General features: G+C 38.5%; 1 protein-coding gene across 3 annotated transcripts; it reads right to left on the bottom strand.

Annotated features, from left to right (window-relative positions):
- Positions 1-319: 319 nt before the first annotated feature.
- SGMS2 (sphingomyelin synthase 2) lies at positions 320-44,215 on the bottom strand. Of its 3 annotated transcripts, XM_066186262.1 has the most exons (7): positions 44,120-44,209; positions 34,218-34,287; positions 17,723-18,355; positions 16,885-17,002; positions 15,043-15,196; positions 11,969-12,135; positions 320-11,222 (listed from the first exon to the last, which is right to left on the bottom strand). In XM_066186262.1, the coding sequence occupies exons 3-7, from the start codon at positions 18,175-18,177 to the stop codon at positions 11,019-11,021; spliced, it is 1,098 nt and encodes a 365-aa protein (XP_066042359.1). In that variant the 5' UTR covers positions 18,178-18,355; positions 34,218-34,287; positions 44,120-44,209; the 3' UTR covers positions 320-11,018. The 3 variants fall into 3 exon arrangements, with proteins under 3 accessions (XP_066042359.1, XP_066042357.1, XP_066042360.1); XM_066186260.1 differs by lacking the exon at positions 34,218-34,287 and having other exon boundaries at positions 44,120-44,215; XM_066186263.1 differs by lacking the exons at positions 34,218-34,287; positions 44,120-44,209 and adding an exon at positions 39,910-40,412.
- Positions 44,216-62,923: the final 18,708 nt, after the last annotated feature.

Raw genomic sequence — 62,923 nt, forward strand, 5'->3', positions numbered from 1 at the left:
CTAGTACACACCTTAGTGTACTTTTTCCAGCTGATCAGCAATATAAAATTTAACCCCTGGAGAGGTAATTAGATGTTGAAAAATGTCACTGTCTGGTCTTCTCAATAATTTGCTGCAGCATCAGTGGGTTTAGTAAGTTCTCTGGATATCCCCTCACTAACAGAGAAAAGTATTCATGTTTTGCCCACAGTGCTCCTTATTTAAAGTGATCCCCCCAAAATAAAAAAAAAATGCACAGAACAGTGCTGATCCATTAAAAAGGGTTAGTTAAACTATTTTTTAAACAGTTGAACACTCAGTACAGATAGTGACAAGTTGCTCGTAAAATAGTGGCTGAACTGTATTAAAAAGGTTTTATTGCAATTATACAGAAGTTACAGCAATTTCAGAAATACATAAAGCTTTAAATGGTCAAGGTCAGTTTTCTTCTGAGCAATTAAGGCAACTGTCTCTTTAATCTAAACAGCAAGTTGACATTTTACCAGCCATGGATTAAACAAAAGAGAAAAACTAAGAACAGATTTAAACTGGCAGAACAGAATGCAGCTTTTAGTTTGTCCATATCTGGCAGAAATTCAGTGACTAATTACAGTGTATACCAATAAAATGCATCTATTAGAAAAAATATGTAAAAACAGGTGAAAATTTAGCTGGACTAAAGATATTTTAAATCTGAGTCTCCAGAAAACTTTAAGTTCTGTAGTGCAAAAATAAGAAGCTAAGGTATTCAGCACAGCTGAAACACATTACTGGTTTTGCCCACTTTCTTTGTACAAGAGTAATCTAGCCTCACCTCCTTCTCAGTCTAGTCAAGAAGCTAAACTAGATTTTAAAAAATGCCTTCCTTCCCTATATGTGCAGTTGAAAGATTGGTTTCAGTGGCATATGGCCAATTCTAGGGTGTCCAGAGACTAAATTGCACATTAATGTTGATTAAAATGAGATTCATTTCAAAACTTTAAGTGATCAAATGTACCTTTTGTTCTAACATACCAGTACATAAGTGGATGTTTCAAGTTAAAATAATAGTTGTTCCAACATTAAAATCAGTTTCTCCAATTTAAATTAGAACCAAATAGCCTCTTTTTAAAGCATGAAACTAACAGCAAAACATATCCAAGTATTTTACTAATATTCCATACACCCCAAATAAACTACATGTTCAAGTTTTAGCACTATAGTATTTTCTATGGAAATCTTTCCTCTCCAGTCCTAGCATCAGTGTAACAAAAATCACACCCCCTTTAATCCTGCACTTAAGGAATAACCATTTTTCAAACTCTTTTACCCCTAACTGAGGAATGAAAGCATTTGATAACTCCACTGTTAACAGGTCAAAAAATAGCTCCACATAACAAGCAAACAAAAATCCCCACCGGAGTAAAGACTATCATGAAAACAAGCATTAAAAATAGAATAGTTCAAGGGAACTAATTTTTCTTTAAAGATAATCAAGTTACAGAGTTAAGGCCCAAGCAGAAGCATTGGAAGTTTTAGTTACACAGTAAACTCTCAAAAAGCAACATAATATTCTTCTCTCAAACCTTATCTTAATCGTTGAATCCTATCAATGCTTAGGACTGCTGCTGTTCTCTGCAGCTGCTGACTTAGCACCCATTCTCTTCAAGTATGATAGGCTGTGGTTTTATATGCTTTATTTGAGCTTGCAGGCAACTTTTGGATTTCCACAGGCACTTTATTAATAAAAAAACACTCTCCTCATCAAAAGCACACTGAAAATATTTGAAAGTTCTGAGTTACACTAATGCACTAAAACATGTTTCTGTAACACAGCAGCTAAAGCTAAAACAACCCACTTTTGGTCAAGTGCATGTCACAAAGGTTTTGTTTTTGCAGGGCATTGAAACATGCAGCCACTTGCCTCTTAATATTTCTGTAGGTATTGCACTTTTTTCTTAAATTAAAAAAAATACAGTCCATTTTCTCTGAAGCATCTAGTAATTAAGATAGAAAAACTTAATTTCAGTGTGGCTTAGGACTATTACAGATGACTTTGTTCAACCTTTGGCTTTTTCAAGCATCCTACTATTAAAGCAGGCACTGAGACAAGCAGGAAGACAATCCAGACTATTGTCACTAGACTATCCACCTTCACACAACAAAAACTCCACCCAGCCCTGGTTTTATCCTACATGGTGAACTTGTGTCTGCTTTAAATTAAGTTACACTAAACATGGAATATTCTTTGCACTGACAATAAAGTTTCATCAAATAGATCTTAGAGAACCATTTACTTCTTGAAGTACTAGGTGGAAGTGATTTAAGAGAACTTATTCTAGTATATGAAGGATAGCAACTTAGGGTACAAGCACTTCAGAGCAGAGGAGTGTGCTGCAGTGCCACCAGTGCACCTGGACATGGCACCTGCTCTGCACGTTCATGTGTCTAGATGAATTAAGGGCATTATGCTCATGTAAGAGCTGACTACAGCAGGATTGCCATACCTGTCCCAGGCAGATACTGTCACAACTGTAAGCTCACAAGTAAGGGGCCTTTAACAAGAACTAAAGGCTCAGTGTTCTCTACGGATAGGAAGTGTAAGTACAGCTGCCCAAAAATGCCTCTCAGACAGATCTGGAAATGCATTGTCCATTATATACAACCAAAGGCAGGGGGAAAGGCAACAACAGTTTCTGCAACAGAAGGCACAAAATAAAACAACTATCTTAAGAAAAACTTGCTTGTGAAGCTTTCAAACAAAGCTAGAAAATTACTTTGTTGTTTCACAGTCTAAACGATCTACCCTAATGTTCTTTCACGTGTTTTTATAATGTCCTGCTGTGAACTGCCTTCACAATTTTGTTTCACTTCTCTTCTTCAGATAGTTACATGGTCATGTCCATCACAAGTTGTTTTTTTAAAGTTTCAGCAAAATACACATCTACAGTTGCATAATCAGTGTCCTCCTAATACAGCTTTGTCCGTTTCACATCCTCTCCCTCTGCCTCCAAAGCTTCAACAGTGGCAATGAAGCCAGAGAATGATTTTCTTTGAACTACCAGCCTGTCCCTTAATCCTACTTAGTACAATTCTTACATTTTGGACTGAGTTTCAGGAGATTAGCTATCCTAAAATGTGGAAAAATTTAGAATTGGACATGTAATTTAGAACAATATACACTTCTAATGTCTTCCTGTATTAAAATACTATTTTTGCAGGTTTTATATAAAACAAATAGAAAAGTGTTGTATCTATATAAAAAGCATTTGGAACAGGCTTAAAATGTTGAGAAATTTTGTTTTATTGAAAAGGTGTCACAACAGCTTTCCTTAGTGTTCATGTGCAATAAGAGAATACCAGCTCTTTATAATATTTGAGATTATTAGCACCATAAATGGATATGAGGTTTTTGAGTTTTAAAGATGTGGGTGGTTATCTAAATAGTCCAGCTGTATTCATTAGTACACAGGCTGACCATAAAAAATTTCAACTTGAATGTGCCAAGTAAACCACATAGGACAATTTCTTTAACATGTTTTTTACCAAATTCACAGTTGGCAGTGATCATGACAAGACAGCACCTCCGGAGAGAAAAGCAACCAGATGCTCCCATTATTGCTTTTTTTTAAGTACAGCTAGTGCAATAGTTGGTTTTGGTTTGGGTTTTTTTAACACAGTGAACAGATTTGCAGCACAGATCACAACTCTAGCTCTAGTATCTCTTGCACGTATACAGCAAACCATAACGCTCAGTTACCTAACAAAGCATCAGCTGTAAGTGTTATCCTGAACGTTTTACAATGTAAAAGCCAACTCTTGCTAATTGTGAAGAATTTATAAGAAAATGACACCCAGTTTGCGAAGACCAGTAGAAACTACAGCACCAAAGGTTTCCCAATTTGTTACTGTAGTAGTCTGCTGCATGGTATTTGCAGAATTGGACCCTAAAGCTACAGAACAGTGCCACCTTATCAGCTCCTTATCATGCGTGCATTACAGCATTCTTACATTAGCATGCAGAGTTCCTCAGCAGCCAACATCTCCTCTTGCCTAGTTTCTCCAAGGTTGGAAAAACTCCAGCTCCAAGTGACATACGGAGCTATGGATACACAGGATCCAACCTAGGAGAAGTTGTGCAAGAAAAGTTGCAGCCACAGTGAGGTCCTGTGCTGTTTTTAGGGAAGTCTTGAGTTTTCAAAGTCACACAAAAGCATGAGAACCACAGCCATCAAACCATTATTTCTGCTTTTACTTTCAGGTTTCTTGGTATAACCCTGACCTCAAAAGCTACCAGAACCCTTTTCATATCTCCTAAGTTCTCTCCTGAATCACAAAAATAAACACAAATGTGCCAAACATTTAAGAAGCAAGAACTGAGTCCTGAGGGAAAAGAAGTATGTCCTAGCATATTAGGCTTTGAAACCTGAAATTATTTTCACATACTAATTGTGCAAAGATGCGTCTGACAAGAATGCCTTTTGGCTTTAGGGTTAATTATGAGGCCTTCTCAAATTTAAATCCTACTCTTCTGTATTGAGCCATTTATAAAAGACAATTAGTAGAAGCAGATGTAGTTAGACAGGAGTCTAGAGCACCACAGGCTTCAGCATAAGCAGCATTTTGAGTGGCAACAAACTGAAAAAAGTGGAATGCAAACCCAATTTTTACAAAAGTAACAAAGCATTACTAGGTTACTCAAAATGTAAGACGGGTTGGAGCTCTGTAATATTGTTTAAAGTTCATACACAAACCATTCAATGGTAGAGTAAGCATTGAATAAGGTAAAAGTAAGCAGGGAAATAAATTTCCTCTTGGTATTCTCAGCACACCTGCCATCTTTAATGAGAAAAAAGATAATTTAGAAAACAAACAGTCACGCTCATCTTAAATGCGACTCACACCTGAAGTGACACCCAGTTTTATGTTCTGTTGAACTGGAATGCAGCTCTCTGATGACTAGTTTTACAGAGATTGGCCTTTTCAGCCCTATTTATCGTTTGGATTTGTAAGTGACCTTCACTTTTTAGCTATTGCCACCTTTAGTGCTGCACTGCCAGTCCAAAAGAAGCTGAAAAAGACAGGTAAAGATGGCTCACAGTCACCTGTAGAGTCAACCTGGTTTGCCTTCCTAGGGAAGCTGCTGTGTCCTGAATCCAATATTGCTTATGCCAGAGAAACCCCCTTCCACACTCACGTGCCTGCATGGTGTCTGGCCCCAACTGCTTGAGATGCTTTTATTTCAGACTCATTTCTGACTCTTTCTCTTAATTAAAAAACAACCACAACAACAACAAAAACCCCAGAAGTCATCTTCAAACATATTTCAGCAAAGATACTTTGTGAAAATTGATCTCAGTTGGTTCAAAGGAGATTCTTCTGTAGTAATTCTTTGCAGTGTCACAAATGCTAACCTCCTAAAGACCACATTATACTGAGAGAAACACAAGAGCAGACATTATTATTGTTTAGGCACAGCTTGAAAGAAGAGTATTTCTCCTAGGAGAAACCCATGCACAGACACTTTAAAACACCTGAGGTACTGTATCGAAGGGATCTGCAATTCTTCCATTGACATTTACCAGAACTAAAACCAGTTATGTTTAACCATACAGACAGTAGGAAAAGGACAAAACCACTCACTCCTCATCCAACAGAAGGACTGGATCAACCACTACAGAATCATTTGAAAAAGTGCAAACACTAACTATAATAGCATAATACAGCATCTTTTTTCAACTGTAGTACAAATAAGACTGCATGTAACATGCAGCCAATATAATTTTAATTCAAAAAGTCACACATTGCTCCCTCCTAGTAAGAAGTGGTCTGCCCTCTCCTCCTACTTAGCTTGCGTCATTAAGGTTAGTGCACAGCCAAGAGCCAAAGAAAACAAACAGCTAGCTATTTGCTTAACTCCAAGTCCTTTGCAATTAAAAAATTTTCACAGAAAAAAGTCAAGCCTTTGTAGATTTTTAATCACTGATTTACAGTAGAAAGGAATCCTCAACACCAGTATTTCATACACACATTAGAAACTGCACAGTACTGTTACTTCATCTTTAAACGTCATTCAGGCATTGAGTATTTAGTTAGGAAATTGAGATCAGAACTGGAAAGTTTCCCTGCAACACGTGAGCTACCTGTATCTAGCCTGACATTTGCATGTGCTGCTTTCTAGGTTATTAAGATTTAATCATATGGTTAAATCCATGGAAACTGAAGCCAAGTAGAAAAAAGCTTCAGCATGTTTTAAGAATTACAGCTCTTTGTTCTTGTTTTAGAAACTATTAGTGACAGCTTGTAGGAACAACTTATAAAAACTGCTAATAATATTTAAGTACTTTAATCTCCAAGCATCTCTCACTGAGTTGGGTTTTGTTTTTATATTGTAAGTTATGGATGAGAGCCAGCAGAGATACACAGCTGTACCACAGAATGATGTGCTTAATACTGCTGCTTCCCCTTTCAGGTCTGCGTTTTGGGGTTTTTTTTCAGAACTATTACAGAATTTAAATCTATACTTCTTACACATTAGGTGTAGTTTAAGCTCCATTTCATGCAAAATGCAATACATGATCCCATCTACTTCAGTGTTTTCATCTTCCTTCCTTTTCCTTATAAATACTACAACAAATGCCTTTGTCTCTATTTTCTGTTTCACAGCACTTCTCTCTGGATTCCAAGAAGCATCATAAAGTGGCACATGAAGGCTTACTTATAAGCCAAGTTATTTTAATGGCATGCTAGGATATTTTTCTCAAGTGCACTTAACCAGCAACACTCATTTGAATGATGCCTAATAGGAGTATTTACTTTTAAGATCCCTATTCTCAGTAACTGAATTTAAGACATTGATTTTACAATCCCTGGAAGAGAATACTTCAATACAGAAATGTTCAATCTTATAGCATCACTTGAGTTTTGTGTGCCCATATAAGAGTTCTAGGTAATTCCAAAACATGTATATTGTAAAAATATCAAGATGACAATGCAGCTCTACAACTATTAGACCTGCCAGTAAAGCAAAATGGTTCTAGTCCATCTGGCAGCTTGGACCCATTTTCAAAATTACCCCATGAGTCCTTAAGACTCAAGGTTTATGCATTAAAAACAAAACCAAAAAACACAACAACAACACCCCACCAAAACCATAAAAAAAAATAAAAACTCGTTAAGAAAGAAAAAAAATCCCTACAATCAAACAAAACCAACATAGAGCTATGGGAAAGTTCATTTGAAGTAAATGGAAAGACTTCACCTTGCACTGAAGTTAATGGATCTGTCTCTAGAACAGTAAAGCCCATCTAATGAAATGAGAAAAAGAATTTGGGTTAGTACCAAACAACTTAGGATAAACCGTCTAGCCAGATACTACTGATAGGAGAAAGCCAGAGATTGAACAGATTCTGATTTAAGACCCCAGTAAGTGGATTTGCAATAATCCAATTAAGAGAATGGTCTCATCTCTTTTAAGACTTCCCAGTTCTGTCTCTGTTGCTGAGCTTTATTTCTCTATTACATGAAGGTAGTGTATTTTAACAAACTTTTTTAGTCTCCTTCTGTCCCAACTGTTTTTTTAAGGAGGGCGGGAAACCCAGTACTAGGGTTTATAGCAGTGTTTAGCACAGCTATTTTTGCTACTACGCCACCTGTGGTGATCTTTCCAAGGAAACAGCAGCGAAGGATGATTAAATCCTTCAGTCAGTACCATTTATGTCCACATGGGAGCGCAAAGCACGTACCGAAAAAGGTCTCTATTTACAGCGCTCTCAAGTAGAAAATAACAATTTCTGGCTTTAGAAGTAAGCATCTGTACCATGACCACTTAGTAGCACATTTCTTTAAATGCTCAAGTTAACATTTTAAATCCGGATTTCAATTTACATTTGGCATTTTAAGAAAGCCCATCAGCATTTAAGTCATACTGGTAAGTCACGTGTACAAATGTAGTGGATTTTTTTACTAGGTGTCTGTAAAGTTCAACACGTAAATGCTCTTCAGTCGAGAAAAGCATGTTATAGTCACAGTAAAGGGGCAGCTCATGTGACTGACATCTGAGAACTATTACTGTAACTAGGAAAAAATAATTAGTGACACACCCCAAAGTATTGAGCATATACAGACCAAATAATATACTGATCACTTGATTGTAGACATAACCAAAGACCAAGTTACTCCTTTATACCTACTGCAATCTCTTGCCTCTTAGGATGAAACTACACTTTAAGCTTTGTCTACATTTGTATACAATGATCAAGATGTTAAAATCAGTATTTCTTATGTAGCAGTTGTGGTTTGTATTGGATAAACTACTATATCAGTAAGAACTAGAGTATACCCATTACTTACCCCATTTCATCACCTTACATACAGGTCTAAAGAGTCATCAAATACAGCTACACCATGCAAGTTTGTAAAAGCAATTAAAAACTATTGGGAGAATACAGAACTGGGGCTTTCTGCTAATTAAACACACACATACCCCTTTGAAAGCTTTCATACAATGGATAAATATTAAGCACTTAGGGGAAGACTGAGCCAGAAGAGCAATCAAGTATTTTGAGCCAGAGCTGCTACTTAAACTTTCCTTTTGTATTACAATACAAGTCTCTGTCAAATTTAGCAGTAGAATGAAAGCTCACACAGCCCAACAAAACAGAGTCTTTACTTGGTTCTATTTTATCACTTTCACATTTTTTTTTTCTTTCAGAAATAGGAATAAGTGTAAAAAAAACCCAAACACCTCATCCTGCACAAAGATCTGCTTTGCAGATCTACTACAGAAATCCCACTGAGGCATGGTGGTGGTTATGCAGACTATTAGATATCTAGACTATCAAAGTGTTTCTTTTTCAGACACCAGATGAAAACCACTGCTTAAGTTCCTTTGGTAATGCTTTTCATCCTGCTACTTTCGAGGCACGGTGACCACTAATGAAATCCATTCATAACTCCTAAAAGATAGTATTACTACAAGTAGATTAACATGACCATATTTAAGGTATCACAAAGCTTAGATTTTAGCTTAAAAAGTTATGATCTATGAAGCAGTACAGATATAACAAGTATCTTGGGAGATCTACTGACTGGTGTTGAACAGATTCATTTATATGATAGAGAAAAAGGATTCAGAAGTTTTTTGACACTGGCTTTTTAGCTGTTCAAGGTCTGCTAGAAGCAAGCAAATGAAAGCACAGATATGCCCATACACAACTTCAAGGGCATATTATCAGAATCTACTAAGGTCATTTTAAATAACAAAACCAAACATCATCAGAATTTCTTTCTTAACTAGGTTTTTCCAAAAATGCATTGAAAAGAACACTTTTTATTGTATTATTTTAATAATGCACAAAAATATTTGAAATGCACATCAAAAATATTCTCATGTACAACTCAGAGCAATGATCCCCTTAACTGAAATTGATTATATTTGAATACTCTGTATTTCATTTTATAACTTTAACTGAAGTTGTCATTATTTAAATTGTGTTCACACTTGCCACTCAATTCAAGACATTCTTAAAATATGCAGCATTTTGTTTATATTAGTATCACCTCAACACTTAATGCAGTTTCATCTTTTCATTAGGTTTTAGTGAAGATCTGAAAATAATATTGAGTTAACTGCAGAAATCAATACAGAATATAAATGGCTAAACATGGTGTGCTAATTTTCTACTTTGCTTTCACAACAATACAAAGCAACATAAACCAACAAGAAACAGGCAGCTATTAATCTGTGGGTTTGTTACATGTTCACCCCATGGTAACATCCCCCATTCTCAGCCAACTTGTTAAATAGCCATTTTAGCTGGACTGAAACCCTGGGGAAAAAAGGGAATCTACATTAGAGTTCTACCACAGTGTAATTTAGTATGAAATTATTTTAGGTTGTAATTGAAGACATGGTGCTATTGTAGGTATTTCACCTTAGCACTTTTTTGTTTGGTTTTTTTTTTTTTTAAAGTCACAGAAGTTTGTCAAGAGGTAAAAGACAAAGAAATTCAGTGGAGAATTACAGCTCCCAAGCAAACCTGCTACACAGCTTCAGCAAGAGATTGCTACTAAAATTAAAACATCTATTTCAAATGTAGCCCCTTTTGGACCTGGCCTTGCATTCCTCAAGCAGGTGAGAGCTGTACAACTTTTGCCTGCATCAAGAACACTATGACCGCTCTTCCCAGAAAATAATTTTGTTTAAGGTATGTGCTTTTGTGTATATATGCATCTCTATACACTGATAGGCACTGTATATCTATATACACAAGGCCAGCTACAATTCAAGATTTAGATGTTGAAACTGTGTCCCGTATTAAAGATAAAATTTTAGGCCTCTTGAGCTCTGATATTAGCAGCTATTTCTAATTTGCAAATTCATCAGGTAGCACAACTGTTTAAATATAAAATTACTAATAAAAATGTAAAAACTGGCATATAGTAGAATACATGGGAGTTAATGGTGTTAAGCAGTATTTTCGGGTTCTAAGATATTCATACCTGCAGTGCATAAAAAAGTCAGACTCGCTTCCAGCTGTAACATTCACACAAAGGCCTTACCTTCATTAGCAAGAATAATGCAATAAACCACTCCCCACAATTGTGTTATTATTTTATACACCTCAATATGCCAATATTATGCCTTTACTTTGCCACATTTTAGCATGTTTTTGCCCTTACGCACTCCAGAGCTCTGAGGAGGAGACTTTTGGGTGCTTCTGTGGATGAGTGATAGTAATGGAAGTGTTACTGTGGTCTTTGGCACCTCTATCTCGTTAATAAAGCAACGTCCTGCTCCATTTTTTCTTTAATAAAAAAATCCCATCAGTGGTGCATTTCATTAGCACTGAAGAGTAGAATAGGTCTGAACAGTCTGATGAGAGGAAAACATCTGAAATGCAATATATGTGTCTACAATTGTCTTTCCATCAATTGCACAGAAGCTTGGTCCACTTCTTCAGTTACAGTCTTCTTAAGAACTTTGGTTACAGCATTAATGTTTCAGTAAAAAAAAATCAAAAATGAAAAATCCAGAGCAGATGCTTTCCTTCTTTTCTTCAGGTAGATTTTTCATTGTCCTCTCCTGTCTTCTGAACCCGTGAATACTTTTTGCATGAAGATTTGAAGCAGCTGGGAGGCCAAGATATCGGCCAGGAAAAACTGCAAGGAACAGAGCCTTGCACATTCTTCTCGAAGAAATAAAATATTGGATACCACCATGCTCGAGAGAGAAAATTTGTCTGCGAAGACACCTTTAAAGTCTGTATTGGCACAAGCATGTAAAGAGAAAAAGGCAACTGTCAGTTTCAAGGCTTATAATCAAATACAATTAGTCAAGACAACAGCAAAAATGCAAATGCATTTACATGCACTTCTGCAAAGAAAGTACTTTAAGTATTTAGCCTACAAAACAGAGAATTGAGATAGACATTATAGTCCAAATGCATACTACAAACTGAGCAACTTTACCACAAAGGGATGTTGCTGTGCAAAATTTGGGGCACCAAAGCACTCAGGCCTTTTTCAATAAGAGTGCTTTCAGGCATGTCATGTTTCCAATGATGAGTAATAGTTGAGAATTAGATTAAACAGGCTTAAGAGTTATGCTTCTACTTGAAAGTGTTGAAACAACAGCAGCAGCAACCTTCTGAACAGTGCACCTTTAATGACATTTACCCAAGAATTGTCACTAGAATTGTAGGACTGTCTAGGTAATTTCAGATGGCCAGAAATTTTATTACTCAACTACTGCTTATTCATAACCTGAGACAAAGGGCCATTCAATACATCAACTACAGCATTAAAACCTCAAAAGCTCAAAAAGTATTTTTAATACAAATTAATATTATTTACATAAATGACAATGAAGTTAAACTCCTTGCTCATTCTGTTTAAACTTCAATATGGGACATCTATTTTTATTCTGAAATTAAGAATCAACTTTCACCTTTAGGCAATTTTAACAAATGCAGGTTACACATTGACTGTGAAGATATTTGCCACACACCTTTTCGTTAGCCATTGAGTGGTACCACCAAAAGAGCCGTGTGGTGATATAGTAGGCAATGATGACATCTACAGTATAGTGTTCATGAGCAACCAGGATACAAATGATGCCAGCAGCACTCATCAACCAGCAGATTAAGTGATACCACCAGAAATGACGTGGTGAGTCTGTGAGACAGGGAAAAAACACAGCAAAAAGCCATCTCTGTTATTCTAACAATCCACAAAATAAAGGGGAAAAGATAAAAAAATTCATTTAAGGCTACTTAATTTGAAAACATAACTCATATCACACTGGTACAGACCCCTTGCTTTGATTTGCATGAATCTACATAATGAATTTAGCAAACTTACTGAGGTGTTCTTTTTAAAGTGAGCACAAGATGGGTTAAGTTAGACAACACTGCCACCCATTTTCTAGTCAAATTAAGTTTTCCAGTTAAATCACTTCTAGGATTTGGGGTGCAGAGGAAGAGAAAACTGAGGTAAAACATACACCCAAGTTAAATAACCAAAGTGTATTTAATCTTTTCTTTTCACAGTCTACATTTGAGTAAACTCAAGTCTCTAGAATTGATACAACCTCAGCAGAGACCACAAATAAAACAGAAAAAGACACTCATTTTAATTCTTAGGTTTTAATTAGTTTGCATGAAGCCTCAGTTCTGTGAAACAAAATACACTGAACAGAAAAGGCCAGTATGTGAATCTATACTATTTAATGAAAGATGTAACAAACAGGAGCAAAGCTATTCAAAATGGAGTTCAGCCACTTCAGTGGCAAAGTTCTCCTGTATTTCTTTCCCCGTTGAAAAATGCCCTGAGCGTCACCACGACTATTCATAACTTCTGACAGGCTAACTGGCTTCATTTCACTCACAGTGGGAGGTTTTGGTGCCTCTTGCTTTGTGGGGCAATGGTCAGCCTTTACTTTCCCACAATACCAGCAGAAAAGTTACTTATCTCAACAAGCCTACCCAGTAGGCTGTCAGAGGCCTATGCAAAATAATAACTGTAGGGCCACTTTTGATACAAGTCTCAAATTCTTTAAACTCTCCCCAAAACACTGCAGACAGATCACCTACTGATTTTTTTTTTTTTAAGATAAGACAAGCAATCTCAAGAAGTTGATGAAAACAGCATTGAGCAAGACAGACATACTAAGGCTAAAAATACTGAAAATATGAAGAACTATTCTGGTGAAAAATGTGGTGTGCAGAAAATAAGTTTAAAAAATGGTAGAGTATGAAAGGAAGAGAACAGCAGAGCAAAAACTCCACTAAGCCAGACATAAAAACCTCAGAATGTTTCTTACACCAAAGACATGTTACCAAAAAAGACCACCATAAGCAGTCTCTAATTCAGAGCAATTATAGGGCTTATGACCCGGTTCAGGTAACATTTTGATCATTACATGGGAGGTAAAAAAAGGAAAGCTATGCATTTCTCACTTATAGAGCACAATTTCAGTGAAATTTATGCCTAACAATTAGGCAGCAGTTAAAGAGCTTATTACAAAAATTTGTATGATTAAATTTCTCCGATCCCTTATAGTATAAAGTACAGGAGAAACTAGCCCAGAAAATACTGGGTTGTCTTCATCTTTTCTGGTACAATTTGGTATGTGAATAGCATTAAAATACAATGTAACAGACAAAACAAGGCAAACAAACAACTCTTACTAGGATATTTTCCTAATATTGCTCTGGTAATTTTGGTAAGTAACAAATGCCATTTCCGCAGTAATATTCGCATCACAGGAAGGACCTAGGTCTAAGAATCATCAGACTATAATCAGCATCTTAAATCACTGCTCAAAGAACATTTCAAATCTGCAGTTTGGAGTCTATCACATTCAAGAGGCCCTTTTATATTGCGGTTTTTGTTTAAAGCAGAAAGCAGTATTGCAGGACCTTGTTCTCTCAGCATTTTAATAAAAGGAAGGCATCAAACTAATGCTGGTTAGTCTTAGTTTTGTTTCAGTGAGAATTACACATTCCGATAAGCCAAGCTAGCATTTGCATAGTCTGGAATACAACAATAGGAGGGAAGATTCCAACTCCAAACATGTCAACTGAGAAGGGAACTCCCCACTACATATTCCTGAGTGGTCAAGCTCCCAGGATAGAAGCACTGCTTACTGTTTATTGGATTTAGAAATCAGTGCTAAGTTCTCTAACACTTCAATAGATGCTATGGGTGCAGCACAGAAGATTTTTTCCTCCCATGCCCCAGAGCAATATGATGCCAGGGAGGAAACCATAACTGCATCTTCTGCATGCTTGCCAAATTCTTATTAACTACAAGAAGCATTAAGTAGGACACTCAAGCACAAGACATCCAAAGAGCATGAATCAACTTTCTACTGTTTGCAGTAACTAATGTACATCACGCCTGAGGAAAGTAACTTTGCTTCTGGATACAGTGTAAGTGTGCAGTGATGCTGTGTTCAAGCCACAGAATTCCCTACCAACCCCTATAGCTAACCTGCACAGAGTTGGTGTGCACAATTACTACAGCATGCTTTATCCAAAATTTAAATAACCTGTCAACGAATGATGAAAAGCTATCTTGTTTTAATCAAGCAATAAACACTTAAATAAAGATAGAGGTGACATGTTTAGCCACATGAGCCCTTAATTAAAGCCCACAACACTTTTAGTCAGCCTTACCACAATCCCATCCCATGAGGCCACCATTAAGCATGTGGAAGACAAGAAGGTGATCAAGAGTAGTTAGCATGTATTCACCACAGGGAAGTTATGCTTCCCTCATTGGAAACACTCAAGAACTGGCTGGACACAATTCTGTGCAATGTGCTCTACAGAACTCCGCTTGAGCAGAAAGGTTGGGCTAGATAACCTACAGTGGTCCCTTACAACCTTAACCATTTTATGATTTTACTACAGCTGCAGTTCCATTTCGACTCGATTTGTGTTTCAAACCCTTATAAATAGTCTGTGAACAAGTGACAAGTAACTTTTGGAGGGTAGCAGTTTTACACGTACTTTTGTCATTCGTTTTCCCAGTACAATGAATACGAACAAGAAAGTGCACTGAAATACAATCACTTACACTCTTTGATGAACAGATAGACCAGCGTTAATACTACAGTGTGTCCACTAAACAGGAAGTCTCCACACAGGATGTGTGATCCAGTTATGGACAGACCACCACCAGAAATCAGTCGCAGGATTCTCTGAACCTTTGCCTGAGAGTCTCCATTCAACTAGAACACCAGAAAGAAGTATGAAATAAATTAAGATCCACCATAAGTGACTCAAGTAACCTGCTTGCCCAAACACATGTAGAGTCAGGGAGACAAGGATAAAAGGACAAATTACTTTCATTTTCCTTGGGTTTCTTTCACGTATTCTTAAACAAATAAGCATTCATTTCAAGGTGGACAGGTGATAAAGATCAGTTTGGTAATACTAGCATTCTGTCTATGCTTTCCCAGGCTATTTTAAAATATGCATTGTATGAGAAGGAGATGCAGAATATAATGAAAAGGTAAACATTAAAAATTTGTAAGGTCACATCTCTCACAACAGCAGTTGACAGAATGAATGAAACCCATTAAACACTGGTACAACCTTGCATACTGACTCTGTTCAGAGCTGACCAGTATTTCTACTGAGTAAAAACCTCAAACTCGCTTCATTTCAGATTTAGTTACAAACTCAGTCAAGACTTAACTCATATTTGGAGGATGTACGTTTTTAAAGCATGTATTAGGACCAGCTTTTGATTTCTCATAGATATTAGGCAGTTTTATCTAGCTGTTTCAAATTACTCTAGAAAAAAAAACACCAAGAAAAATGGATAAATGTGTTTTCCATAGTCAGAAAAATATTCACATATGACAAAAGAAATCCAGAAGAATTACCATGAAGTGTTTTTCCCAAGTTCATGTAATTCATCCTGGTTTAATTCTAGCAAAATGCACTTTCAGCAGAGACATTCGCATTTTCCTTTGATCACCTCTTCTCACTCCTCAATACACAGTCTACTACAAAGTCATTCCCCAAGCTATTAGAACAAAACCATTAAATCTGTACAATAGCGGCAGTTAAATAAAGCATTTTCAAATAGACATGGATTCATAAGAGATTGTCTCAATGTAGAAGACAACAGCTATGATGCTGTAACTCAAGACTGGAAATCTTATCCAAGAGGTGACAAATTTATCCCCCCCCACTAAACAGGAAATACTTTTTTTCAGTACAGCCAACACAGAGTTTGCTCCAAGGAATTTTAGGTCTACAACTTTGTATTAGTAACCTAAAGTGGGAGTAACAACTCCTTTATGTCACCATTTAACTCCAGCATCATTAAACTTTTAAAAAATTTTTGAGAAACTATTTGCACACCAATGTTTCTATACGTATCAGTTCATTTACGCAGCTGAACTCGTTTAAGTCACATTTCTATACATTTTGCAGGCTGGAAGCAGAAACAGGCAGCTGACGTCATGTATTGCAATAGCTCTTGACCAAATAGTGTGAGAAACTAGGCAAAGCATGTAACAGTGTGGGTTTTTAAAGGGATACAGCAACACAAGCTGGCGTATCAGCCCATGATTTACAGTATTGCCCTCGGGTATCCTACCAAATAAGAAAAAATATTGCTACAGTATTAAGAGTGATTAGCTTGAGCCTCAGAAGCAAGTTGATTGATTTAGTAGCAGCATGATTTCAACCTAAGATGTTCTGAAAGGGAGCACCCAACTGCATCAACTTGAGGCTCTGTTACCACGCAAGTTTTGGTTTATCAGTATTTATGTTTCTGAAGACATCAACTGAAAGTAATTTCTGTTATTTAGTAAGACCTGAAACATTATCTACTATTTGTTCCAAGGAGCCATCAGGACTGATGCAGAGACTAAGGCACGAAGGAACAGGCAAAGATTCTTACCTTTGGCGCACACTGAAAATGCATTCCAGGCACAGGTAAGGTGGTAACGTACATGGTAATGCAGCGGTACAGATACAAAGTTCCTATTATAAAAAAGAACCTTCGTCCCACTATTGATCTGAAAGTAAGGAAAGGGGGGGGAAACAGATTGAATGCAAAGTTTACATGCAGGATATTCAACAGTTATGGAGCTTTAGCTTCATTAGATAGCTAAATCCTTAGAATGAAAGAGCAGCTTCAGACCATACACTTCTCTGAATCAAATATTAAAACGTCCCTCTTCAGCTTTTAGTCTTGTTAGCTCCTTACAGTGTGAAGCTCCCACCAATTTAACATGGCCTCAGTCTAGCTTACAGGTGAGGTCAGGCAGTTTTCCTCTACTCAGTGACCTTTTCCTTCTAGTCTCGTACTATAACCACATTATCAATTAAAATATATATAGTTTAGGCAAACAAAGACACAGAAGAAAACTTCTATTTAGCTGTAGAGGACAGTGGGCTCTTCCTCAAATATGGATGAGATTTTCTTACATCATGATTTCCTCAGTTTGAACATCCCCAGGTCAGTGAACACACTTTGAAAGGCCAGTGTCAGAATAAATTTGATTAGTACAACATAGGTGTCAAATTCAGAATTCAAAAACATTATTCAATAATCAGAAAACCTGTATTTCCTTATCTGGCATGGACACTAGAACATTTTGTAAACAAGCCATCCCTTTGTTATTTTCCTGCCAGCCCTATTCAGCAACATTGTCAGGGATTTTACTATACGATTTCTTTGACCTGAAATGAGCAATATAAACATACAGCAGAGAAAAAAAATATTGCTAACTTACTTGTATCTAAGAAACAACCACTGGAATATCCATAATCCAAGTAGTATCATTCCATTTATTTCTGATACAGAAAAAGCCCATTTCACACGATCAATGTAATCAAAAAATTTGTCAGGCAAGGGAGGGCTTAGCTCCTTTGGAGGTACTCTCTCATGGACCACAGTGATCATGACAGTTGTTAATATCAAGTTGAAGAGAGCATAGACAAAGGCAATGCCTGTTTTCCACCATTCCAGAGGAAATTTGTTCCTAGATTCAGCAGGCATAGCAATCTGGATGTAATCAGGATACTTCTTTGCTGTTTTTCGCAAGCCATTAGACAAGCCCTTTGGTTTGCTAGTGCCATTTTTGTTCTCTTCACTGACTGAGAGAGTAGGTCGTGAGTAGCCATTAGAAGTCTCATTTGGCTGACCCTCCATATGCTCCTCAAGCTTTGCTGTCTCAATGGTATTCATTTCCAAGCTGTATGGCCTAAGAGGCTTTATTAGTGACCAATTTCTGGGCTCTGAGCTCTGTTATTCCTCAAAGTCCGATGTTCTTGTTCCTAGATGACTTCTGTAGAACTCTAAAATGCATCCATTGTGCTTTCAAAGGAATTTGTGAAGACAAATCTTTCTTCTAGAGCTGAATCATCTGCAAAAAGACCCCAAAACAGATACTGAGGACCTTCATAACCAGTAATGTGACAGTAAACAAAATATTCTCAGAATAGGCATTTTTAAATATTTAAATTCCATCCAAGTCTACTTACAAACACAGTCAAAAGGCAAATTACTGTGAAATAATTCAAGCCAACTCCTACTTGATAAATCTTGTATCACTTTAAGAACTAGTACCAACTTAGGCTTAGGGTATTTTTAAAGGACAAGATCCACAGACTTTAATGATCATGACATCACATGCTTTAACACTTATCAGAATTAAGGCTAATCCATATTTGTGGCAACACTGAATTTTCCTGCTTAGAGATATTCCATGCAAAATATCCTGGGTTTGACCATAAGGTTGCTACAGATATTAATATGGGTTGCCCATACAGATCAGACAAATCTTGTCAGTTCAGGTGATAGGACAAAAACCAGAAGGGCACTATAGAATTCAATTTTGTAGGGCATTAATTAATTTAGATTCATCTAGAAAATCTGCTCAATAGATAGCTTCATTAAATTTTATTAGATCTAAATGAGTATTCCATCAAGTCAAAAATGCATTTATATAACCACTGTAATACCCACTAAATGTCTTAAATTTCAGATAATTAAGAAATATACCCCTGGATTCAACTCTTAGTTTTGGTACGCTATACACAGAACAGATGACAAATGAACCTGCATTTGTCTTTCAGCTACTTTAAAAAAAAATGTATTTAGACAGTTCTTAAACAGGAACAAATAGAAATAGTCATTATTACTCAGGATTTATTTCAGGCTGCACTGGCTAATTCATAAAAGTTTTGTAAGCTAAAAACACAGGTAAGTGCATATGTTTTATAACTTCGATTTTCTACAAGGAGAAAACAATGAAGTTCATCTCCCATGAACAGACATGTCATTAGTAAAAAAAAGGCCATTTCCCCATCTTTCAAGTTCTGTGAAACCACTTACTCACCACAGTTGGGATGTACATATTTTTCTTACTCTCTTTAGCTCCTATGGTAAAAATAGTATTACCATGTACAAATTGCTCCCTATCTACCAGTAAATTGTGATTCCCTGTTATTTTAATGGTTCCTGTAAGCGCAGTTCAGCACTGCTACCCCCTCAAGTCTCTGCATGGCAACACAGACTGCCAGTTTGCCATGTTTTGCATAGAATTAAGTCATCAGGATGGCAGCCAGAGCTGCCAGTCTCCCTAACCATATGCCACAGGACTTGGCTTAAAAGCAGGCAACCTGCTTATAGGACCATTGTAAACCAAAAAGAGCCCGGAAAGTTAAGTGATTGTGTTTTGGTCCCTCCAGCTTCATCCCATCCAAACAGAAAAGACATTTAACATGGTCAGCACATAAATCTCACTGATTTCCTGGGTCCTACTCCAACCATTGAAAAAGAGAAGAGGTAAAAGTTCAGACCCCTTATATGAGATTCATACAAATACTACTGAAATAGCCAAGGCGCATTTTGAAATTTATGCCCCAGCAGTGTTTCTGAAATCCACTGTCATTAGTTAACCTCTAAATTCCTGATCAACAAGCCTATGATAACTATCCACACAATACACACAAACAACCAAGCAAACACGTGGTTGTTTTGATGCTTTTTCTCCCTCTTACCGATCATATTGTGATCCCTGCACCTCTAAGAAAAGGGCATGTTTAACCCATCAGCCAGGTAACAACTTCTCTGATGCCTCCTACAACTAAAAATACCCTTTTAGAGCATCTACAAAAGCAACAGCCTTATTCAAAACTGTACCAGAATAATAATTGCGCTTTCACAAGTTTTTTTCTTAACACACACATACTCTTCTATTCCTTCTGTCTGCTAAAGTTAAGCGTATGACAGAACACTTTAGTGACAGTAGAGAAAAAAATCTGAACCTAATTGCTTATGTTTTGGAATGCATGTATCTAACATACATCTACTAAGTCAAGACCCCACTTCTCACCATTATATAACAGATAGTCAGTGAGGCAGCAGTCAGCAAAACCTGGTAAATTTTGCATCATGTGCACTTGAAACATTATTAGAATTATGCATTTACTGAGAGCAAACTACCTTAGTTATTTCCTTCTCTTCCCCACATATACCTAACCTAGTATGCCTAGTGACATAAGTGAAAGATTTTACTTTCAGATGTTTAATGACATCCAAGTAAGCCTTCAAGATCAAAGAGTATCTGAAGTACAGATGAACAATAACCTAAGAACCTAAAAAGTAGAGTGCTTCTCATATTCCCATATTAACTTATTAAGCAAAACAATTATAGCTACAGCTTGCAGGAGAAAGTTGTGTTCCTTCCTGGTACTTTTAAATGGATTGTAAGGCATATTGATCAACCATTTCTGATGGCTCATCAAGATTATTTCAAGCAGAGTGCATACTGCGGCCAAAAGTTTGTTTGCATTGATAATTAAAGGTGCTACATATCATCTGATGAGTGCTCTGTGAGAAGGTAAGTGCTTCCCCTTATAGTACCTTTTCAACCTCTTTCTCCCACATTCTTAAAGAAATTAGCAACTCTATTGATGAAAAAGACAAAAGTCTCTCTTGAAGCTCTCAGTCCCTTGCTGCCAGTCTGACTGGCCAGCAAAGTGACAGATACAGAGCACAAACAGCCTGATCATCCTCTGTTACCGGCTGTAAAAGAAACTCCCCAGAAGTACACAGGTTCTTCTGCCAAGTTCCTGTCCCCAGTTCATATATCCATTCACATACCCATAAGGGGTGTGGTACCTTTTAGCTTCATATTGTCCTTATGATCCTTTAGATAAAATATCCTTTTGGCTTTTTTTTGTCAAATTCAAAACATCCCCATAGCAAAACTAGAAGAGGCCCACAAACTGCCTAGTAGAAGGCCTTAGAATTCTACAGCAACCATGCAGCAACACTTATATCTGGCCATCTTGCCAACACCTAGGTCTGAAAAGCACACTAAATTGCTCTAAAACAGGAAGCAACTACTGGGGAAGCCTCAGACTCACAGAAAACTGGCCAAGTAATCCAAAAGGATAAATAAAATTCCCATAAGGAATACCTCCAAGTTTTCAGAACAAAACTTTGGTCTTTTCGGAATCACTTCTATACACTCTAAAAATAAGTGTTACCTCATCAAGAAGCAGAGCTTCTTAACCAGCTTTAGAGCAGAAATCCCAACTGCCTCAAGGAACAACATATTCCAAAGAAAATCTTAAGAATTAAAAAGATGCTAAAAGAGGAAGGGTCCTAATATTTTATCCTGAGCTCCTACCTGCTTTCATGCAAATAGCTCGCTTAGTTTTCTGCATCCCCATTTGACTGTCATTTGAAAGAAAATGGTTGATGGGGGGCACAGCTTTGAGACAAGCATCAGAAAGCGCGTCTGCATTTGGCTCTTTATGCTAGAACTTAAGAATAACATGGAGTTTTATTTAGCTTGTTAGTCATTCGATTTTCATCTAAAGGTCATTTTCATATAAAGTTAGCTCCCAACTGGTATTTCTCCTCCAGTACTGGAACTTCAACATTCCTTGAAATATTTTAATTTCTGTAATTTATGAAGGACTGAATAGTCACCATTTGCACAGGCTTTTCAAACAAGTAGTTCTTAACCTGCTGTTTCAGTACTATTTGAACAAGAGTATCGAAAACAGACTTGTCTTTTCTGACATTGAAAAGCTATACTTTCATACACAAAATGGAAGACTTCTGACAGTACTATTGAAGCATCATTCACTTTTGTTAGGGCTGGCTGAAACATGTGGCACAGCAGTATTCTTGTATTTGGTAGCTGCAGAAAAAGGATCTGTAAACAAAATACAATTTGAAGTAACATGAGAGGACGTTTTAGTATATCTATATCACAGTTACTGGGCAACAATTGTTAGCTAACTTGTATTTTGATCACTCAAATTTTTAGGACTACCTATGGAACTAGAACTAAAAAAAAGCCAGGCTACTGCTGTTATCTAGACACAATAAAAACTTGCTTTTAGGGGTTTCTCCTTAATTTTTGTTTTTGAAAGCATTCCAGGTCTGTTAATTTTTACAGTATCCCATCTTCCAAGCTATTTGTACATCTCACAGCAAGCAGACTGCTGGAAGGGAGAAAAAAGAAATCCATCACCACCCAAAACCTCCAAAAGACAACTACTGTGATGCTAAAGAACTGCAAGTAAAATGAAGATGGATTACAGAAGTACCATTCATTATCATCACATTATCACTTGCAAGAAATGTTATAAATGTTAGTTTTATAAAAAGCTTTAACTACTTACATCATATAAAATTCTTTTCTGCAGTAGAAACAGAGCAGTTATTCCCTCTACCTTGAGAGACAGATTCTGCAAGTCCCTAATTTAGGATTACTTATATACCAAGAGAAAACATCTTTAAGGACTAAATTCCTATTCCTACACTTGCCTAGATAGAAAAGCTTCAAAGTTACAGGTTATCCATTTCTACAAACCAAGTTTTACCAATCCTATGGAATTCTGCTTCTTCATACCTCTTAAGAAGCATGTTAGGTTCCATTTTCCTAGTAATTCATTACCTAGTGTGTTCTACAGCAGTGCCAGGTTTCTAAAACAGTATGTCCCAAAAAGCACAAAGAAATCCCATTTGCAGCACCACAGAATGGTCTGGGTTGAAAATGACCTTAAAGATCATCTAGTTCCAACCCTCCTGCCATGAGCAGGGATGCCTTCTACCAGACCATGCCCTCAAAGCCCCATCCAACCTGTTCCCAGTAACTAAGCAAGCAAGGAAAAAAAGTATCTTTAAGCTCCTTTATAATTTTGAACACTGCTGAGTAGGTTAACTGCATGAAGGCATCTTCAAACTCTTGAACTGTTTGGCCCCCAGACTCCAAAGGACTGTATTTAGTAACTATGAGTCTGATGTCCTTTAAAGGTGACACAATGACACGGCTAAATTTTCCTTGTGATTTTTATTACCCTTATCTTTCAAGAAACAAGATCACAATAGCTGTCAAATATTTGTTATCTTTTAGTGCTACTGTAACTCAGTCCAGAAACAATCCACACCTATATGACAAAGTCAGTTTTATTTTCAGGTTAACAGTCTTTTCTAAAACAGGTGTTTTGAGAATGGTCAGTCATACATCTGTAGAACCAGCAGAATGAACAGAATCATTCGGGTTAGAAGAAACCTCAGGAGGTCTCTGGGCCTCTGGCCAGGATCAGCAATGACTCAGGGTTTCAAACCAGCCATACTTTTAATGCCTACAAAGATTCACAACCTCCCCAAGCAGCCTGTTTCACTGAATAGTTGTTCTCACAGTGAAAGCTGGACTGTTTTTTTGTTGTTGTTTTGGTGTTTTGTTATTTTTTTTAAATTGTTGAATCTACTGGTTTTGTCTACTTCTTATTAGAAGTTACAGCCTTTGCATCTCATCTTCCCAGGGCTGTGAAGAGCCTGGCCCTGATGTTCCTGATGGACCCTTGCAGGTATGAAGGGGCTGCAGTCAGGTACCTCTGAGACTGCTCTTCTTCAGGCTGAAGCAACCCAGGCTCCCCTACCAGGCCTATGCTCCAGCCTCCTGACAACCCTGATGGTTCCTCTGCTGGGCTTGCTGCCAGTTCATGTTTTGCCTGGATCAAGGACCAAAAACTAGATACAGTACTCTAGACACAGCTAAGTAGTACTGAGCAGAGAGAAATAATTACTCCCCTATAAATAACGACTATGCTCCTATTAAATACAGCTCAGGACATCGTTGGCTGCCTTCACTGTCAATGCACACTGCTAAATTCCTTTTCAACAGAGGTGAAAGAAGCATTAACATTTCAATGTTAGAGTCTAAAGCCTAAAGACTCCTTCACAACTTCTTTATACCAGAAAAAAATACTAAGTCTTGTTCCTGCTTAACCCATACTCTCCAAAATGAGACTATTTCAGTATTTCAGATTTGCACAGAAGGTCTGCTAACCTGAAGTGATATTTAAGCTCTGAATCAGCTGCTTTTGAATAAAGGCAAAAAAGGTTCACTATCCCTTCATATTTCATAATATTGCAAAAAATGTTTGGCTCATAACCTTCTTCTTTTCATTAGGAAAGTGTGTTATAAACACTGTACAAAGTGTGGAAGTCACTATACTACCTCAGTCTCATCAGACAAAATAATGCCAAAAACAAGTGCCAAAATAAGCCTCTGGATCAGGTTTTTATGTGCAGGTTGGCTTCACATCACTAGCTCTTTTCATTCTGCTAGAGTTTCACACACTGCTGAAGAGCCACTATCCAAAGCAAGATTTTTCTCAAAGAGACAGCAAGTCTAAAGACTTTTTAAGAGCCTAGCAGCACATCTGATGCCTCAAATCTCTCCTAGCAGACACAAGTTGCAGACACTGGCTGTGAGGTAAGGGGGACCCAGCCCAGAAAGCAAGAATGTTTCATACTATTTTGTGAAATTTTCCACCTAGTTACCGAGGGTAAAGGTTGCACTCCATAACGGAAAGTCAGACCCAGAGATTAGTCACCACTTTCAGTACAGGGTGGTGAGGAGTCACAGTGACTAATGTGTGCTTTAAAGTGACTGTGCTACACGGCTTATCAGCCATCAGGCAGCTAGAAGAGGAAGTTATATACTCAGTAAACTTATCAGTGATATACCCTAAAAATATTTGAGTAATTATTAAGAAGATAATGCCTGTCAATTTTTTTCCCCTATGTTACTTCCAAAAAGCAGCTGTGCCAACTCCAAAATCACAGAATCACTAGGCTGGAAGAGACCTTCAAGATCATCCAGTCTGACCCATGCCTTAATATCTTAACTAAACCAGGGTACTGAGTGCCACATACAATCTTCTTTTAAAAACATCCAGGGATGGTGACTCCACCACCTTCCCAGGCAGACCAATCCAGTACTTTATCCCTCTTTCTGTAAAAAACTTTCCCAATATCCAGTCTATTTCCTTTGGCACAGCGTGAGACTGTGTCCTCTCCTTCTGCCAGTTGCTGCCTGGAGAAAGAGACCAGCCCCCACCTGGCTACAGCCACCTTTCAGGGAGTTATAGAGAGTGATAAGGTCACCTCTGAGTCTCCTTTTCTCCAGGCTAAACAACACCAGCCAGCTCCCTCAGCCGTTCCTCACGGGGTTTGTGCTCCAAGCCTCTCACCAGCCTCGTTGCCTCCTCTGGACGTGCTCAAACGTCTCAGCTTCCTTCCTAAACTGAGGAGCCCAGAACTGGACACAGCACTAGAGGTGTGGCCTCATCAGTGCCCAGTACAGGGGAAGAATGACCTCCCTGCTCCTGCTGGCCACACCATTCCTGACAAGGACCAGGATGCCATTGGCCTTCTTGGCCACCAGGGCACACTGCTGGCTCATGTTTAGCTGCTGTCACCAGCACCCCCAGGTCCCTTTCTGCCTGGGCACTGTCCAGCCACACCATCCCCAGCCTGTAACGTTGCAGGGGGTTATTGGGGCCAAAGTGCAGGACTCAGAGCTAGGACTTATCAAACTTCATCATATGGAACTCTGCCCATCCATCCAACTGTTCCAGGTCTCTCTGCAGAGGCCTCCTACCTTCCAACAGATCAACACACACTCCCAGCTTAGTGTCATCTGCAAACCTACTAATGAAAGACTCAATATCCTCATCCATGTCATCAACAAAAATATTGAACAGAGCTGGTCCCAGAACAGACCCCTGAGGGACACCAGTGGTGCCTGGCTGGCAGCTGGATACAGCACCATTCACCACCACTCTCTGGGCTGGGCCATCCAGCCAGCTCCTAACCCAGCAAAGAGTGCTCCTGTCCAAACTAGGGGCTGCCAGCTTTTCCAGAAGTGTGCTGTGGGAGACAGTGTCAAAGGCCTTGCTGAAGTCCAAACAGACAACATCCACAGCCTTTTCTGCATCCAACAACAGGTCACACTTATGAGAACATTCTAGTGTATTTTTTGCAGCAACATGATCCCTCCCACTAGAAGTTTAAAGTGAGAGCACAGTAATTGCTTAACTCTGCACAGCATTTTACAATATCAGCAGTAGTGCATATAAAAGTTGCACAACCCAGAGAAAAGCTATTTTAGCACTGAGGTGTACACAGAGGCTGCTACCTCATAACTCACGTTTTTAAAAAGCCTGAAACAGACGACAGTCCTTGCAAAGCATAGGACTGTAATCCTTACCCCACATGAGTTCTTAGGACAGGGCATATTTAAAACTAATTAGTACCACACTACAAGCTGGTTTCACATATCTCTCAGTTCATGTGGCACATTACAAATTGTGAGTCCGGTACACAGCAGCAGCACTTGCTGTGTTCAGAGGCACAAACAGTGAAAACACCCCCTTTCAGTCAATATCTACACACCCCCTTGTCTGATGGTACTCTGACCAATGTTTTACCCTCTATGCCAACGATAGAAGTCTAGCACACTACACACTGTTACAACCAGTCAGGACAGAATCGATGACTCATTTCTCCTCTCTTCTCCCTAAGAACAGTTTTCAGCTTGTTCAAGTCTGTGTTGATGTAGTTGCCTGGAAAGCTTTATGAATATTAGTTAAGAGGATGATGCTGACATAATACATCATCTACCGCTCACAGTAAAGGGTGACTAAACTCACCAAGAAAAACATGATGTAGTTCCTATTCTGGTCTTACCCTCTACCTTCAAGCTGCAACAGCCTAAGGCTCCCGCATCACAATCAGCACCCCCAGTCAAATAGAGATGGGAATACACAGACCCTTCATTCAAGCCATTTGTTTACAGGCTCGGACACCCAAATCTACATCCAGCTCATACACTAGATGTTTCCTTCCCACTTTTTCCCGTCCAGCTCCCAACTTCTGTTGACACACTTTCAGAACTAAAACCTGGTAAATTTAATTCAAACACCAAAAAGTTAAGAGTACTGAGCAATTTCAGCAACTACCACAATCAATCCAGATGTGTTTACTTAGGGGATTAGAAGAGCAGCAAAGAGCCCTTTCATAATATACTCTTCAAGCTTCCAGTTTGCAATAACCAAAATTATATCACGCTTCCTGTATGTAAATGGGCTTCTCACTGAAGTTTTACAGTTAAAAAAAGGCATCACAACCTAAGCTTCCAATGCAGTCCCATGGTTTTCTTTAAACTTGAACAAATATTCCATTAGCTCAAAGCTTTCTATTAATAGAAGAAAATACTTTCCACATTATGCTGGCAAGAAAAAAATTTCCTTTTTATATTATTTAATTCAGAAAAGACAGTGTTTAACTTCAAATACTAAACACTTAAGTACTACACACTTCAACACTTCCTCTTCTTCATTTTTGTTTCTGCCACAGACTGACGAATAAAACACCCGTTTCCTTAGGATAATCACTTCTCCTGCTTGGCAAGCTATCTCCCCACAACACAGGGTATCATTGTTCAATAAATTTTCTGAGAGGATGTTAACAGTGGGGTAGCAGTGTAAAATAAAAATTATAATCTAAAACCTTTCTGTAATATCTTTCACAGATATTTTGCTACCTCCATACCAGTCTCACCCTAGAGGTCAGCAAAAGAGGTAAAGAATCCTATTAATGTGTTTTTACTGCCCTGCACAGAGCTATTATTTAAGAACGTAACTAAACATCTCCAAAATAATTCAAACTTCTCTTCATTATTCCCTGCTGAACTGCAGCCTTCGGTAAGAACAACCCTGCATTGAACATCAGGGCGATAACGAAATTCCTCTACGCCAAGCCACTCATGAGACTCAGCACAGAGGCTTTCACCATTCTCATCAGTACTTTCATTTATTTGTCTTCCCCTTCTTGCTTAACAGTTTGAGAATGCTACTGCTTTTTTAAAAGCTTTTAAAAAGGATTTAAAGAACCAGCTTAGTCAGAAAGGATTTAAATAAGGAACTTGGTGATGTTCAAATTCCCAGTTACTAAAAATATAGTATTAAAACTATTTCTGCAAGAGAACAGCTAAATAGCATCTTCAGCATTGCTCCCACAAAGCCATCATTAGAGTCTTTCATTGTAACATCACACAACTGCTTTGTAACACCTACATCTTGCCCATGTACACACAACATAACTAAAAAGGTACAAATGAAATCAACAACTGAAATTACATTTATCTTATCCTACCAGTTGGTAAAACCTGGTGTGAAAGTACTGAGGTGACTCTCAATCTACACAGAATGATTTATATTACACTGTATCATCATGTGCCTCAAGTAGCAACTTCGACACCTTAAACTATGTGTTGTACTCAAGGAAGGCTTCTGGTCATCACTTAATCTGTTATCTTTAGAAGCCTAGGCAAGCAAATGATCACTCAAACCAATCAAGCTTGAATGCCAAGTGAAAATACAAGCTAGCCAATCAAACTGCCTGGTAAATGTGTTCATACCAGTGGCACAGTGTGCTGCACTGAATATCATTTATTTTCCATTTCTTTGTTTAAGCAACTTTACTGTCACTTTAAATTCTGAGACAAGAGTACTTCCACAGGAAAAAAAAACCACAAGATGGAAACCAGGACCATTTCTGAACTTTGTCTTACTGTTCATGAAAAAATTTGGGGCAGAAGAAGTAAAGAATGTGCGGTCAAAAAAGATGGTTTAGGAAGGACATTTGGAAAAAGTGACTTACAAACATACATCACAGTTCTTAGTCACATTTTCATGGGAGGTCCTAGAGCTCTAAAGTTTACTTTAAAATAGAAAGTATTTTATAAAAATTATCCAAGAAGCATTTTATGGCATTCTTATCCCAATGTCCAGCAGACATCTGTATACACATTGATTTGGAAAGAGGAAGGGAAGTAAAAGAGGTGCCATGTAGACTAGCTGAAACATGGAGGGCCAAACATTCTATAAACTGTTCCCCAGTCAGAACTGCAGCTGACAAAGCTGTTTAGGACGAAGTCAGTCTCACCTTTAGACTCCCTGAGACGAGCCATGTTGTGAATGTGTGCTAAGTAGCCATGATGTTTGGTAAGTAAGTGGTGAATCAACTAATCCCACGTGATCAGTTACAGAAGTCTAAGGACAGAACTAAGGGTTCAACTGGAAACAGTGCAAATCAGTTTTAAAAGAAGAGAATGAAGGCAAAATTAGGGCACAGAAAAACAATTATTCTGGTCTACCAACTGTCTTTTTCCATGAAGGAGGGCACTATCTTATTTCATACTGCTATTTCTGCTGTGTTCCTGCCCAAGTTTTCCTCAAAAATACCAAATATGTCAAGAGATCTGCATCTATCAGCAAGGACAGATCACATCCTGGTTTTATAAGTAACCTTCTAAATCTAGGACAAATAGGCATAATCTGAGAAAACTGTTGTCGAGAGCAGAGCTCAAAATTGAGACAATACTGGCTTGGAATTCAAGAGCTCTCATTAACATAGCACTACAGCAAGCCAGGCCACTTTTTAAGGTACTTGCCTAGCTAAATGCAGGCCAGGACAAAGGCTTGCACAACACAGCCTCTGCTAAAATCAGCTGTTGCAAGAACTGCTCCTGCATGGCCATTTTGCTGTTAGAGCCACTGCAGGTGTCTTTGCTCTCAACTACTCTCCTCTTTGTGACTGTCATGCCAGGAGTAGGATGGCACATCCAACTATCAGTGGCACCAAGAATACCCTAAATTCAAATCTATTCTAGAAATATAGCAATGGGAATGAAGGGAAGTCTCACAGGGGGTTATTCTAGAAGGTCCCCACATCAGTTGCACTTGAGCACTACTTTAAAAGGTGGGTAACTTCATCATTTCAAAGGTGCACAACAGAAGCACAAAACACTCACATGACAAGGACAATATTAAACATGTGAATGCCACACCTTGCATGACAGACATTGTAAAACAAGAACACACCCCACAGGAGCAATTACAGGTCTGCAGAGGAGAGAGGCAGCAGCCTTCGTGCAAGCCAATTAGGAAGAAATCAAAAAAATTCACTTTACATTAGGCTACAGCCATAACACATGAGGTCTGCTGAGAATTTAATGACAGCTGGGGCAGACCAAGATGGCCTGAAACATTCCATACCAATTCCAGCTCATGGAATCTCTTAACACTGCTTTATCAAGACAACATACAAAGATGGGGATGGTTCAGGACTGGCCATAAAAACTGCCACCCCAAAAGGCATATTTTGTTTATCTGGAAGCAGAAGTCAGGCTGAGATGCTAGCATATTTCAGCCCATGTTAAGCTATTCCCCTGCCAGTGCAGAAAAATTAACTAAGTTCATGCAAACAGTCTAGGCCATGCACTTTTAACTTATATGACAGGTCAGTGTTAATTTTATTGAACCACATGAAGTGCAGTTATCCATATGCACATCTGTATAAACAATGATAGTGGATCACAAATTACCCATGCATTGGTAAGCTTTGTTGGTAAAGAACAGAAGCAATTTATCTGAAATCCCAGAACAGATCTATTTTCTCTTCTTCCTAATACTTAAACTTGAAAAAAGTAGAAAAACTGTTTTTAAAAAGTCTTTTTACACAAGGAATGCAAAATGCTGTTCTAGCATAAGACACAAATTGAGTTAGAATTTTAGTTTAACACCTTCAGAAGAGAATCAGCAGGTATATTATTCCTCCCTGAAACTTTCCAGATGGGCTCCATACCTCATTGAAGACAAAGAACAGAAAAGAAACAGCTTTTATACACAGCAGTGTTACAGTCCAGCAAAGACTGTAAACAAATCAGCCAAAAAAATAAGTCTAACTCTGAACAAATCTGATTGCCTTTTCAGATAATGCACATTGTGAGCTGCCTTAAGTGAATAATCAGATGTGTGAGTCTTATGCAGAAAAGAAGTGTCACATCTTTAAAATGAAGGCATCTGCCAAAGTATAGATTTTCCTATATTCCCGGGACAGCTTTACAGAAGACACTCAAACAAATTAAGTATTGAAGTTTAATAGTTTCATTCCAACAGCCTGAGTAACTATCCTAATCTAAAAAGGATTGTTCAGAGAAAGTTCTTGGCTTCCCAAAGTTTCCTCATGTTTGACAGTAAGATTTATAAAACAAACTTAGACAGAACTGACACTTATTCAGTTCTGCTTCTATGGGGCAAGAGCACAAACTGTGATCTCTTATTCTGCAAGGAGGCAGTCAGGGCAATCACCAGAACTGTCCAGCATAAAAACTTGCAGCAAAATTCCTTAAGCATATTCAGACACTGAACACTGAGTACTCATAGAGACAGCGAGACACTTTCCAGGAAGAACTTAAATCACCACTAACCCCCAACATTTGAGCTAATGTGCAGACTTCACAGCAGGCAATTGAAAAAACGAACACAAAATAACAAACAAACAACTTCCAACAAATACCAAATAAAAAACCCTACTGGAACAGGTACTATTCAGTGTAACTACACAAACCACTTTCTTAACATATGCAGGAGACAGAAAAACACAGCCATGGGCCGCACACACCCACAGGCCCTTAGAGATGTAACTGCTAGGTAAAAAGCTACATGTTCTTTGGCACGCATCAGCACGAAAATCTATTTGACATACAGCTTGGTTATCTGCTAACATATCTCATGGGCAATCACTGGGATTGCTGCCTGGCTAAGAGGTAAACAGATACAAAGGTCCTCTCAGATCTCTGAACTTTACTAGACCTACAGGACTCATTAAAAGAGGAGATGAGAGGTGTGGAGACTGTTATAAGACAATCATAATAGTGACAAGACAAACATCATCCTAAATAATAATACACTTTCTGTCCACAAACACTGTCTTTTACTCCATCAAATCACTCTATGACAAATACACAACACTAAAAATACTGTCTTGCAGTTTATAAGCCTTGTGACGAAAGGAGAAAGCCTTTTTCTCTGATTCTGATTGAAAATACTATAAAACAGCACTATAAATGCATGTCAAGACATTTGTCATGCTACATTTTCAACAATGCATGACCAAAACCATAAGCCATGCAATATCAGCCTAAAACCTGCTGAGCAATACAAACCATTAAAATCAGAAGCATCTTCATAATAGTGTTATGAAGATTAACCAAGATAAGGGTTCTTCAAGCAAATTATGGATACCTAAGTACAATAGTCCTCCTGTAACTGTCCTTGTAACTGCAACAGAGTGATAAGAACAAACTTTATCTGCATGTTACACCCATCAGAGTCAAATTTGACTAAGCTGTGTTGCCTCTGTCACATGTTCTAGAAAGGCTTGCAGTGCTAAAAGCTTTGTTCCTGATTCTACTACCACGGGATGCAGAGGGAGAATAGGAAGAAAGCACATATGCATGCATACTCAAAAAGAGTTACAGGTAAGGTAAAAGAACATGGTTCTAGTGTTTGGCTTTACTGCAGCATAACAAAACAGAGAGCTTCTGCTTTCCTGCCACTCTTCTCTGCCCTCCAGGCCTTTGAAGTGGAATAGTATCCCATGTCTAATTCAGTCATTCAGTTCTGAGCTCCTCAAATGAGACAGGTAAAGAGTTTAGTCAAACTCTATGATGTTTAAGAGTTTAATATAAACTCTATCTTAGTATAAATTAAGGGGAAAAAAAAACCCAAACAAGAAACTTCTTATGCAAATATTCATTCTGCATAGTAAACCTAAGCCATGCACCTTACCTTGTTCAGATTGTCCAGTGACTAGGAAGTAATGTAAACAAGAAAGCATAAACTGCCTGCAATCTGTAAAATTATGCTTTAAAAAAAACCCCAAACACTTCATACCAAAGAAAAATACTTTTAGAGCAAGAAATATAATTATTTAGCCCAACTACTTGAGCTTTCCTATTTGAGGTATTGTACCTCAAAAAACTGAGGTTTTTGAGGTGTTTTGCCTCAAGTAACTTTTAAAAGTCAGCACAAGTGACTTTACCAGTGAGATATGTATTATTCCACCCTACTTTACATAGTTTGTTCCAAACAGAAGAATGAAGAAATGTTACTTCTCTTAACACTTATGCCTGTTTGCACATATGGAAATAGCTGAGCCATTTTTTCAGACCTGCATGGAGGAAGCTAATGACCTTGGTTACTGCAAAACACAAAACAAAGGCCAACAAGAAAACGGTTCTCATTGGAAAGCACTTGCCATTCAGCTGTGTACCATGTGTAGCATCCAGTTTCCAAGTCACAGTTAGTGCTAAAAAGACAAATTCTGATTAATCTGAAAATTCAGGATACAATCACTGCAGTGGATAGAAGTTTAAACCCATAATGCTAAACTCTTCAATAAGTTCCTTAATATTAACTTCCAAATTAACTTCCAAGTTCACTATGGCACCTTGGAAGGAACAATGCCTTTAATACTTCTTGCTTCAGTGCCAAACAGGATGCCACAGCCCTTCCTTCCTCTCAAGACCGAAGTCCACCATAAAAAGTTAAAAAATTTCTAGGAAAACAAAACCACTACAGTGTTGTTTTTCTATGTTAGTGCATGAGCACTTCTAATAGTCAATAACAGGATTCAAACTATTTCAGCCAATGTGCTGTCTCACAGAACAGAAATAAACAGTTTCACTTAGGAGGACCACCTTCAGCTTTCTGGCACATTTTCCAGAACGAGTTGATTTTTTTTTCCCCAAAAAATTAAGATCCATATTAATTCATAATTCCCCATACCTGTGTGCAAAGTATACACATGCTTTCAGAGCAATTTGCAAACAATTATGTGAAAAACAGCATCTGCATTTTAGTAACAGCATCTTAAGCAAATGTATTAATTTTTGCTTATAAATTAGAGCCAAGTTTTTGCCTCTAAAAGACCAAGATGGTATGCCAGAAGACAAGAATGAACTCTTGTCAAGTGGCACTCAAACTACTACACAAAATCTGACTAAAATCAAATTTAGATAAACTCACGGTTCAGAGCTTGGCACTGTAAGGAACTCTTACCTTGCATGCTTACAGATTAGTATGGCATTATGCTTGGTAGGACTTCTGTCAGGCTCCTAATACACAGGAACTAAAAGTAACACAAGTTAAGTTTTTAAGCTACAACATATCAATAGTTTCTATGCACTCCTGAAAAAGTTAAGTTACCAGAAAAAAACCCAGTACCTATGAACTAACCCAAATTAGAGTCATAAGAATTAAAATCTCTAAGTAGTACACAAAAAAAAAAAAATCCCACCAAAACAAAACAGGGCTTTCAGAATTTGTTTAAATGCTTTTGATTTTTTACAGAAATTGTAGTACATAAATTTGAACCAGAGTAACTGTCAGAAGATGAAACAGAATTCTACATCAAACGTTGTTTTCCCGTTGTTAAGACAGTAACACAGCATTACAGTTTTTCAGATGTCCTTTCTAAGCAACAGCAGTGATGGGAACACTTTGCTCCAATACAGCCTGTGTTCAGTCTGAAACCAACACATGGGCAGTGGTATTTGGCATAAAGCATCTGCAGACAGCAAGTGCAGTTTCCCATTGACAAGGCTGATGTGGGGAAGTAAAAAAAGAAATTTAAAAAAATCAAATAAACTGTAATTACTGTAGAAGCATACTAGAACTCTAAACAAGCTACAGGATCATATCATGCCCTCTAGATGAAAGACAGAATTAATGACCATGAGGCATGACCTTTTCTACTGCTGCTTCTCTTCAGCAAATTATGCCACCTAAATAAGGAGACTGGCTCATTATTTCTGATTTAGCAGTAGTCTGGAATATTAAATGGAGCATATACAGTTGAATTCACTTTCTTAGATAGGACATAAGCTGTCTGGAAAACTGGAAACTGGAAAAAAATAGTCTGGAGACTCTGTCTCCTTATTTAGCTCTGCTCCAGTAACCAACTGTCCAGCACTAGAGTGAACACAAGCAGGAACTTGGGTGTGTGCATAAGTAAATATTTTGTCGCTGTTATGTACATTTCAAATGGCTGAAATGAACTGTGAGAAGTCATTCGGCACTCATCACACAACAGTTTAAGATCTTAGGAGGCTAAGTAGAACACACACTCTAAAAGGAGAAAATTAGAAAATGCAAACATATTTCAACATAAAAAAAACCAAGCAGTGAGAGCAGGTGACTTCTTAATAAAGAACTTTTGCAGACAAGTGTTCTATTAAAGATTTTCTGGGGAGGTAACATATGCCAAAATACTTGTAATAATACTTCAAGAAATGAAAAACATTACCTTTTGCTTAGGGCTTTAAGCTAGGTCTTACAAAATCCAAGAGGCCTGTTCTTTGAGGCTGGACAGATTTCCATATTCTGATAGGATTAAAGACTCCCATTTATTTTATAGTTAAGTCAGAAAGAAAAAAAAAAAAAGAAAAACTGCAACCCAACCCAACCCAACCAACCAACAATACCAATCAAATTTAAGTTCTAGTATTAGAGACATGAACTATGATCAAGCAAAACAAAAAACCCATCCTTCTCTAAGTTAGACACTATAAACACAAACCCCCAATAAGTTTTGATACCTCACAGTGACACTTTGCTATCAGAGTTTGTATAAAAACCGAAATAATATACTAATTAGACATAATAAATGTAATAATACTAGGTTTTTTTATTTATATGGAATTAGTCCATATCAGTACTTAAAACTTCACTCTGTGAATATTTAAGCTTACAGTAGCAGCAAGACTGACACAGGCCTAAACAGGCAGTCTAGGAAAAAAAGATCTTCTTTCCAAAATGCAAGGAGGTTACAGAACTTTACATGGGCATACTGGTTTATGACAACTAAGAGGTAAACCAGCCTCTGAAACATTTCACTAAGAACATGATCAATTGCCTGGGGACCCTTGAAAACCAGTGATCATAAACAGCTGCAGGCAGTTTGTAAATTCTCAAATGGGGGATTAGAAAAAACGCCCTAAATATAAACAGCTTCCTGGGGTTTTTTGCTCACTTCCGTTGATTTATTTTGTGATATCCATCTCTTCCACCACCGAAGTAACCTTACTGTAACTGAGGATACAGTTAATCATTATTCATACTTCAAACTTTTTTCCCAGTTTCAGCCATGATATGCTTACATCTTCTCTGGAAACTGAATCCAACTCTACATGTTCCATTTAAGATTTCAGATTACTGCTAAATCAAAAACAATCCAGAGGGAATTTATTTTAAATTTAGCCATTCTTAAGCAAACATATTCCTAAGTGCTCTGCACCAGTTCATCTTAAATCAACCAAATTAAGCTGATGCAACTTTTGAAAACATTCAGTGTTGTGCCCAACAGGCTTAGCATTTCCCCAAGGAAGAACAGGTGTACAGCTCTAATCCTAATTTGCATCAATAACCAGAGACACAACACCACAAAGTTTAGTGCAAAGCTTACTGCATGGTGCAGGATCTTCCTAAGATTCAGCCTGAGGAAATCTCTACATGAAAAGAAAAAGAAACAGAAGACTACAAAACAGAGTAGAAAGAGATCAACTCTAAAGCAAAGGAGAAAAGTCAGGAACAGGAGGACATTGCAATGTGACTGCAAAACTCAGACTTCAGAACCCTCACAGGTCTACTAATATCAGCAACTTCATTTTTGTATACAAACTTTATCAAGAGTGAGATGTCCTTGAAATTTATACACAGCAGTTGAAAGGTAACCTCTATCAAATGGAGAGGGTAAACGACACCTGATTTTTTTCTTCAGGTACCTTCAAATGAACAGGACGTTCTCCCATTCTAGAGTTACATATTGGAAAAACTATTTTTTCGGAAAAAAGTAATTAAATGTTGAACATGTGCTTTTCTGGCTAAAAAAATTCTTCTGTTAGAACGAATGCAGTGAAGTTCTCCTGATTTGTGATGCTCATCATTTTCTCTGAGGATCTAGACCCAAACACTGTTTCATTAAGAACTACTCTATTTGCAATGATCACCTCAATAGCCTCAGATACTCTGACAAACTGTTTCTTCATCTGTGCAACAAACTAGACTCCAACATTTTTAAATGCTATCAGACTGCAAGCAGGACCCACCTGACTCACAGTAAAGCAAGAAGTTTTACTCAGCAACCAAAAGCATGACCTCCAGGCACAGCAGTCCTCTTATTTTACAGATCCTGCATATATGTTAGCTAGAGGGTAAGTACCATGTTTCCCTAAAACTGATTCACTTTTACTATGTATTTTGGTTCTATTAAAATTCCTAACAACAGCCACAGACCTTCAAAACAAATTATATTGGTGAGAAGTACTTCATTCTCTGTATCACCCATATCCCCTCAAGATCTGTTCTGGGGAAGAGAAACAGTGATAACTGTTAGTATTACCTCAAGCAAGCATCCTCATACAGGAGATGCTTGTGGTTATTAATGCTCTGTAGCCTCACTAGAACAGCTGGGTTTCAGGATAGTTAAGAAACGACCAGAATAGAATTTCTGTTTGAAAGATAAGACAGAGATATCTGTGTTACATAAAACTTCCCCATTAACAGCTCTTAAGGTCTTCAGCATCTGCTGGGACAGTGGTGCCTGGATGCTTGACAGTCTTAGTGTGCGCAGCATCTTTGGGGACAGTGGTATCCATGGTACAAACAATTCTCCCAGCAGGGAGAGATCTCTGAAGACAGTGGACCTAGTGTTACATTAATCTTCACAGCATCTGTCTGGACTAGGGTAATACCATAGCCATACTAAATAATATGTCACAGCATCTGTATTGTCCACTCGCCACAAACAGTATCAAATAACATCGTAGGCCAACAGCCCACCAAAATTAGAAAAAAAAATCCAAACAGAAGATGCATGCAATTTTATTACAAATATCTGTATCTTCACAGTCCACTCCTGTTCCAGGAGACTTAACTGTAATGAGCCATTTCTTCAAAAAGCTACATTTTCTGCTTCTTAAAAATGTTACTCATTTGTAAAATCCATCGCTTGTTTCAATACATTCTTTATTAATCCTTAAAAATCAATATACTACATTTTGTTCTTCATGTCTTTTATATGCTATCGTCACACATTGTAAATAAAGAACTCCAGTATTTAGAAATAAAAATACCTAAGATTAACTCTCTTATTCAGCTCTTCCAGAGACAGGGAGGTTTGCGTGTGGGCTGAGTTTTTTGCATTGATAAGGAAATCTTCAGTTTTTCATTATACTGTATCCCTGATATAACACTACTGATGTCTACCTGAAACATTAAGTTCTGAATTAATTTCTGTCTTAAAATATTACAACCACAACACACTTTCATTATGCAGAAAAGTAGATGCTTATCAACATGGCTCAATACTTAAAATTTAGGGGTAGAGGCGTTCTATATTGAGATTACCAGCCCATGACTTAAAATAATCTGTCTTTGCTCTCTTCAAGTTGTCATTTCCCCATTTTATAAATTCACTACAAGGACAACACAGAAATCTACCTCATTAGGGGGCTTTATCAGCTTACTATTGTTGCTCCCTTAGATTTTGACCTAAAGCTTCTCCCGATCACAACTTGATTTGTCCAATACCCTCTAAGACTGACATACTACACAGGGTACACTGGAATATTTTTCTGAAGGACAAAGTATATGTTTTTCAGTAGAATGTGATAATCTGTGTCTGATTTTGAACTAACAACCTAAAAGGAAAGAAATATGGAAGCAAACACATTGACCTTTCCAGTAAATTAAGCCCTAGATTATTTTAGGGCAAAAAAAGAATAAAAGTTATTGGTTTCACAGCGAGAAAGTATTTAAGGCTACAGAGCCTCAAAAACCCTGCTTGTCAAGTAATAATACACCTAAGCAACTACATTAAATATAGTGAAAAAAAATCAAATTGATTTTAGACAAACCATTTAATAAATGTGGTTTGAAGTGAAGCCTGCCAAAACTCCTATAAGGCCTGCTGTCTCAGACGAAGTACCATGCACCTGCTCAGTTTATGCTAATACTTCTATGGAACCATTCACTTGAATAACTGTGCATAAACTAATAGCTGTCAAGTGGTTTGAGAATTTTCTAAGATGTTCAAATGAAAAAAAAAGTTTAGAAACCGACTAAACTGAACAACAGCTATTTATTCTACATTGCACCTTAGTTTCAGTACCTTGCCAGAAGATTATGCATTAACTACTTTTCACAAGGATTTTAAGCAAAATTTACGCCAGAAAGCACACAACATTAAAAGAAATGCAACCTGCCACTACGTCAAGAAGTTTAGTTCAGCAGCACTTCAGGAAGTTTAAGAGTGGCTTCAACAGAGCAGACATGCAACAAGGAAAAAAAACACCTACAACAAAACACCTTTACAACACCCTTAAGAGACTTATAATAATACTTTCTCTTCCTGAGCTGAAATCCCACACTTTGAAGTCCCCTCCTGCGCAGCTAGGTATGTGGTACTGCTCTAAGAGAGATGTACACACTGCCCATACCAAAACCATAGAATTTTACTCACAAACTAGGTATGTTCCGTAAATTACATATTGGCAAGAGAAATCAAAAGAGCAGATGGCCTCCCTAGCTAGAGGGGCCTCAAACTCGAGAAATGGAAGAGACCACAAGCGTAGGATTGCTCTTCCCAGTCTCTATCCGGTTGACACGTGTAGGTCTTCAGTGAAAGAGGTTCTCCAAGTGAGTACCTGTGGTATGCCGCGCTTTAAATCCACCTATGCCGTTCCCAACTTACCTCCTCAGCCGCAAATGCAAAAGCTTGCACTGCTGGCAGTTCCTCCTCCAAAGGCGGCTGGAAGTCTTTTTTGGAGCCTCAGGGCTCTTAGGTTGGGGCTCTGCTGTTCCTTATGGGCAGACACTCCCACCAGTGAGGTAGCAGTACGCAGAAGCAGCTAGAAAGTTTGCCACAATCTCTACCTTCCCCTGCAATTTGCTCCTCTCCCAGCCTCAGCTTCTTCTCCTTCCTGGCGAAAGGGACCGGCTTTAAGGGCGTCGGCGGAGGCACCACTTCTCGCAGAGGTTTCCTGCCTCAGCGGTGCCGCAGCTGGAAGGGCTCTCCCGCTGGAGGGCGGCTCCGGGCCGGGGGACGCCGGGGGCAGCGCTCGTTCGGGGTTGCGGCCACCGCCGCGTTTGCCGCGAGCCTCATGCTCGTCGCGGTGCTCCCTGACATCATTCATTCTGCTACGCGCACGCCCGCCCACTCCATTTCCAAGCAGTGACTCACCCCGGCGCTGCCGCCGCCGCTGTCCGGGGCAGGGCGGGCCGGGCCTCTGGCAGCCCCCGCCCGCCGCGCAAGGTGCCGGCCTCGCCCGCCCGCGCGGCCCCCCCGCCCCGCGCCTCTGTGCGCGCGCCGCCCCCTCCGCCGTGGCCGCCTGCGCCTCTGCTCGGCCAGCCCCGCACGGCTCTCCCGGGGGACGGCTCAGCCCCGCTGCCGCCGGGCAAGCGCCACGTTTCCCGCAAAAGGGGGCACCGACACCTGCCCTGCCCCCCCGAAACGCCTGTAAGGGAAGGGCACCGCCCGCCCCCGCAGCCAGCGCGAGGCAGGTGCCGGGGCCGCCCCCGCAGCCGGGCCACTGCCGAGCGCCGCCGCCCTCCGCAGCGACCGGCTTCCCGGTTTTGCCGGGGGATTTGATTTCCCCAGCTCTGCTCACATGACGGATGACTGCCACAGAAAGCCCCTACTCAAGTGTTTCACCCCCGTCTCTGAACTTGGCTCTCCTTGGGGTTGTTTGGCTTTGCCTTTTTTTTTTTTTTTTTTTTTTTTTTGTGGGTGGAGGGGTGTTTTCGCACCCCCCCCCCCCCCCCCGGTCTTTTGTTTTCAAAAGAGTTTCCCCATCATTACGTAGCAGCCAGATTTTGTTGGGAGTTTTCCAGTGTAAGAAACACGTGATTGGCGGGGGAGGAAGGGAGGGGGAAGAAGGTGTCAACTCATCCTCACCGAAACTCGCTCTGGCCGATACACACCTGTGCTGCCTTAGTCACCCGGCAGCAGCGCCGAGCGGCCACATGACAGAGAGGCGGCACGGCACACAACCCTGGGTTCGAGGAAGGCACCTGACCCTCTGTTCGTCACACCCCCTGGAAAGCCCCCTTCACCCAGCTATTGGCTATTCTGCTTGGGTTGCTCACACTTTGTTTTTTTTCCACAAAAGCTTGGGGGAAGGGAAGAGAGAATCTGCTTTATTCCAGCACAGAGTGGAAAAATTTTCCGCACTCTCAGTTTTCTGTGGGACAGGGAAACCACCCTGGCCCAACAGTGACAGCCAGGGCACTGCCTCAGACAGAATGCCAGGATTTCAAAGTTTTATCTCCCGCAGGCTTAATGCAAACAGTCTCTTATAACCAGATAAACAATTCAGCAAGGCTACAGCTGTTCTTGTTGCTAAGTGAATGCACATACAGACCTGTAGTGCTGAACCAAAGACATCTGCTGGAACCTCACAGCTCTCTTTACTGCTACTGTGATCCCCCTCCTGCCACCCCTCCAATTCTCCTAAGTGGGTAATGCCTCTTTTAAAATATAATCTGATGGAAAAAAAAAGGTATCATGGGCAGGGCATTTGTTTTTAACTGATAAAGATATCTACATATGCCTTATTGTGTACACAATCACATGCATGCCTTTGCAGAACCGTATCTTATTTCAAGCTGTTATACAGAGAGGATAATCACTGACAGAGTAACAGATCAAGAGTAGAAATAGCAATGCAAGTGAAAAAAAAAAGTATCTACAGGCAAACATACATATATGTACAGCAAAGGCTAACCCTCCCCTAGTTTTCCTTAATAAAAAAAAAACAAAAAACAACCAGCCACTGAAGAAAGGTTAAAAGCAAAGACTGGAAACTTTACTGGCATTTTTCCAAATTATTAAATAGATTGATAGGCTGAAACACTGGCATTACTCTTAAATAATATTCTCTGAAGCACCGCATTTAAGTAAAAAAATAGCAGTACATTTTCTCACTCTGTTCAAGGCTACACTTTGCACCCAACCCCACAAGCCCATCCATGCAGATGAGAGGTTGAAGTGTAGGGCTCAGAGGTGGATCTGTGAGGAGCAGCTTGCAGGAGAGGGTCTTTAACTAATCTGGTAAGAACTGTTTGCAAGTCCTGCATAACAACAAACTTTTGAAAGCAAGCAGCAAATTTGTGAAGTCACAAAACTTGCCAGAGGAAATAGCAGCACATCTCTTGATCTTTATTTTCAACTACATTGACTTCAGAAAATTGTTTTCAGACAGAATTATGTGAGAGATTAACAAGACTTACAAAATGATAACTTATTTTAAGGAAAAAAGAAACCTTGCACACACAGACAGAATTCCATGGGGAGACTCACATACAAGTCACATTCCCCTTCACCACCCAGGGAGGCAAATGAGAGAGTATAGAAACAGAGTTTTGAGAGGGAAAAGAAATTACTGTTCCTTTCACTTGGAACAAACCCAGCATCTTTTTCATTACTGTTTACTTTTTCCCCTTTCATGAGATCACCAGGGATATTATTAGAAACAGTAATTCTATAAACAAACACAGTCAGCTTGTGCATTAAAATTCTGACTATTTCTAAAGAGACACTCAGGCACTTTTCAGAAGCAGCTACCACCAGAATCCTGCTTAGCTCTACCATGGGAGAACTGAAGCTGCAAGACTGGGTTTGTGGGGGGAAACCAAGAACCGTACAGAAATTTCTAGTTCAAGTTGACTTTACAGTTTATAGACAGAATAAACAGTACTACTACAACACCACAAAAAAAAAAAAGTGCCTTTTTTTTTTTTTTTTGTGTAGCCAAGCCATAGCAGAATTCTGTGCAGAAACTTCATAGGCAAAAACTGTGTACCTGTGCTCAGCCTAAGTAGTTTCAGAACTAATTAACTGTGTAAGTACACATGTTCTAAGGAGCTCATGTATATTTGTAGCCTTTATTGCAGCTGCATTAAGGGCAGATGAAAACATACGTATTTTATATTGAAGTGTGCCATACCCTCCCATAATTATAGTCACTTATAATTCTTCCTTGCCTTTTCTTCAACTAGCATGTACATCAGGGTAATCCTGCAAACTACTTCAATTCAGAACTAATATTATATTCTCTACCCTGGTTCTCATGGCAGCCCTATTATATCTGTGAAGTTGCTAGCTGATACTTCCACCTTGAAACAGATGAAGTAACTCCTGAATGATTTATTATTCCTACCCAATTATGAAAGAGTAAAACACACTAAAGCTCAATGTAAGCAGAATATACCATGAAGAGATTCTTCATTAGTATACACTTGCTAAATCCTTAAACAACCCCTAACAAAAATAACTTCCACCATTTTTGAATTAGATGCATTTCAGCAATGACATGAATTCTCGTTTTCCAGATTATTATTTTTGATCCATTCACTAGTTCTTTTTCATCATCAAGGGCTTCAGAACAAGGAGAAAGCTTACCTTGTAAGTTCACCATTCATGTCACTATTTTTTGGCAACTGAAGAAGTGGATGAAAAGATAAGCCCCAATAGAAACCATAAGACAACTTTTCCCATCACTCCTTCATAAGCACCAGTTTCAAAGAACACAGTCCTGCCCTACTACTGGAGAGGCTGGGGCCTTAAGAAACGCATTTATAAATCACCACAGCTAGATCAAGCACAAGTTCAGCTGCTTAGATAGCTTAACTCAAAAGGTCAACCTCCAAAAAAAAAAAAAAATTAAAAAAACAAACAAACAAACAAACCACCAAGGAAGACTACTACTTACTATAAAGCACTAAGCTGCCAAGCCAAACACTGCCATACTACGCACACAAACGTCGCTTTAGCGCTTCCACCTCGCACGAAGAACCGGCGAGCAAAGAAACCCCAGTGACGCTCACTCAACTGAGTGGAGCCCGCCCCAGTCCCCACTTGGAAGAGCCGGGGAAAGCGCTCCCCGCCAGCTGCCCGGGCTTACCTGCGGCCTCCTGCGCTGGCCCAGCGCTCCCGTGCCGGCCTGGCCTGGCCCGGCCCGGCCCCGCTGCCCGACTGCCGTGGCACGGCGGCCAGCCGCCCTTCCCGAGCTTTCAAAGGAGGCGGGAAGCGGCGCCAGGCCAATGGCAGCGGGAGCCCGCCCGCCCCGCAGGTGCCCGGCTGGGCTCGGGAGGGAGCGGCCGCCGCCGCCTCCAACTCCGCTCCCTGCTTGGTGGCGTCCGTGGAGACCGCGGATGACTCCTCCAGCCACTCTCTTTCGACTCCCCGAGACTTACAGATCCGTGATTATTGTCTGCCGTTTGCCTAACCTTGGTGCTTTACACAGTTTACATTCCTCAAAAATTGCTATATTAGCTGTTTTCATAACCAACAGCTAGGCAGAGATATTAAGTCTTTTAAACTATTTTTTCAAGGGCGTGTGTTATTGAGAACGTCCCTGGATAGTTTAGGGGGGGTGGGGAAAAAAAATGAAGCTTTGTGGAATTATACTCCCTGCTAAAGCTCATGAGGGGAAAAAAAAAACAACAACCCAAAAAACCACCTGATTTAGACTACAGGGTTTTTTTTTTAAACAAAGCAGTACGTTAAAACAAACTTCTTACTTTTCTCTCACTATTTCACTTTCATAAACAGGAAAAGTTGTACCTCAAAGTTATCTCTTTTTTTCCTTTGGATATATTGTGGGATCATAGAATCATAAAATCATAGAATGGTCTTGGGTTGTGGAAGGGGACCTTGAAGATCAAGGTCCAACATTCCTGCTGTGGGCAGGGACACCTTCCACTAGACAAGGTTGCTCAAAGCTCCATCTAGGGATGGTGCATCCACAACTTCCCTGGACAACCTGTTCCAGTGCTTTACCACCCTCACAGGATTTTTTCCTAATATAATTAGGAATGGGAGAGAGTAGGGGAAGGGGGTTGGGGGACGGCAAGAGTGTTTTCTTGTTTGATTTTGGTAATTCATTAGGTATACAAACTATGTGAAATCAGATATGCTTTAGAAGCTGTGAAATAAGACATCTTGATCAGTTTCTTTTAACCAGTTTTCTTAAAAACTGAAGCCAAAAATTGATTTTCTATCTAAAAAGTATGTGCATCCAGAATCACTGTCTCCAGCTTCAGAGAGCTTTTTATACACAACAGTGGCATTTCAATAAATGCTTTTCTTGTATGAAGGAAGGCTTTGGCAGAAATAGGAAGAGTGCAGGTACTTCCTTGACAGAGGCTGTAGGGGGGTAATGGGAGATCAGGAAACAATGACAATAAATTCTAATTTATCATCTCTATATGCATGCAAGGTGATTCTAGGAAACTAGATGCAGATTGACACCAAGTTGAGTGGTGCTGCTGACACACCTGAAAGACAGGATACCAACCAGAGGGACCAAGACAGGCTCCAGAAGTGGGCCTGTGGGAATCTCATGAGGTTTAACAAGGCCAAGAACAAGGTGCTGCGCCTGGGTTGGGGCAACCCCTGGTACTGACACAGGCTGGGGGGATGGACAGAGGGAGAGCAGCCCTTGAGTGCTGAGAAGGACTTGGGGGTGCTGGCGGGTGACAGGATGGACATGACCCAGCCATGAGCACTCCCAGCCCGGAGAGCCAAACCTGTCCTGGGCTGCCTCCAGAGCAGTGTGGGCAGCAGGGCCAAGGAGAGGATTCTGCCCCTCTGCTCTGCTCTGCTCTTGTCAGACCCCACCTGCAGTGCTGCATCAGCTCTGGGGTCCCAGCACAGGAAGGACTTGGACCTGTTGGAGCAAGTCCAGAGAAGGCCGCCAAGTCTTCAGATAAGTGGAGCACACCTCCAGTGAGGAAAGGCTGAAAGAACTGAGATTCTTCAGCCTGGAAAAGGCTGAAGAAGGGTGACCTAATTGGTGCCTTCCAGTATCTGAAGGAAACTTAGAGAAAAGATGAGGCAAGATTATTTACAAGAGTATGTAGTGAAAGGACAAGGGTGAATGGGTTTAAATTGAAAGAGAGTATGTTTAGTTTAGATAGTAGGAAAAAAATCTTTACTTTGAGGGTGATGAAGCACTGGAAGAACAGGTTACCCAGGGAAGCTGTGGATGCCCCATCCCTGGAGGTGTTCAAGTCCAGGTTGGATGGGGCTCTGAGCAGCTGGTCTAATTGAAAATGTCCCTGCCCACACGGATCTTTTCAAGATCCCCTTCCAAGCCAAACCACTCTATGATTCTATGAAGCTGCATCAAGCAGAAGTATGGGAAATATTCTCAGTCTCCTTTGGAAAAGAGCTAACACTTTTGGAAACAACTAGAAGATCAGAAGAATGATGCTAGGCAGCTAAAAAGGCTTATTAAAGCTTTTCTGTAACATCATAAGGATTTCTGGATATGATAATAAGACAAGACTGCTGCGCTGTGACAATTGTCACAAAGTCAACTGACAGGTGAATTAGCCCATTTTCTTTGCTACTTAGCCTTACCTACTATATCTTCTTTCTCTTCATGCTCCTGACCAGCTTTCTTCTTTAGCTCCTCTGATCCCATCTTTCACATGTAATTTTCTTTTAATTTCTCACCCTTGGGATTTTTTTGCAGCAGGCCCATATTCTGAAACAGAATAGTTGGGCTAAACCTCTGACTACTAGACAACATTCTCTTCAAAAGAAAGTTTACAGGGCTTTTCCCCAGTAAAGCAAAACAGAAATCCATAAATTTTCATATAAACTGAACAGTAGCTGAACAGATCAATAGATGATCTCTATTTGTCTCTCTATGTGTGCTTTTTCTATGATGGAGAATTTTATCTGATTCATCTGGAAAAGGAGAAGAAAATAGAGGGAAAAGGAAATAAGACTGGAACATGAATGAGCAATGTAAAACTGCTAAGATTTACCCCTCCCCATTGACACTTAGGAGCAATATAATTTTTGTATCATTATCTTACATTTGGGGATTTTATTAGTATGAGGACTTTTTTTAGCAAAAGTTATTTTTAAACCTAAGCAACTGACACAATTGCATGAGGGACAGGTGGCCTAGTTAAAAAAAAAAAAAAAAAAAAAGTGACTGCTGTTATCTGAATGTAAATTCAGTATGAAACACATGGAGATCTCTAACATACTAGGGTAACCTCCTGTCTGATCTTCTGTCCTGGCTGATAGCAGGAAATGCAAGAAGCTTTAAGAGAGGCACAGGGGCAATATCAGTAAAAGCTGGGAAAAGGACAGAAAGGAGTAAACCATCCTTCTGTCCTAGCTGCTTATCTACTTACCCTTCCAAAGGAGAACAATAGAACCATTAAAGTTGGGAAAGACCTCTAAGATCATCAAGACCAACCCTCCACCTAGCACCACCACCATGTTCACCGTTAAACCATGTCCTCAAGCACCACATCCGCACATTTTTGGAACACTTCCAGGGATGGTGCTTCTACCACTTTCCTGGGAAGTCTATTCCAAGGCTTTACAAACCTTTCCATGAAAAATATTTTTCTAATATCTAAGCTAATCCCCCTCTGCAACTTGAGGACATTTCCTTTTGTTTTCTTTCTGCCTAACATAACAGGATATGCATTTTCTCCTTTTAAATAAAAAGACCAGTTACCAACAAGTAAATTTTAAAGAAGTTATGCACTTAACACCAAAAGATTACTGCTTTTGGTGCAGTTTTCTTGTGCGTAAGTTGTGATGTTCCTCAATTATGTAAGACCTTAATACAATCCAATGCCTATTTTTCTAAGGGTTTAAAAAAGTTTGAAGAAAAATACCAGAAGGTATAGAAAATAGTCTTAAAAGAAATTTTGCTCTTATTTTGTGCAAGACTGTAGAAAAACGTCTGATTGTGAAATAATGGCTAAAGACATTCTGACAGATATCCTTCAAGTAAGTGAATGAGTCATGAACCTCAAAGGTAAAGAAGCAAAAGACAGAAATGACTCATATATCAACTCTGAATTTCAAATATGACATGATTCTTTGATATGCTGTGTATTAGCAGGGCTTTAACATGTCTGCTTTTTCAGAGGACCCAAAATATAAATGAGTTTGGTAAAAAGACATATGTAGACTTTTGTTCCACTGTATTTGAAATGTATTCAGAAGTAATTTGGTGCTTACTCTTACTTGGAAACAAAACGCCCTGGAGTCACTTAATAAAGTGGTCAAGAGATTTAGAGCAAAGACCACAGTTGAGAAAATGTTGTTTAATGGATGATTTTTAGATTGAAAAGCATAAGTTTTCTGCCAGTTTCTATGTATCATCACACAGATATGATTAGATAGCTCCTGACAACGTGAAGCCAAGGGATCCAGGTATTGTTGTGTCCTGCCAAATGTACATTTACTGTCATAAAAACATGTTCTAAAGTGTCTTTTCCTTTGATTCATGTTCTTAAATTGATTTGGAGGAGGATACAGAAAGAGGGAGTTATAGTACAGGGAGAAGGGTTCTTCCTATCTGATAAGAAAAAGGATGAAGCATCTTTTCAAGTGTCTAGCTTGAGAAGAGGGGCAGATCTCAGAACAGATGAGGAAGCTGATAGTTTTCCAAGAAATATCTCAATGGAAGACACAATAGCACAGTCTTGACTTTAGGTGCTACAAGTTTATACATAGGCAGACCTCTGAGATGTCTTCATTGTTAAGAGTCTAGATTCTTGTTCTGCTCTTATAAATAAATCACAAGGAGTTGTAAATATAGATGTCTCCAAGTTTGCAAACACTAGGAAATGCAATAGAAAGTAAGATGGAAATGGAAGTATATTCAGCAATCTGATATTGATGGGAATCTTGTAGCTAGTATGAATATAATTGATACTGATTAATTATGTACCAAGCTGATTTAGCATTGTGCCAGTTCAGGGATAGACATAAAAAGTATGAAAGCATTAAAAATCCACAGGGTAATAGGCTTTGAAGAGGGAACTATACTGAAACCAGAAACATGAGGATCCTTAGCTTCCGCTCAAAATATGAAGAAAAGCAAAGCATGTATTATGCTCTGACTGGAGAGCAGTACTTCTTTCTGATCAAATAACAAGGAGAAAATGGTGGTAGCTTCTGCCCTGACAATAACTTCCCTAGTAAGTTACACCAAATGTAATTAATGAAAAGAAGCAGCTTTTTAACATGTTTGCCTGAACCAAAAGCAGCCTTTGTTGATCACCTCATAGAAATAACTCCAGGCAAGCATTTTTCTAGCCCATCTGGAAAACCTGAAGTATCTATGGTCTCTTCTAAGGAAAAAAAAAAAAATCCCCAACAAACCAAACCCAACAAACAAACCTCCTGCGAATATCTAGTATGCACTCTCACTCAAGTATCTTATTTCTACTCTGTTTGATACTTGTATTTTCTAAATATTATTTTATAACTTTGTTCATTTCTTCAAAAATGTTGAAGGAATGGCTAATGAGAATACCAGAAAAAATTGCAACAGAGAACTATGCCACAGTAGGCAGTCATGGCTCAATATAGTACTGTGGTGACTGGGACCATAATTAGTTAGGATGTCTTTCTTTACCTTTCTGCTGCGGCCTGGGACATATGTTGGCTGGGAATGGCACAATCCACAGCACTGGAAAATATTTTCAAATCACTCATATAGTAGGTAAGAGTTGTAAGTGGAGTCTATGTAATGATTCCTGAAGATTTCATGCTGCAGTGGTTATACAAGTTGATTAAACATTGTATTTAGATGTACTGAGATTTTTTTTTCATTCCCCTTTTAAAACCAATTGCTACTTAATTTGAAATGCCTTCCTTTACATCTTAAAGAGTTGTTATTTTGCTATCATGTGACAAGTAGAAGGACAAACTAGAAACAGTCCCTTGTATATGTATATGTTCTTTTTTGTGATTCTGACCTGTTACAGACAGAAAAAGAGGCAAAACAGATTTTTAGATTAGGCACAGTAAACCTCCAGCAGAAAAAATATTAAATCTGCTATGTAAGGTGGAATACAAGTGTCTTATATTCTTTATATCTCTGGAATCATCTGGGGATCAACAGCCTTTGAACCAGAGAGCTCTTGGCTAAGAAGTCATGATCTAATTTACACTGGGCATCCTGGAAACAGTAGAAGAACTGGAGCCCACCCGTGGCAAATAACTTCCATTCCACTTTTCCTATACATCACAACAGTCCACATGCTGATGCTAACAGGTTTATGGTCATGCAGTCTTTTTTGCAGACATCAGCTCCTGGGATAATTTTTGTTTCCTGTATATTTGTCTTAAAACAGTTGCATTATTTACTGGTCATTTGTACAATTACATTTTACTTCTTGTAATGGAATTGTGGCAATAACTTTTTACAGGCAGTGAAGGTTTTATGCTCCTATCCTTTAAAAAATACCAGGCAGGCTAGGGCACAAACAGGATGAATGCAAATACTGCTGACTGTGACTGCCCAATGAAGCTTAAAGGAAATACATTTGTTCTACTTAGCTAAATTTTCCATGAGACTATCAGAGTTACATCTCGCTTTCTGTCCTTTCAATCTCCTCCTCAAAGTCGAGCCACCACTCAGTTCAGACCACACTGCCCAGAGCTTTGTCCAGTTGGGTCTTTAAAACCTCTGAGGCCTCACAGTCTCCCTGGGAAACCTGCTCCAATGCTTCACTATCATCATGCTGAAATACCTTTTCTCTATACCTAGCTGGAACTCCTGTTCTCGATCTCTGATTGCTGTTTGTCATTATTTTTTTTGTCCCTCTGTAGAGCCTGGCATCAGACATTTGGTTGGTAACTTTATCCTGAGCATTGGAAGGCTGCTCTAGGCCTGCACCAGGGCTTCTCTTCTGACAAACTTCTTGTCTACTTTAACTGAATATCTGCTAAATCTGTATAAGTGTTTAGGAAGGTACTGGATTAAAAAAAAAAAAAAAAAATCCATGCAAATCCATAAAGTTCTGCAGGTCACTGATAATATTCTTGAAATCCTACAATTTTTCTTTATTATAAAAGATTCAGAAATATGTTTCTGGACTTAAAATTTTTAGGAGAAATCCAATACTTTAAAAGAAATACAGAACTATATTTTATTTGAGTCCTTATCAACCAAGTAGATGGTCAGCCATAATCACCAGCTTTTTGTTGATCTAGGAGGGAGTTTCCTAAATAAAATGGAAGAAAGCCCCATATCTCTCTTTCTGTATTTTGGGATAATGTGAAAAAGGTTGAGAACAACAATTTCTCTTCTGCAGGATTTAAAATCACTACTTAAATTTTCTTAATCAAGAATAGAAGCTATAGTATGAGAATAATAGTTATAAATACTTCATTTTCACACTGACTATTCAGTTATAAAAAACTTTAATTCTTACTGATGGTAGAATCCAAGGCAGTCATTAATGCACAAGCTGAAAGTCTTGAGGGATATACATTGTGACTGCTTCTCCTCTGCCTAAATTTACTATAATTTTCCCTGTTCATTATTATTTTCATCATCCTCATCTGCTATCCCCTGTGCTCTGCAGATTTTTGAATGGCTGAGGTGCTTTGTGTATATTCTTGCTTTCATTCAAGGTTTGTATGGTCTGCCTTCTTTTCTTTATACAGCTCTCGAAAGTGACAAAAAGTTAAGATTTTGTTAACTAACTTAAACACTTAAGTCAGTAAGAAAATGAAGTTGTGGTTATTTTTACATATTGTAAGGGTGTCTTCTTTAAGTGTTAACCTAAGTTTCACATAATTTTAACGTTTTCAATCTTTCTTCCATATTGATTTGTAGTGGATATTCAGTTGATTTTTCTAACAATTTCTTATTAGCAATAAAATCTTCAAGTTTTTTATCTTTAGGCATCCAGGCTTTTATAAAAAGGAAAATACGTATGATTTTCCAAGTTACTAGATAAAAATGGGATTGTACAGTATTGACTTCTCCAACATTCAGCTGTATATCAGAAGGAGGATGAGGTTTTCTGACTTCAGCTCATTCATCTATATACCACAAGCAAACATCACACTGTTTTTTATCAGCATGAAATCTAGTGCATCTAGAATAAATAAATCTTGGAAATTTGAAATAAGCTCAGAATGAAAACATATTAGGATAGGGGGAGTGTCTCTGTGTGTGCTTGCACAGATATGAGACAGATCAGGCATCTGGTATTCAGAGTACGAGAAGAAACTTCAGAATAACAAAGTGTTGGAGTAATGCTATAGTTATCCAACATAACTATAATATAATAGTATTCCAAGAGTACTACAGAGGGAAAGAAGGCCACATAAGCCCAGTGTTATGCTAAACTTTTTTAGCCTGCCAAAAAAGTAAAATCCCAAACTTCATAGAAGATAGGGAACACTGCAAATCCAGTATTCGTCTTAGGATTTTTAAATATAAGGCTGGAATTCTATTTCTAGGTCTGCTTTGCAATGTCTGGCAAGTTGCTGCTAATTATAGTTTATATATATTTTCACTGTTTTTTGTCAGCCCAGTTACAGGGACCTGTGACCAGTCTCCTCTATCAAAGATTTTGATGGGTTGTATTTTGAAACTCTCAAATAAGTTTATACATATTTTGGGGGGGAAGCCCGCCCCCTAATTTTTCTTCCCATTGATCTGTCTATTTTTAAAAATACTTTTGAGATGCTCACCTAAAAGTGAAGATCTGAAAAACTGACTGTATGTCTGTACTTGTATTTCTGACTAGGAGGATAAAGTTCATATATTTTTTTTACTTCCCAGGCTGTTTCATAAGTATATACTAAAGAGGTCGGTCGTTTTTTTATTATACAAGTATTTTGCTTGTATTGTAAGCACTGCTAATGTTAGCTCAGCTGAGACATGGGCCATAGGATGGACATAAACCCTAATGGATGGGCACTTGTATTAGTTGCAATCATTAGAGCTTTTAGAAAACCCCTTCTCAGTTTACAGATATTAACTGTATAAGGGAAACTGCAGGAACATCTATGTTTCAACAATATCTCCTCTAAGGTTTATAAATAAATAAATAATAATTTAAAAAAACACCTTGACAACCTTTATACCAAGTACAAACATCAATAACAGCAATGGAAAAAACATGGATTAAAATAATGATTCTTTCCATCTGAAAACTTGTATTGTACAGCAGTTGTGGGTATTTCCTAAAATTACATTGACAGCAGCTCTGAAAAAACACAGATTCACCTTGTTAATGACCTCTGGTTTTGGCAAGATAATAAGAACAAGAAAAAGAGGCGATCATTCTTACCATAAACAGGAAAAGAGGCTTTATAACAGCAGCATTTGCTAGCACCTCTAAAATTAACTCTGGGTCAAGTTTTCCATGAGAAATGCTTTTTTTAGAATTAATACAGAGCAGCTCAGCTATAGATACATCAGAGAATATATTTTAAACAAGTTATTCTGGAAACCAGGTTTTAAAAAAGTACACATGGAAACAAAAACATAATTTTGTATGGAGTATCCATTTTCTCTTATAAATTCTCTAGCCTAAGGTGTTTCCATCTTTCCCTGTGATTGAAATATAAGGTAATATAGGCCACAGAGTTCTCTTTAAATCATAGCAGAGGTTAGAAGGCATCTCTGGAGGTCATGCAATCCAACCCATTGTCAAAACTGGGCTAGTCAAATATATATTTTCTCTGAACTTTGAAACATTTAAAAAAAATGTGTATTTCATGCTATTTTTTGAACAAGGGGAATCTTTTCTATGATATTATTTTGTAGTGATGGGTGGTAAACTGCATATGCATGTTCTAGAAAAAGGTTGTGAGGTTTCACAGTAAAAACATGAATGTGTGTGGTAAATGTAATCTATCTTAAGATGTTGCTGTTAACAGCAGCTATCCATTTACATGGGTTTCTGCCCATTTTTTAAGATCAATCAGTTAGATTCCAGTTAGATTTTAATGTCAATTAAATTTTCAGGTTAAATACTAGGGCATCACTGTATTCTAGATTTTCCAGGATTCTGCTTGGGTGAGTTGCTTCAGTCATAAATCTCATATGTAGAACTTCAGATCCAAATAATTCTAGACAGAGCCATCTATCATCTTGCATATCAATATTAATTTTTGAAGTCTAATCATAACAGTATAAAGACTAATCTATATATTTTGTAGAATTTGAATATTCACAGACAAAGGATTTCCCTATGCATTTTGCTGCCTGTTTGTAACCAAATAAATAATTTGAGCCAAATAAGTGTAGGTCGTCTAAATAACTGCATTTCCTCATGTCCAATTTTCTTGTGTGCACAAAAGCATAAATATGACAAAGTATGTACCAAACATATTGCTACCCTCATTATGAAAATACAGGTTTTAACTATTAGCATATTTACAGAGACTTAAAACAGAAATAAACCCTGAAAAATCAACAGACATTATTATTCCCTAAGCAGAGCACTGAAAAGCAACTTTTTCTTTTCTTCTTGTATCTAACTTTGTAATTAGAAGAAAAAATTTAAAAATCACTATTAACTATTTAGTTAATGGATATGATTTAAAGAAAATAATATGTATTGAGTTGATGCATATGTTTGGAATTTGTTCTGCAAAAGGAACACTATGGCGTTTTGCAGTAGCTGGCATATACAGCAGTGGGTATGTTTATATCTGCATTGATCTTTTGTGGTGTCTTGTAAAAGAGCTCTTTACATTATTCATGTCTAAACCAAATTAGATTCTAGAAAGATACCTTTAGTGAAATCCATTTTAAGGGCAGTAGAATTGTGAGGTCAGCTGGCTTAACTACAGTGATTTCTAACAATCATTCGGTTGCTAGTAATATCTCAGTCACCATGTAAAAACCACCCTCAGCCACTGCATATAAAAGCAGTGGTGGAAAATAAGATTAGATTACAGGCCTCAGAAGGCACCTTAATGTTCTACCTCTTTGTCTCAGAAGTACTAGCCTGTTATGTTCTTTCAGGGCAGGAAACAAAACCATATGGATAATAAATGAACAGTCCTAGAGCCTTGAGATTAACACCCCTCAACACATTGAAGGGTGTCTCATCACATCTGTTCCCCTGAATAGGGGTTGCACTATAAAAGCAACTTAATGAAATTATTCAGGTTTGCAGTTTTTTAAAGAAATGGAATCAGGCTTTCAGTGGGCACTCTGATAGAGTACTGGCCAAAGTCAACAGTCTTCTTGGGCTCCTCAGTTTAACAGTGCAGAAACAAAAATGTTAGTGAAGTGCTCATCTGAATGATGAATATGTAAAATGAATTGTTTATAGGAAACATATACATACAAGAACTGGTAATATTATTTGAATACACTGATAATTATTATCACTTACTCTATAATGGTGGATACTTGAGTACTGGGGAGGCAAAAGGCACTGACAGCACAAGACAAGGAATAAGCATCTGTTAGTCTCTCTTGACCAAGACATTGCTCCACAGATATTCATAAAGAACTGGTAGAATTTTAAATTTGTTTTTCTTTTCATGAGAGCTTCCAAGCCTATTGTGCAAGGCATTGAGCAGCCAGCAGGTATAACTACGCCATCTCCTTAGGCTGAGGTCATCCTGAGTGGCACGCAAAATAGCTGAACTAGTGTAGCTGTTGTAGCACAAGAACTCTGTGCCAGCAAGTTGTCCAAATATTTACCTACCTTTACAGGCAGCTTTTACAGCTGACATGAACTGCTTGCTGCCATGGCTACGCTGTTTCCAGTAGCTGAGCTAGTTCATTTGAATGTAGTTTGAATTTCTCTTTAAAACTCTGCAGATATCTCTCCCTGTCTCTACAAGGTTTGTGACCTTAGTTACCAATATGCAAAATTTTCTGTTCACTCTCTACAGCATGGAAAACATTGGATTAGGATGAAGTTAAATATATCACAAAGTCTTACATATAAAACACTATTACTCTGTGACAATGGTAAAGGGATTTGATGATAAAGCTGTAAAACCAGATGAATTTAAAGGTGTTTCTCAAGATGTCCTAACATCACTAACTACTCAGAATTTCAATTTGTGCTATGGAGTGCTTTTAGTGTTTAGAATCTGCAAGCATAGTCTGTACTGTTCCACTTTGTTGATCGTTTGGTTTTTGTTTTGTTTTTTTTACTTTCCTGTTACGTATTACTCCAGATCTAACATAACCCTCTCTACTGCTTTAACGCACAATTCATATTACTATAATTAAAGCTGCACTGTTGAACTGGTGAATATATTAGATGCTGGACGTAGAGTGCTTGATTTCTGTTCACTACTCTGTACCAAACCCAGCTGTTTTTACTCACCCTCCATTTTAGTGAAGCATGTCTGGAAAGACCTACAAGGAGGGAAGAGACCAATAAAATTTATGTCAATTACTACAATATAAAGCCCCCTATTTTTCAGTTACTTCATAAACTCCTATGTAATTTGCCTTTAGATAGATCACATTTATAAAGATAAAAATAGATCTACCTTGTTCAAATAGTTTTGATTTATTATTTGACTTAAATGCCCTATTGCAAACTTCCCTCGGGTTGCCTGGTTCTACATATTCTTCACTATAAACTCCTAAATTTTATATATTAAATATTTGTTATTTATTGTTAAATATTTATAAATATACAGACAAGACATTCATGCAGCTCACTCTTGAAGGATTAAAGCTGTGTTCCAAAATTGTTACTCTTCATGTGAAAGAGATGCAGCCAAGTTTCAGACTATGAAATTCATCTTGTCTGGTCTGGCTTTCAAAAATGTTTGTATTTACTGTAAAGCTTTCTCTACGTAATGTAAAAAGACTGAAATTAACACATGCCATTCAAAAGCACCTCAGATAAATAATTTCTCTTTCTTATAGCTATAGCAGAAGAGCAGGCAACTTAGCTTAGTTCTGCTATATTCCCAACCAAAGTTAAATGAGATGAAACTTACTCTATCAGACAGATCTGGGATTTCTGACGAGCATGTCAAAAGTAGTTTATTTTCTTTGTCCTGAAAGAAGGAATGAGGTACAGCTTCAAATTAAAATAATCTGGCACTAAAATTAGTGAACAGTAGCAAACAGTTTCTCACTTGGAATTCAGTCTTATTTTTTTCTCACAGTCTGTAGCACCCAATCAAATTTTTGGTATTGAAAGGGGACTCTTAAGATCTGGATTGCTGTCAGTGGTGTTCCTCAACACAAAACATTTCCCTTGACTGTTTTTAAAGTGTTTCAGTGTGCACATAAATAATGTTTTGGCTGCACCAATAACCAAGTTGAGAAGTTTTTAGGCAGGATCAGTATTTGGAGGAGAATTACATTCCAAAAAATACCTTCATCAGGCATCTAATAAGGAACAGTGAAAGACACAAGGACAGTATTGTTCCTGAAGCCTTTCTTTGAGCTCCAGAGAGGGTCATCTTTGTTTCATCTTCATAGCTACATTTATTAAAGCTCAAATATAATCAATGATTTTAGATGGCAATCTGAAATGCGTATTAGTAGCATGCCACAATTCCATTAATTCAGTGTTGAGTTTAATGTATACATGGTATAGGGAGAGCCATACTACCGGAAAATTCTACTCTCTTCCTTGGCAACTGAGAGCTGAGAACTCCTGATGGGTGTGATAAATCCTATGGCACATTCACAAGCACCCACACTTTGAATAATTGAATAATCTCAGTAAATTATTTCAGCAATTGCAGTTGGTTTAGTGGTTTAAACTGGTTTAGTATTAATCCCTTCTTTTCTAAAATTGCAGAAGAGACAAGAAAGGTACTCTTTGCTAGCTGCAACTTTCCATTGCAGAGACCCTAAATTTCAAGTTAGCTTGCCTATAAATACCTCCTTTTTTGAAAAATCCCATGACATACAGGAATGTCTGCAGGACATGTCTATCAATGCTGCCACATACCTATGCACATTGCACTAAGATTTTAGTAATTTTTAGATTTAAGATTTAGTAATTTTAGGCTCACAAAATTTTAGTACAAATTTTACCTGCAGAGACAAGAGAGTAATTGGCAAGACTGCTTGAAATGCAGCAACACAGCTTCTACTAATATTAGGAAGAATTCATATAATACAGTGGAATTATTTGGACTAAGAATTCCTTTAAACCCGTATTAACCTTCTGATGGAAACATTTGAAATTCACTGTTAGTGCATTTCTGTAGACACAAGGCTTCAAACAGGCATCACAAACTCAGTGTGGTTTCTTCTGTTATTAAAATATTTTCACTTAATAGCAAAATATTTTTGTTCTTGTTCCAAGAACACACCACTGCAATCCAGTGTTTAAGCCAAACTTTTTCTTTTAGCTTTCCTCAAATCCTTTGCAGCCAAGCTACACATGATTTCAGTGGATTCTACTCAAGATTTCCATCATAACCAAAAAGCTTTTTTATAAATGTAACAAAGAAGAAAAGTTGTGTCACACAGTAAATATCAAGTCCTCTCCTGCTGGAAAACTTTACCATTTGTATGAGAAATAAGCATCTTTCGGCCAGCACCTTGCTGAGATAATTCAGATTCATTAAGGTATTTCCATAAACTTCAGTAGACCAAAGTATACTGAAAGAGCTCTAAGATTTACCTCAAATTGAGGTAAATATGCTGATAATGTTCTAAAGTGAAATCACAATGTAGGATGTTTATCTTAACCAAGAGTGCAACTGTGCTTAGGTTGGGAACATCACAGAGAACTGCAAATGAGATACACTGTAGAAAAAACAGATTAAAACACGAAGTAGGTAGCCTGACAATTTCCTAACACAGCAACAACAGAAATCGGGTCTGCAAATATAATTCTATCAGCTGCAATATTAGAATCTGGTTTTGGAAGGCATGGCATGCTACAGTCTGGATCATAGCGAATTCAAACAGGGAAAGGAAAGGAAATCTTCCTAATCCTCAGTTTTGCTTTATTATATCATTTGGTTAAATTAGATCATCTGTATCAACTGCTGCCTTCAATGTGCTCCCAAATGAGCAGAAGTACTATTAGTCTGTATTTTTTTGTGTTTTGATTTGTTTATTTAATGGGACCTGAGGTCAAAATTATTTTTTAAACTTTTTTTGCTACTCATAGGAATAACATTGTGTGAGGAAAAAAGGAAAAAATAGGTGTATCAGATCAAAGGTTTCTCTCTCCCCACTAAAAACAAATTAGATTAAAAGCTCATTTGATTTTATCAGACAAGTCAAAAGTACTCAATAGCATGAATTTGCTTTTGGTTACTGTTTTTGTAATCCAAATATCTTGAAAATACAATTCCCCTTAATACTGTTTAGCTATACGGCAAACAAATGGATTTGAAAACTTGGTGAGGGAGTGGCAGGTGGCTAAATAAATACATAGAAATCCGAGTGTTCTGTCATATAACAAACTATAATAGCACTTCAAAGTTTTGGACAGATTTCCTCATATTATGGGTTTAGGGTGTAGCTGTGTGGAAAATTGTAAATGTTGTCTTTTGGTATTTACTTTACAACCCTTTGTAATCTTCAGCTGTATTTATAGCTTCAAGTGGGAAGGAATCAAAATTAAAGAGGCCAGCTTGAGCATCCTTTGTAATCAAATGCTTTTCCCATTTCTCCTTAAAATAAATGTGCAGCCTGCACATTTGGCTGCCTGAGGAGACCACCCGAAGAGTTTACAAGCCGTGACCTTGCGGTGAAATAGTTTTGTGGAAAAGCACAAGTTGCAGAAACACAGAGAGGAGTCGTGGATAAACTAGCCGATTTTTTTCGGGGGAGAAAGACTAACTCGGCTTTGAGTTGGAGGGTTTAACTAGCGGTAAGAGGAAAGGAGTGGGGTTCTCACTCCTGAGGCGCCGGCATCGGCACTCACTCGTTCAGCAGCGCGGGCCGCCCCGGGCCGGGCCGGGCACGGGCTGCGGCCCCGGCCGTGCCCCGGCCCCTCTGGCCGGCCCTGCCGCAGCAGCCGCCGCGGAGCAGTGCGGTCGGGCCGCCGGGCTCGGCCAGAGCCGAGCTGCTGTCCGAGACAGGCACCGACTCAAAGGAGTTCTGCGTATCTGGGACTGGGAAGACGGAAGGAAAAGCCGTCCGAGGGGAAGTCACTCCTGTGAGGGCATGGCTATTTGAATCCAGTGCAGCTGGCAGCGCAACTCTGCCAGCCGGTGACAGCCAGCGACGAGCACCCAGGCAAATAAGGGCGCCAAAATGCAGAGCCCAAGGCCGACGGTGAAAATTTGGCCAGGGGTTACCTGAAAATTGCTTCTGTTGTTAAAAAACGGGGTATTTGAGAACAGCTTTTAGGTCTCGACTTTGCCCTGCTGTTCACTCAATGCTCAAGGCAAGGTTTATAAAGAGAATTGCTTTTTATTGGACTAACTGCACTTCTTGGCAAAAACAGCTAAGCTTTGGGGCAAACAAAACCTCCAAGCTTGTGCAGCTGTGGAAAGGTGTCATGGGTACATAAATTACAGGATCTCCTCTCCATGCTGCCAAACATGCCTGGTCTAGGACTTGAAAACTGTTGCTCCGTAGGGAATATCCTTGGGGAGCAAACTGGGGGAGTTCAAGGTAAACAGGAGACACCGAGAGAGGTTTGGCTCTGGCCTATCAGTGTAATGAAAACAGGACCTCATTCGCTATAACTGAAACAAAAGTAGAACTGCTAAGAGAAGACAAAAATTTATCTCCCTTTAACACCGTTGGAAATATCCCAGAACTGTAGTTGGAAGAGCAGCAAGGTATGCTGTGAAAGCAACAGAATAGGAACATTTTCCAAAATTCCAAGTAAGAGTTTGCCTTTTTGCCAGTTAACCTAGGTCTGGGTGATCAGATCACAGCTACATTTCATTTAAATTTTGTTCCTTTATGTTTGGACTGAACTGTGCATTTTGCCTTGTGCTTCCTACATTGCTTAAGCCCTCTCATCTGCTTTATTTCTAAACAGAACACAGGATCAGAAAATGTTTCCTGGACGATGGAGCCTAGTTCCTTCTCTGCAGCAGTTAAACAGGTTGTACAACCCCATTTGTAAATTTACCAAGCTTTCATCTTAAAACAGGTTTGGGGTTTTTGCCCCCATACTCCTATTGGGAAGCAGTTGCAGCACTTTAAATCCCCAACAACTGGAAACTTTCTCAATCTCTGTGACGAATTTCCATGGCAATTTTCTTGGATGGATGCTGTGGCAAAGTTCTACTTCAAGTATCTTTCCTTTTAGTGTTTCTCTCACCCTCTATACCCAGTATAACTGGAGAGAAATAATACACATTTTCACAGATTTTCATTAAATAGCCTAAGTAATGTAATGATGAAGGTAACAAGCTAAATAAAATAAGGCAATAACCTAAATAAGGTAAATCCTTTTTAGGGGAGGGTTTAATAGCTTAATCTCCCTCGTAGTATATAGTTTTACTGCAACAGATGTATATACTAGGGGTTTTTTTAACCTAATTATCTTTTCTAAGCTATGAACTATCATCTGGTAATAGAAAATTCCTATTATTGATTCCAAGTCTGCAACCGTGCACTTTGTACACTCTAACCTCATCTCCTTTCAGTAGCTGAAGTGCAATGACCTGTATGATATTCCAAGCCTTTTCTAGTTTGACATCGCCTCCAGACTTTGTCATCAGAAAATGTCATAAGCACACACTTACGCTGTACCAAAATTAGCCATGATACTATCTGCTATTTTTAGTCTCCAAGCTAATCCTAGAAAATTCTGCTGGTAACTTTCCTCCAAACATCCACTTTCCCTTTCAACGCAATAGGTTGAATCTTCGTATTGGTGAAGATAGTACAGTCAGTACAACACCGAGGAATTTGTAGTTTTCTCTGTAATTTTTATCTGATTTCAGTTAATTTTGTGCCTCTAAAGTATTATTTGCTCTCACAGTGAAGCCTTTCTCCCATTGTGGGCTAATTTTTGATGGGCTGAAGTACAGATGGTTTAATAAGATAAACTGGAAAAAGAAGGAATTGTTTTTATCTGGTAGAAGGCCTCTAGCTAGATTTCTCATAGTCTGTCTGACATAAAATGATTTTTTATCCTCCACTGCTCCAAATTTCATTTACATGGATGTGTTAATAGTTCTTTCCCATGCTGCGTGTTTTTAAAGCTTTCATAATATTAAAGTCATCTTAGTAGGGTTGTAGTTTATTTAGTTACTTCCTCTCTTCCATACTCCATTTGCTAACCTTTAGTAACATGATGCAACACTTGCCTCATTCACTTAGCTAACCCTCTGCTGTTCAGTTCACCATTTCAAGCAAAGGAACGGAGTTTTAAAAAATTCTGCCATTACAAAAATAAGCTTTGGAAGGAGTAATGTGCTCTTAGGAGCAGGACTGGGGTGCCTGAAGCAACAACTTTACAGAACTCACTTGGCTGTGTGCCTAATGGTCAGAAAATTCACAGGGGTTGTATCTAAACTGGGGAATAGAAGGAGGAGCCTCGCTGTAATTGTATCTCACTTAAGTTAATTGCTGAAATGCCTGGTTTTCCTAGTCTTTGTTACTAGAAGTCACTGAGATTAATCACAGCAATTACTAAGCAGTTTGGTCTGAATCATTCTTCACTATCATTTGCAATGTTCTTAAAAAGTAATACTTTTTTCAGTTGTTTATATTAGCTTAACCTTCTCAAATGTATTTCGTAATTAACATGTGATATTTTTTCCTGTATCTACACCAAAACAGAAAAGATGTGCAGTGTTCTGACTGACCAGCATTATGGAGAATCTTGTCAGAATTTCCAAAGAGCACAAGTGAAAATGAAGCTTAGGGTATTCTCATCAGCTGTAGTTTAAATGGTACAAATCTTACTCCATAGCAGATATTTAAAATTAGATTTTTCTGTGTTAACAGACCACTGCAGAGCTCAGACATCTGAAACTGCAATCATTATTTCTTTTATTTTAATGTGAACAGTAAAACTTTTCATTTAGATTC

This window comes from Chamaea fasciata, unplaced genomic scaffold (genome assembly GCF_029207755.1).
Source record: "Chamaea fasciata isolate MVZ Bird 193981 ecotype frontalis unplaced genomic scaffold, bChaFas1.0.hap1 SCAF_6, whole genome shotgun sequence".
In the NCBI taxonomy this organism is placed as follows: Eukaryota; Metazoa; Chordata; class Aves; order Passeriformes; family Sylviidae; genus Chamaea; species Chamaea fasciata.

What these genes read in the sequence shown, in the direction of transcription:
- SGMS2 (XM_066186260.1), bottom strand. Translation starts at nt 18,177, where the DNA reads ATGAATACCATTGAGACAGCAAAGCTTGAGGAGCATATGGAGGGTCAG. An exon ending in CTATCTGTTCATCAAAGAGT is followed by an intron (nt 12,136 to 15,042) that starts GTAAGTGATTGT and finishes CCTGTCTCACAG; the next exon opens with ACTCACCACGTCATTTCTGG. An exon ending in ACTCAATGGCTAACGAAAAG is followed by an intron (nt 11,223 to 11,968) that starts GTGTGTGGCAAA and finishes GTGCCAATACAG; the next exon opens with ACTTTAAAGGTGTCTTCGCA.